Source organism: Prosopis cineraria, unplaced genomic scaffold (genome assembly GCF_029017545.1).
Source record: "Prosopis cineraria cultivar Desert tree isolate PC_DT_omini unplaced genomic scaffold, ASM2901754v1 PC10, whole genome shotgun sequence".
In the NCBI taxonomy this organism is placed as follows: Eukaryota; Viridiplantae; Streptophyta; class Magnoliopsida; order Fabales; family Fabaceae; genus Prosopis; species Prosopis cineraria.
In genome coordinates, this window is record NW_026555341.1 from 5,653,517 (window position 1) to 5,714,464 (window position 60,948).

A 60,948-nucleotide genomic window follows, 5' to 3' on the forward strand; every position below is an offset into this window, starting at 1 on the left:
TCAGTTTAGTGGCTGTTTTTCACTCATAAAAAATAATAATAAAAGTCGCCCCCAGCTGCGTGGCCTCATCCCACTGTTGCATAAATTGGATCTTGTGCACGTTTATAAATAGCATTTGATTAAAAAAGATTATAGTTGCAGATAAGAACGCGCGGACAAGCCTTGCACTGCTGCACTAGCACCATCTAATCTACGTTTGGGACGTGATGACACGGCAATTCTCTGCAGACAAATAAAAGGCGTTTGGATTTTAAATGAAAAAAAATTATTTAACAAAATATGATTATGTTTGGATAAGATTTTTTAAAATTAATTTAACAAACGGACGAAAATTTAGAAAATAGGGTTTCCGGCACCAAATAAAGTTTGGAAAAATGATGAATGTTTGGTTAGCTTTTGTAAAATAAAATTTAGGAAAGTTATGGGAGTTTACATGTCTTTTTTTAAAATTATGATTTTGGACCTCACAATTGATTCTAAATGGTATTTAAGGGTGTGTTCGGATTTCAATTAAAAAAATTGGTTATAAAAAAAATTAATCATTAAAATATGATGATATTTGGATGATTTCTTAAACATTAATTTCAAATGTATAGGTAAATAATACAAAAAAAAGAAGTTAAATAGAGTTTTATAAATGAAAAAAATTTTATTTTTTTTAAAATGAAATTTCACACACCAAAAAAAATTTTATAAAATAAGAGTGTTTGAATAAAATTTTATAAAATCATGATTTTCGTCCCAAAATTAATTTCCAATGAGTATCTAAGGAGGCTCAAAATATGCCATCCCATGCGTTGGCATTGCTGTTGCTATTAAATTTAAGATAAAGATGTATTTTTATTTTTGAAATTTTCTTTGAGGACTCTTAAGAATATTCAATACCCAAATGACCTGTTTAGTACGGGGCCTTGATTTTTAAGGGATTAAAAATGGGATTGAGAACTGAGAATAAATTTTAAAATTGTATTTGGTAGAGCCAAGGATTAAAACAAAAATAAAAAAAGGGGACACGGGTTTATTTTACCCCCAAAACTAGTAAAAAGACAATATTGCCCTAATCTTTTTCTTCTTCATCCCCTCGGGTTCATCAGCATCATCATTATTCTACCTGAAAGTGGGGATGCTTTCAATGAACCCAGATTCGTCTTCTTCATCATTCTTCTCAAAAGTGGGAATCATTTTGATGAACCCAAGTTCCATAGCTACTCATATTTGTCCTCCTCAGCCACTACCTTCACCGCTGTCGAGCTCGCTATATCTGGACCAAGGAGGTAGAGGGTTGTCGTCGAGCAAATCGGGACCAAGAAGGGAGAGGGGTTGTCGTCGAGCTCACCGGATCTGAACTTGCATAACCAGATCTGATCTTTCAGGACGTCGGCGGTGAGAACGGACATGGAGTAGAGAGTAGACGCCATTCACGCTTCACTCGGACGGCGATAAGAATGGACATGAGGATAGCTGATGGACAAGAGGGCAATTTGGTATGAAATTATGTAATCCCAGGATTGCTTTCCCAAGACCACGAGCGGGTGGTATTGGGACCTCATATAAGTGGGAATGAGATTAAAATTAAATCTTTCATTATTTCGTACCAAACATAAAAAATTGATATTAGCCAATCCTAATGTCACTCCTACTTCATCAGTATATTAAACATGACCTAAGTTCTGTTAGATTATTAAAAAAGAATTAAAATAAAATAAATTAAAAAAATAAAAATAAAAATAAGACAAGTGAAAAAAATAGGTGAACTACTTGCATAAAAAAATGGAGTAACTAATTCATAAATATAAAAATTATAATTCATAAAATTTTTAAAAAAATATAATAATTTTTATATTTATAATATATATTAATAGTTTTATCATACTTACTTTGATAAAAAAATAATTTAATTTATTTTTATTTTAATTTTTTTAATTCATTTTATTTTTTTTTTTCAACAGTCAAACGGGACTTAAAATATTTTTTGAACATTTTGACCCCTGTAACAATTTAATTAGAGCATTCTCCACCTGCCAATAAATTCTCAAGTTTGATCGTTAACTTTCCACCTGTCAGTGCCAAGCATATCCAAGTTGAGTGGTTGACTAGAAGAAGGGCAAAAATGAAAATTTATTTTTTTTAACCCTCTCTCTCTCTCGGGAAGCGCGCTCTGGAGCACGATGCCAGGGCACACGATGAGACCACGAACGATGTTCCCGCTACTACCACGCCAAGTACCGTTAATGGAGTTAAGCCAATGGTGCAACGCCGATGGAAGATGAAGAAAGATGCTCGGAAACTCCAAGAAAATTTGGCAAATTCTGGAATCGTCTGAGGAAATTAAGAAACTGATGGCTATCTACCCATCAACCCCTTTCATCAAAGACCAGAAAATCTCAGGCGAAGTCAAGAAAAATCATAGTGGCATATACACCTTCAAAATCGAATTCATCCGGTAACTAAAAAAATAAAAAAATAAAAAAACAAGCGTCCAGCCATAATCAGTCACCAATCCTCGGCAACTAGGTAAGAGCAAAGGCAACAAAACGATCCAAATCCACGACCTCAAAATCAAAATCCAAGTCCTGTGGGATCTCGCAGATGCTTAGTAGGACTTGGGACCAAAGCCGGCGAGTGGGTTCTACGTCATCGTTTAGGTAGACTCGGAACTGGGTCTGCGTCAAGGTTGCGGATGATGAGGGAGTAATGAAAAGTTGAAAATTACCATCTAAACTATTATATTTTTTAAGTTCTAGTCAGATTCTCTCTCTCTCTCTCTCTTTTTCAACCAACAATTAATGTTCACGTATTTAACATTAAAGGCTAAATTGCTACATTTTAATACTATAAAGATAATATTACTATAACTAATAATTTAAAGTATTGAGTGTTTATCGTAAAATATTTCATTGGCAAAAAATACACCTAACCTAATTATTTATATGAATTACTTGACAATTGAAACGGGCCGTTATATTTTCACCCCCTTGACTTGTATTAATCTCTCATCAAATGAGTTTCTAAAATTACCTAAAAAAAAAAAATAACGTGTACTTGATGAGTAATATAAATATATATATATATTCGATGATTCGATTACATGAATTGAGAATTTTGTTGTATGGTAATCAAAACGTTTCAGACAGTGCAGAAAAATGGCAATCCTGCCCAGCTTGGATGCTGCATATAGAAGTATGAAAACGGAGAGATTAGGAAAGAGGAACAAGATTTAACGGAATAACCTGAATATATTATCTTAAAGAAAAAATCCCTCAAGGCACCACAATTCTCTTCCAAAGAAAACGTAATAGCGGATAGCATTGGGTTTCATCTACCTTATCAGTTGTGACATACTGCTTCAGGTTCTGTGAAGTTGCTCCATCAGATCTAAGCAGAGGCAGCATAGGTGCATCAGCTTTAGAAAAGTGACAAGGAAAGCAAGAGCTGAACCCCACAAATTCTCGAACTTGTCAAGATCAATTCATCAACACAATGTCAGCTGCCCACCTTGTCTACCACTGATTTTCGCGCTCTTTCCAGTTGCAACATTGTAATATGGGCATCACAAGAAATCAAACACTATTTTGAGTCCCCCATTTGATGGATCAAAGGATGCTTCAACAACTGCAGAACACGATTCTCCCACATTTCTTGAGCCTTGGGGTCCTACTGCCCTTGGTGTTGCCAGAAGCTTCACTCCCTGCTTCCAATATCTCTTGTCTGAAATCATATATAACATGGTGTGAGCAAAGTGCACACAAGCAAAAGCTCCTTGTAGTTATATATCGTTCATCTTTTGATTAGTTTTATATCTGTCATTTTGCTAGTTGAGGGCACTATACAGGCTGCCTTTTTAAAGGAAGGGGAGAAGAGCCATACCTGGACCAGTAGACAAAACAATGGCATTCTGCAAATCCATCACCCAGTCAATCCACAGTACAAATCCATGGCACACCCCGTTCTTAATAAACTTTACCTGCAGCATACGAGTTTTTATTTTGAGAACATGTGTTAGATTGAGTTCCGGACACTTATTGTAGATAAATATCAAACTATCTCTTCTAAGGTAGGATATTACTCCCTAATCTTTCTAGTCACAAATATTTAGTGGCAAGGGTAATTTTAACCCACCTGATGCTGCCCTGTGGGATCTAATAAAGCGATTTAATTAGCAAGTTCACGAGTAACCGATGTTAGGTCATAAAGGTCACCACCAAATTCTTATGCTAAGGAATTATGTGTCTAACAAATACCCGGACTATGATAGGCAATATACCACTGATCATGCGACATACAAATGCATCTAAAACTTCGAAAGCATTGTCATATTCATTTTACCTGGGATTTCCCTTGACATAGATCTATTTGTTTTGAGCAATCAAACTCCATAACTGCAAATGTCTCACTAAGTTCCTGAAAAATTGTTAACAAGGCTGTATTGATACTAGTGAAAGATTGTTATTCACTTATTCCACAATGGAAATCTCTTTTCTTCTTCACGTTCAACTATCTCATGCAAAAGAGGCTTTTTAGTAGATTTTACCTCAAATTCCCCACATTGCCAGACAAAAAAGGGAAGACAAGGAGCCTCTTCTGATTCAGGTAGATGGCCACAAGCCCCTAATGTGGTATTTACCACTGAATGCTCAAAACCTTCTATCTTCCTCAAGCAGCAGCGACTTTTCCAAAGATCCTGGAAAAATCCATCTCATTAATCATACAGCCATGCCAGCAAGCAAAATATAAAAGGTCCTGTCCCCTTGACAAGTTAACTTTGCAAGAACAGTTGGTTTTTTAAGCAACAAAAATCACCGTGTCTTTAAGTGCGTTTTGGCAAATCAAAGTTTAAGAGGGTGAAAAGCAGCTAACTTACAGGAAGAGACATGGCACAAGCCTTCAATATTCCTTTACGAGGAACAATCACAGCATCTTCAGAGAGGATGGAATCAAGAGTTGTCCGGTCTTTCCTTTAAAACAATATTATACACGAAGTAGCTCAGTTAGTGAAATACAGACTCCCAAAAATCAGCAGTAACATATTTAATGATTGGGCCAACCATTTTTCACATTCCAAATAAGCATGCAGAAATACCAGAATACAGATGTCATATAAACAGATCACATCTCAAAATTCAGTAGAGACTCTTTCTTTTAAACTTAGTATTAAGACCATGTTACATGCCATAAATACATTATTCACTAATTTACAGTGCCTTCAGGGTCTAAAATACAAATGGTCTCACTTCGGTATTTGGCTCCAATTGGTATCTGAATTCAAATCCTTCAGGCTTAGTGTAAGTTCTACCACTATTGAGCCAAGACTGTTTGGTTGGTCTCACCAAATTTTTCATGTGGTTGTGTTAAATGTCCCAAGAGATATTAGAAAAGATGATGTGATTTAGGGTTAAATTTCAACACAATCTATCACTCACAGGTTTTCATAATAAATATCAGGTCATGCAACAAAGAACACTTGCACATGCATAGATAATTCATCAACCACAACGGAGTCAATGCAGCAAAACAACTTGGTCATCAAAAGAATATTGGTTAAGAAGCATACCAAAACCGCAGGTTCTCCCAAGGAAGCATGCCATCATGTCCATAATAAAATGGTTCTGCTATCAACAGGTCAGCCTACAGATGAACAGGCACGCATAAATTTCTAAATTAATTAGTCATCATCCTCATGTTAATATAAGTATAGTCTATATAATTCTGTTTAATCTCATGATTTCCTAGCCTAAATCTACAGGCAAACATAAAGTGATCTCCCATCTCTGAGTTTCTAAAATACCTTGTACAAATGCATTCAAATTATTCACACAACATATAGTGAAATATAGTGAAACAAGGAAATCCAACCTTTTTCTGATGTGTATCATGCATGGTCAAATGTTTCGCCCCTTTTTCTATAACTTCTATGCGATCACTTGATAAACCATTCGCATGACAAACAGCTTGCAAATATTGGAGGCCCTTCCTCCCCAGCCCAGGAAATAAAGAAATTACATGTGATCTCTCTGAAAGATGTGCCACAAGAAGAGGTAAAAATACACTATCATCTGCAGCCAAGCATAACAAGCAAACTTTTCCCTGCAGCTGTATACATTATACTTCAAGTAAATAAACAACATATGGTCAATGAAGCAAGTTCGAACAAGGAGTTTCTACAAGTAAATCTGCTCCATATCTAGTGAAAAGGCATAAGCCATACATCAAGGGAAGAGTAGGATGAATAACTTACAACATTTTCCACTGTTTTCAATATTGAAAGCCTCCATTCCCTGTCTCCATAGATTGCGATCCTTTCTGGTGACAGTACGATTGGTAAATCTGCATCACTCAACCTATGCTGTAAAACTTCAGTTCTTGGTATTTGGGTCTCTAGATTGTACAAGATCCTGGTATCAGTATGTATAGCACGCAAACAAATTTCGTCCCCCTTGAATGTGGTAATACCATCACCAGGAACAAACCAAACGCACTGTTTCCAATGGTCACACCAATCAATAGAACCTGGAATAGCATCGGCCCATGACATGTTAATGAAGACTTCAGGACATTATTGACCGTAATGGTTTATATAATGTGATAGTTTAATTTCCTATATGATATCCGCCTTAGCTCTGTAATATAATTTTCAGAAGGCAACACAGCAATAGTAGTAATCGGCAAGCTAAGTCTAGGCACCCAGAACAACTAATTTAATTATTTGAAAGGGGGAAAAATAAAAATCTCACTTGTAACTGCTGGTAAGTCTATCCACCGAGGAGCAGTGGAATAATAGATTGTCCCTTCTTGATCAAGTTGAAGTACCCACCTGATAACAATAACTGCTATTAGCCAAGTGGAGATACTGAGATAGGATTAACACCTCAAATTACAACACATAGATCAATACCATGAGATCACAGCATGAACTCTACCATCATTAGTTGCCTTTATCTGCAGATCAGTTTCTCCATGACTCTCTGGCCGTTTCCAAAATTCAAATTCAAAAACTTTGAAGGGTTCTGAAAGCTGGATGGATCTTAATTTTGAGTAGAAGCAAATTTTTTTTATGAAGCCAGTTAAAGAATTACAAATAAAGTTACCAGTTTTATTTCTTCTCTTATTGGATTGCAATGCATGGCATACTGCTGGTGTTTGATGCTCAAAACACTATCCTGTCCTGGAGGGATGAGACGAATGCCATCAGATAAACTTGCTTCATTGTTACGCAAACCATGCAGCTGTGACAAGAATCTGCTTTCAACCAGCTGAAAGAGGGATAAGGGGGGAAAAGGCTCAAACTCTGTGAGACTCGGAAACAAAAGAAAGAGAGAATTTAACCAAGAATAACTTAACTTTATAAGATCATATAAAATATCATTTAATCATTGGCTTGAAACCAAAAGAAGAATTCATGAGAAGGCAGAATAGTTTAAGACTCCCTAAAGTACCTGTCCATAAGTAGTTGCTCGATACGGCACAGTTAAAGGATTTTCCACCAATAACATGTCATGTGCATTTTGCAACGTCGGTATAAGTCCCTCGCCCAGCAGTTCTGAGTCAAGTATCTCGCTTACCTGCAATAAATATTACCGTGGTTTATTTTTTCAACGAAGAGAACGTCCTAGGCTTCGCTTGATTTTGCAACAACTAATGAGAAACCAGCAATTAGTTCTACTACTTATTAACGTTCGATAATTAGTTATAACGGAGCAACTAACAGATGGGTTGTAATACGATTCGATCCTTTGAATCCTAAGACACAACGTTCCCAACATCATCTTACGTGCAAAAAATTAACAACGATTGTTAAATATGAAGAAAAATAACCAAAAAAAAAATCTATCTTGACTTCAATGTATTGCAACTTACAAGTACATCTGCACGCGACGGAATATCAACGCCAACTTTGAGTTCATCAGAGCGCTTGTTGATGACTTTGATATTACCTTCCAATTGATTCAAGCGGATAACTTTTTTCATCAACTTTACCATTGGAAGGTAAGACTCGCATGCTGTTACCATCCCTTTCCCGCTTCCAGGCGCGATAGAGTCACCAGAGCCCATAGCTCGCGCAGCCATCATCGATAGAAGTCCAGTGCCAGCACTGCACAGTTATTGTGTACATTATTTCTCACAAACTACACTTTTCATCAATATTGGTTGAATCTTGCGGTATCTAAAATCCAATGGCTAATGAAATAGAGATAATACTATGCAGCATTTATGTTTACAGTCAGAATACCCGATGTCGAGGACGTGGCAGGGCTTGGTAATGGTTTTTTCAATGGCTTCCCGGAAAGCTCTATTCCTCCTAGAATCATTGAGCATATCTAAATAGGAGGTCATGGCCAGAAGAGGTTGCTGAAACTTGTATGCAAAGCTTTCTTCCTCGTCTTCTTCAATCACGACCCATTCTGAGTTACCGGTCAGTGGATCTAACTTGAGCTGGAAGACGCGCTGAGGAGACCCGGAGCTCATGGTTCGAATAGCAGGTAGTGAATGATCAACTCGAGCTAGATGGGACAGGAGCGAAAGGGACCGACCAAGAAATAGGGTTTTGCGGGACAGAGCCGCCATGGAAGAAGAAGAACAGACATGGTCAGGGTCCAACTGACGGCGTCCCCTCCAAACAATTCCCGGTTGCTCAACCTGAACCGTATTCCTACTTTGAGGAGGAGGAAAAGGAAATTATTGCTTCGGACGATTTTATTTAAAAAATTTCTTAAAATATTATAATTTTTTAAATTTTTTTTAAAATTATTATTAATAAATTTATATAAATTATTAAATTATTTTTATTAAAAATAAATGATTCATAATTTTTTATTACATTGACAACAATGTAAAAAAAAAAAATTGTAAATAATTTATTTTTAATAAAAATAATTTAATAATTTATATAAATTTATTAATGATAGAAAAGTTTTTAAAAATTTTAAAAGAATTATGATATTTTGAGGGATGAAATTTTTATTTATATATTTCAAAATAATTTTATTATTTCCTCCGTTCAAAAATGTAAGGTATTTTTAATTGAATCTCACCCTCCAATAAAATAATTATTTATTTTTAAATTAATTCTATCTTTTCATATTTGTCACTGTTAAACACTTTATAATAAATATAAAGTTACTATCAATGGGGTACTTTTAAAAAAAACAATGATTACATTTTGAAACAGTAAAAATGTCTTATAATTTTAAACATTCAACCCTTTAAAAAATATTTTATATTTTTTAATAAAAAGAATATCATTTTTTTTATTTTATTTTGGCCCTGACTTTTTATGCCAGTCATGTGTTGCAATAAATCAAGATTCCTAATTTAAGACTCTCTAAAATAATGAATTAGCCTTTTCTTTAGTGGGAAAAAATATATGGTTTCAAATTACTAAACTCAGTCCTACGAAATCGAATCAGTTTATTTTGAATATCAATCACTTTAAACAATATTTAAATGCATGATAATTTTTTAAAATTCTCAAAATTAAGAGTTTGGTTACTGATTTTTAATGCGCTAAATAAATGTTTAAATTTATCTTTTTGTTCATTAATACCATTCTATTTGTATTGTTTAAATGTTAATTTAAAAAAATTACAAGCCATCCATTTATATATTTTAAGAATTTGAAAGCTTAAAAATGTAAAATATTTAAAAGTATAATTAATGTACTTTTTTAAAGTGTTCCTAATAAAAAATTATCTTATATTTATTTTAAAATAAATATTTTATTAAATAAAAGTAAATATAAAAATATGATATAAGTTTAAAACAATTAATTATTATTTTATTAAAAAGTATGATTTAATTAAAATATTTTATATTTTTTATCGGGTGGGAGTACATGCTAACATGCATAATTGCATGCATATAAAACTTAAGAGTACTTTCGTTCTCTGCCCAATACACATTCAAGGGGGACAACTGGTTCTAACTAGACAAATAAAAATAATCAATTTCATAACAAAAAATAACTTAAAGGAATGATACTACCTCTTATATTATTTATAAGGTAAAAGAAGAAAAAATATATTGTTAATGTATGTATATTTAATAAAAATAGAATTAAAAAATTATTAAATTTTTAAATAAAATTAATAAATTTTAAATTTTTTTAGTATGATAAAACATATTAAAAATACATATTAGTAATGAATAAACAGATAAATTTTACCAAACAATATCTTTATATATTTATTTGTTATTTGCAGCTTAACGTGGTCATTTGTTAGTTAGATTTTTGTATTGGATGCGGTTTTTCTTAAAAGAAAAATCAACAAAGCGTCCCATTAAAATGAGTTGGGAACATAAGTATCGAGATTCCAGTTTGGATGGTTACAACTTACAATACGAGAAGCAGCCCACCAGCAAGAAAGGAGGGAAAGCTTGATGCTGCAGCATTAGGGCAAAAAAATGGCGGGGGCCGGAGCAGGGGCAGTAGCAGCATCCTGCATTTTTTGCGACATTGCGCGCAAATCAACGTCCACTACTCTTCTCCACGCCGTCTGTCTCTATCTCTCCTCTCATCGTTTTCACAATTTTTCTTTTGTTCTTCTCTGATTGTTTGATGACGTGAAAAGACCCCCTTGAAAACTGAGTTTTTTTTTTTTTTGCCTTATTATATCCTCTTGATCAACCCAGTTGGGGATTTCGATTGCTTTTCCTTCTGATTGAGTTCTGTAAATTCAGGATGACAAGGTTGTTGCATTTCAGGACATCAGTCCATCAGCTTTCAGGTTCTGGGATTTATCTCCTTTTCTGTTTAACTTGATTCATAATGAATTCCGGGGCTGAAATTGTTCCGTCTTGATCGATTTTTTTATTTTTCTACGTTTATTAATTAACGAACCAATATAATTATTTTAAACTGGGCGCTTGACAAGTACCCTTTTTTCATCGGCTGATCAGTTAACCATAACAGCGTTGGTTTAGCTGAGTAATCAGAGTATGTAATGGTTAAACAAATTGATTCATCTGTACAGAAGATCTAAAATAGGTTTCAAGTAAGGGGATGAGAGTGATAAAAGAGAGATGACCATTCTCTGTTTTTTTTTTTTAAAAAAAAAAAACTTTCTTAATTGATTGTCCCAGAGAGGAAGAGACCTTGAGAGCAATTCACATGTGTGATTACGAACAGTAAGAGACTTAGGCTGTATGCTATAGCTATGGTTGTGTCATGTGTGAATTCTGTGTCTTACACAATGCTAGGACTAGAAAAACTCCTCATTTTGTGGTCTGTCTCCACATGTATGAGTTACTAAGTTGCCGTATCTATTACTAATCTTGATGATGCCATATTATTGCCTGATGAGTGATGACATTTATCCTTGGTTTACTAAGAAATTGCTCAACACACAACGGACATTCCAATTAATCCTGATGGGCAAGAGGATATTTACATTTCCATCAATTGCAAAAGGATGACTTTATATTTAAATATCTATACCAAATAAAGATGTTTATATCCTTAGACGAACTAGTGAAATGGAAAACTTGGTGAATGTTCAGCATTTGTGCTTATAATTGTTGTATGCTAGTTCTATTTGACAGATTTCATAAATAATTCAATTCTTGTTTTGTTTTACACTTGCCAATGGTTGTTATACTTTTGCATAGTCTAAACTTTACTGAGGTGACTAACTTGAATTGGTCAACTTTGTAGGCATTACTTGGTTATTCCTGTGGAGCACATTCCTACTGTTAAAGATCTCCATAGAAAAGTTGAAGATTACTCTATTGGTAAAAAAAACTGATAGCTGTGGCAGCTATAGTGTTTAAATTGCGTTGCATGGACACTTTCCTAGTCTAATATTACGATTATCTCCTCCATCCAGTGAGTCATATGTTAGATGTGGGGAAGATGTTATTACTTAGAGATGCACCTCAGGCCAAGCAGCACAGGTACCTCTCCTTTTAAACAAACTATGCTTGTATCTTTATCTTTTCATGTTTGCATTAATAGGCTGATCGAAGATGTTATTCTCCGCTGCATAATTCAGCTGTTCATTGGAGGTATTGACAATATATTCTGAAGCAATCTTCTATATTTTTATCCTTTACGTTAACTTTGTTTAACAGCATTTGATGGTGTCCAATTTTTCTGCCAAGTCTGCTCCAGAGCATGGGTTGGATAGTGGATACTCTCCACTATGTTACAATTGTAGGGTTGCTTGTTGTTTTTTATGTATAAAACAGGGAAAATAAATTCGGCTATATCATGTTCAATTATCAGTTAAAGAAAAGGTGGCAATTTCATAAAGGGTTGAGGGGTAATCTATGTTTATTGGATCTGTGCATTACTTAGGCTAAATATTACTATGAGGTTCTGTCTGACAGATTTGGCTTTCATCAGCCTCCACTGAACTCTGTTAACCACCTACATCTCCATTGTTTGGCGCTACCCTATACTCCCAGGTAAACTATCTTTATCGTTCTGGTTTATTGTATGCTTCAATTTGTTGCATGGATTCTTACCACTCCATAACTGAAAACAGATGGAGGTGCATGAAATACTTGTCATTGGGATCGCTTGGTTTTATTGAAGCAGACAAGCTGCTGGAGAAGATAAGGCCTGTGGTCACTGTTCCCTGAAACGTGTAGCTGTCTTGCAATTACTGGTTAAACCTGGCTTTCCATCGTTTTACAAAGATGCTTGATACTTCATTCAGACATAGCTGACGAATAATTTATGTGGTTGAAGTTATACTGAAGATTCTGTAGATAATGGTACCGTATAATATTCATCCTCCGTGCGGAGCAGAATCGATAATAAGATACTTGTTTGTCATATATCGTGTACATGGAATGCCCTGGCCTGTAGAAACAGAAAAGTTACTGATGTATTATTAAAGTATTCAGCTTGACATTACTGCCCGAAATTGAAAAATTAAGCATACTTTGGTGGTGCTAGTTAGCCTATTTTGCTGCCATAAGCCAGTCTATAGCAACCTACCTGTTTGCTATTGTATAATTCTACGCATTATAGTTGCCTGAACTAGAGATCTGCAATTATGTGTTAAGTACCATCATATTATGCCGGCAATCTGACCAGCAGTTTTCTACTTATATTGAAGGAACTGAGAAAATAGGACCAAGGCTTGCTCTGTACTTTAGAGCTTAGCTCTTCGACATTTTGCTGTTTCTCCTTGCCTTGTCACTTGAACTTTTTCTTGATATATAATTCAGGGTTACAGAAATCGAGACTGTGGAGTTTCCAGAAGTGTCAGAGATTTTGGCTTGCGGGAACCATATGCAAGTTATTGGTTATTTATAAATTTTTTCTATCAACTTTATTAATACTAATTCAATAAAAGTATAGCAAATGAAAGTAAGTGAAATTTTAAATATAATCTTTAAGTAAAAAATAAAAAGTAAATAAATAATATGATATTATTTTTTTTATTTTTTTATTTTATTTTTTAAAGATAATTTAAAAATTTTGATTTGAAATAAAATAATTTTATCAATTAGTGATTTATAAAAAAAATTAGATTATATTTTTAGAAAGTGATTAATATACAAGAATGAAGAAGTACATTATAATGGATTGCTCTCGACCACAATGATTGAGCTCTAAATTATTGCATAGTTGAAAACATTTAGAGAGGGACATGGCAAGGGAAAGTTTGATTGAAAATTAGCCGTCGACACGATTGAAAGAAACAAGGAAGAAAAGAAAAGAGTGGGTTAGGTGGTAGTTGACCTTGACATGGTGGCTACATGACAGCCGTATGCAGGCAGTGCAGATTACTGCACTTTACAAAACTTTCATGGGAATATTTGTAGTGGCTGCCTCCACTATTACACTTACAATTAATGCTAGTTTATTTGGTCAGCCCAGTCAATGAGTGAGTTTTATGTCAATATTCATGCATGTAATTTACAGCATGTAACTGGGATTTTGAAAAGTAAACCATTAGGTCAGAACCGGGAAAATTTTTCATGCGAGCAGGTAAAGAGAATTTACAGCCTCTTTTTTTTTTTTGTGCTGTTGGGTTGTCAAAACTCAAGGATGTTATTGCTTGCGGTTAAATTGGAGTTCCCATTTGAATGTTATGCCGCGTAGTTTTTTTTTTTTTTTTTTTTTGCAATGAGCGTGAGTATCCCAGCAAAAGATTACGCGAGAGAGAGTACTATCGCTTTCAAATTCACGACAACGTCGACGTCAACAGTCATTTTATGATCCGTGTTTCCAGCAGGGCTTTGATATTTACAGATGGAAGTCCCGAAGCTTTGGATTTTGGCGTCCCAAATTTTCAATCGATGGTTTAATTGAATTCAGGATCAACGACAAAGGGCATTCGTTGTTTGATATCGCTTAATACAACATCTTACATTATGACCAACAAGTGCAGCATCCTATAATGGGTTATTATCATCAATATGATATAAAAATTATAAAAAAAAAAAAAGACCCGCACTGTTCATGAATTGGCTTTTGTAATAGATAAGGTTATGGTCAAAGCTGTATCCCCGCAAATAATCATGATGTATCCAAGTGAAACAAGTCCTATCTTCATTTAAAATTTTGATATGTCCATAGGCTTGTTGCCTTGATAACAATGCCACACCTCTCTGTAGACTTAAAGTTTGGGTTTGAATTTTGCTTTGACATGTGAGTGTGGGAGTTGCGTTTAATTGTTCATTGTCAAGAAATTTAAAAATTAAAAATTCTGACATTAAAATTATAGTTGTCTACTTGATATGCTAGCCAATCTGTGCATTGATTAGGTGTTTTTTTTTTTTTTAATAGTATGATAGATGGAAACTTGCTAATTGTGTAAAAGGAGATCTGATCTTTCAAATGGTATCATCGATAAGACGATGATTATGTCCTTATTCACTTCGTATAAAGTGAATTGCTTCTCTCAAATCGTGACGAAAATCTAACGAGTATAATTTTTTTCCATTCATAAATGAGTTTTAAATTTCTTTGGAAGACGTCCAGTCATCTCTTATAATAGAAACGGAAGCGCAGTAGGATTTGGTCCACAATTTAAATGTGGGTATGATCAAAAGAACCTGCAATGGAGAAGATGGATTGGATTTTCCAGAAATGGGCCACTCAATAATTGCATGATTGGAGCTTTCTAAATTGTCTACGCGTAGGCGTAGCCGAGTATCTTTTCTTTTCATCTTCTTTTTGGGAATGGCCTACCACATACTTTGGAAGCATTATACTCATACCAATATTTGTAGCAGAAGATCCTCATATCCCTCCCATTCGAATTAATGCCAGCAGACAGAAGCAGGCTATTCACGCTAATTTAATTTATAGGATTGGTGTACCATCCATTAGGTAAGGACTCATTACTCGTCACTCATTAGATGATGGCTTTATCTTTCTTTGGCAGAAGACACCAATGCTCTGTTTTGTTAATACTTTGTTCACCAAATTCTTTGCAATGAATAGGAATAGGAATAATTATAAGTGCTTCTATACGCTAGTTTTGTATGCTAAAGGTACTATATTAAGTTGGCCATCAGTGAAGCCAGCAGGCATAAGGATAAGGAATTTCAGAAAGAAATAAAAATGGTATTTTTCTTTTGTATGTTGAGAGGCAATAATTGGTGACCTTTTTATGAGCCACTGAATTGGCTATCCCCTGCCATTGCCAAACCAGTCCGGATTCTACGGCTTATTTATTTGTAATCTATGCCCCTCTCTTCCATTTATATATGGTTCTATTCTGTACTGCTACACTACTTTTTCAAGCATATTTGTTGCTGGCTTTTTAAATAAAACAAGCAATAAGCAGGCCTGTTAGTTGTTATAAATTATCCTTGATTCTCGTTGATTTTAAAATGAAGCAGTTTGATTAGTTTGGCTACTATTTTAAGTCCGAGTGATTTTGCTCAATTTGTTTAATCCTGAGAATAGCTGTATAAATATCAGTTTATTACAGTCCTTGATATGAAATAATGAAGAAGGGGAAGAGGGCACGTCAGTACTTGAAACATAAAAAATTAAAATTTGTAAATGAGGGCCGCAAGGGATAGGTAGAGCCGGACAAACGGGTTCAACCAATGGGCTAGCCTGTTAACCCATAATTTTTTGTGGTTTGGGTTGGCAAAATGAGCCCATTTAAAAAATCGGGTTGGGTTGGCCCAAACCATAAAATTATATGGGTTAAACGGGCTTTGCGAGCTAGCCCGCAATTTTTTTTTTAGCTTAGGAGGGTTGAGCAATGACCGACTGCACAGTGCACACACACACGCGGTCCACACTCCACACCAGTGCACAGTCCATACTCCATGCCCAACCCACAGTCACACACACACACACACGGTCTAAAGTCCAATCCAAAGTCCACTCTCCAATACTCCAAGATCCAAGTCAGCAAGTCCAGTCTAAGACTAGACAAGACAAGCAAATTGAAACACGAATCCACCAGTCACCAGACCACCACACGAAGAAAGAAGGGCAAGGAAATTGGCAGACCGTAGCAGGCGTAGGCGCACGAATCCACAAAGAAGAAAGGAAAACACTCTCACCGTGGAAGTCTAGAACTGGGCAAGGGAAATTGACAGACCACAGACGCACGAACTACATGAATCCATGAAGAAGAAAAGGCAACAGTAACACTGCAAAGCACACGAAGTCATGAACCCTAGATGCTCAGCTCAATAACTCAAAGTTCAGACACAGACTCAGCTCGTCAACCTTTGGCAGACCTTTATCAGGTAGACCTTCGATCTAGTTTTGCTCAGAATCTAGTCTTGCTCAGTTCATTGATTTGCTCTGTTCTGTGAATCTGTCTTTCCCTCATTGCTTTTTAACCTCTTCTCTCACTCAACTTAATGGAATCTCGTTCAACTCAGCTTGCCGTCTCTGGTCTCGGCTAAGTTCTTCTTGGTCTCAGCTTCTTGATCTCGGTGTCACGGTGTGGTTCTTCTCCTTCTCGATCTCAGTCTCAGCTTATTCTTGCAGTATCTGTGACTCTGTCTAAGTCTCCAAGAGCCCACTCAGGCACTCACTAACTCTTCTCAGTATCCGTCTCCTCTTCCTCCCTTTCTTGCACATAGGTACTTTGACTTCCTCTATACCTCCCGTGCTTCTGATTTTGTTCATAGGTTTCATTGTTTTTTTTTATTAGTGAACCATTGTAATGACTGGCACTGGATAATACTTTTGATTTAGACAATTTTATTTTATTGAATAAAATGTTTGCCTTGAGAGTGATTTCTGATTGATATAATTATATTTTTGTTAGATAAAATGTTTGCTGCATCTCAAAGAATTGATTCTATAGATGATGAGTTAGATTTTGAAGGGTCTGAAACTAATGATGAGTTAGAGTTAGAAAATGCTAGTGTTGCTAATGCTGGACCCTTTAATACTGATGATGGAGAAAGAGAGGAATGTGGTGGGACTAATGAGAAAAATAAAAAAAAGAAAGATAAAAAAAGAAAGATCTGCTGTTTGGAAGTCTTTTACCAAGGTAATTGTTAATGGGATACCAAAAGCTAAATGTCATGGCTGTGGAATGCTATACAAGATAGATAGTAGATCATATGAGGCTTCTACTCTTCGCCGCCATGTTCAAACTTGTCAGCCCCTCATAAAATATCATGATGTTGGTGTAATAATGTTGAATCAAGAAGGAAAGCTTGTTTCTGGAAAAATTGATCTTGGGGTTTTGAGAGAGAAGCTTGCTATGGCTATTATTGAGCATGACCTTCCTTATTCTTATGTTGAATACAAATGGGTAAGGAAAATACAGCAATATTTAAATCCCGATGCCACTTTTTTTTCTAGAAAAACTGCTTCGTCAGATGTTAGGAAGTTGTATGTTAGTCAAAAAAGAATTTTGAAGCAAACAATGTTAAAGAGTCCTGATAGAATATGTTTAACATCTGATTGTTGGACTGCAATAACTTTACAAGGATACATATGTTTAACTGCTCATTTTATTGATGATAAGTGAAGGTTGAATAGTAAAATACTTTCTTTTTGTAAGATGGAGCCGCCACACTCTGGGGTTGAATTGGCAAGAAAAGTGCATGAATGCTTAATAAAATGGGAAATTGATAAAAAAAGTGTTTTTTATTACATTAGATAATGCTTCAGCAAATGACAACATGCAAGAAATATTGTGAGAGAGACTGAGTTGGCAAAATAGGTTGGTATGTAATGGAGAATTTTTTCATGTGAGATGTTGTGCCTACATCTTAAATTTAATAGTTTATGAGGGTTTGAAGGTGGCAAGTTCTGCATTGCAAAAGATCAAGGAGAGCATTAAATATGTTAAACAATCAGAGATGAGAATGATCACTTTTAAGAGGTGCATTGAGCAAGTTGGGGGTGTTGACACATCAATTGGCTTAAAAACAGATCGTCCCACTAGGTGGAATTCAACATATGCAATGCTTAAAAGTGCAATTAAATATCGTCATGCTTTTAGTAGCTTTTCTATAATTGACAAAAATTATAAGTTTAGCCCTTCCACTGAAGAATGGAAGAGAGCGGAGGAGATATGCACTTTATTAGAGCCCTTTGATGTGATTACCAACTTAATTTCAGGGACCTCTTATCCAACCTCAAACATCTATTTCATGCAAATAGCAAGAATTGAAATCTTGTTGAATGAACACATGATGAGTGATGACCCTACACTTCAAGAAATGGCAAGCAAAATGAAAGATAAATTTCACAAGTATTAGAGTGATTATAGTATGATTCTTGCACTTGATACTGTTCTTGATCCTCGAATGAAATTTGAAGTGATTGAACATTATTATCCTTTGATTGATCCTCTCCATAGCCATGCAAAGATTGAAACTATCAAGCAGAAGTTGATTTATATATTTGATCAATACAAAGAAATGAGTGGTGCACTACAATCATCTCCAACTACTTAATCATCTCTGGGTCCGGGGTCATCAACATCAACTCATCAATCATCTATGGGTCCACATAACACTGTGGAGAAAAGAAAGGATGAAAAAAAGGCATTATCTCAGGCTTATGGTGTAAGTTTTTTAATTTTATCTATTTTTTCTTAGCACTTTATTTTGAACGACAATTTATTAATACTTGTTTGAATTCAACAGAATTTTCTTAAAGTGAAGATTCGTGATGCTTCTGCCATTACAAAGTTTGAATTGGATTATTATTTGGAAGAACCAACTCTTGATCTTAATGCATTTTTGAAAATGAATGTTTTGGATTATTGAAAGAATAATCAACATAAGTTTCCAATCATTTCAAAAATTGCATGTGATATCTTGAGCATTCCGATTACTACAGTAGCTAGTGAATCAGCCTTCAGCATTGGCTCACGCGTTCTTACAAAGTATCGATCTTCACTCCTTCCAGAGAATGTTCAAGCTCTTATTTGTACAAGAAATTGGTTGCTTGGATGGAATTATGATGGTAATTTGTTTCAAAATAATATGTTTTATTATTGTTAATTTGTTTAACATACTTAATTTATAATATATGTTGTTGATCAATATGTGTGACAGGTGAAGCTTCTTATGAAGAGAATGATGATGACAATGAGGGTGAAGTTGAATTGATTATATCTGATGAGGATAATCATGCAGCAGAACAAGCTTTTAATGCCATCATTAATTTAATATGAGTTGTTTTAATTTAAGCATTGTCCTGAGTGGATTGTTAATTAGTTGTTTCATTTGAGTGGACTTTCTTTACACTTAAGAAGTGTTGATTAATAATTGTTAAACAATTTAAATGAGTGAGGATGATTGTAATTTTAGATGATTGTTAGTTTGAATTTAATATTCATGTAAAAAAAATTGAGCATATTTATATAGACTAGCCCGTAATAAAATGGGTTGGGTTGAGTTTTTCAACCCGTTTAAATTTGTAGGCTAGAGCCAGCCCGTGCGGGTTAACCCGTGAGCTAGCCCGCAACCCATATGCCAAGTGCTAGGGATAGGTAAGGCTATTTTATGTACAAATTGCAATAATCGGTCCTAGTCATTGTCAAAATGGTAACATCGGGTCAATCTTAGACTCCACATAGTAGTCATCTCAGAAGACAATCCTTTTGACTGGTAAGTGTTCTTTGTTTGGCTGACACACCGAAATAATTGATCCTAATCTGGCTGGCTAATTTAATCACACATTGACCTGGCCTGGACTTTGATGTAGACGGGATGGCTTTTTTTCTTTCTTTCTTTCTTTCTTTCTTTCTTTAAGGCCTGAGATGTAGATGGTTATTTCACATATTTTAATGATTAATCGATGGCAACGCGTGTTTAAAATATGTAATGAGAACAGTAATGGGGCCGACCAACCCGAAACCAGTGAACTTACCCATATTTTTACACGAGGTTTCGTCATACAGAATCCAAGAAATGGGTTTGGGGAAAGGGGGGAAAAATCATCAATCCGTGGTAATACTAGAGGCCATCCGATTTCATGACAAGGGTTGGTTCTCTGTACCCAAGCTAGTCCCGTGCCTACTCTCTTCTGTCCCTCGAATGTTCTCTGGGAGTAGTATATATTTTATAGAAGTATAATATATTAACTGTGCTCAAACTTCACAATAAAAAAGGATAAAGATTCCTTCCTCAAGTATTAAGCGTATTATGCATCACAAATTCAAAAAGACTGTGTAGATCGCCTCACCAACCCACAAGATTAATAATCCATCCTACCTCAAATATATTCCATTATTTAATTTATAAGTCATTTTTTAACATTTTTACCGAATAAAATTTTTTAAACCTTATTAATTATATTTAAAAAATTAATAAATTCTCAGCTTTACCTTTATTAAATATGTATATTTTGAAAATATAATATTTTAATATTTAATAATATTTTCAATATTTAATATAAATAAAAGAGTAAAGATTAGCACAATAATCATTTCAAAATAAATACTTTCTCTGCTTTATAAGAATATCAAATTTTGTTTATCTTAATCCTAAGCAAAAAACTACCCAATTTAAGTATAATTGATACTCCCTTTGGTTATTTCTACAAGCCACACACTAGGAGAGATTGATTATATTTAATACTAGACATTTAAGATATTAATTACATTTTTTAGTCTTACTCTTATTTTAACTCATTAATTATAAAAGAGAATGTAATGTAAAATTAATTTTTTTTCATTCAAATATAGATAAAATTAAAAATTTATTTTTTTCCAATGAAATTAATAACTTAATCACATTTATTAATTTTGATAAGATGATTAGATATGCCTCATAAATTATATTCTCTTTGATCTTATTTATAGAATAAAGAAAGAAATCTTTTGATTTTATTTATAAATTATTTTATTAAATTTTTATCATAAATTTTTCATTTTCTTCCTATTAAATGTTGAAAATAAAAAATATAATGTTAAAGAATATATATTTAATAAGGATAAAGTTAAAAAAATTATTAAATTTTTAAACAGACTTGCAAATTAAATATTTTTTTAATTTTAATAAAATATATTAAAAAATGACTTATAATATTGTGAAAAGAGTAACAGAGACAGAGTACATGTTTTAAATTGTGTCCATCGTTCATTTAAAGTGGAAAAGATGAGTAGTTGGTATCATTACAATAAGTGATAATCATTAAGAAAAAAAAAATCAATTTACTAATTAAGAAAGATAAATAGCTTTAAAAAAAAACATGGTGAAACACTTATTTTTGGTTAAATTAAAAAAAAAATTGCAAGGAGGATATATAAGACGAGTGAATGAAGGAGAGAAAGTGGCTGAAGACGCAGTGATGGGTCATGAGAGTGGTATGAAGCATGATGGTGTTCTTTGCTTAAGCAGGCAAATAAAAAATGTACTGCCACCCACCTTCATTACACTTTCCTCAGACTTCATTCATTAACAAAGCCATTTTGAATTAAATTCGTAATGATTATCACCTTTCTTACCTCTGCTTCACGACGAAAACTTTGTCCTCCATTGCGCCCACCACCTCCCTCCCCGCTCCTTAAAAACCTCATTTCCTTTCTCTCACACCCATCTCTCAAATTTGAAAACTTGTTGTCTCTATCTACCCTCTGATTCCAGCTCATTTCTCTGTTTTAGGCCCATGGATTCCTCTGCTCTGTTTCTCTTGTTCATGCTCTGTATTTCGTGTTCACCGTTTTCTGCATCAGAAATGCTTCTACTGCCTCTTAAACACTCCATTTCCCCAACTCAATTTAACAGTACTCACCACCTCCTCAAGTCCACCTCCACCCGCTCCGCCTCTCGCTTTCATCACCAACGCCACCACCGCCAAGTCTCTCTTCCCTTGTCTCCCGGCAGTGATTATACTCTTTCCTTTAACCTGGGATCTCACCCTCCTCAGCCCATCACTCTTTACATGGACACCGGAAGCGACCTTGTCTGGTTCCCTTGTGCTCCGTTTGAGTGCATACTCTGTGAAGGGAAACCCAATCCTTCACTCCACATCAGACCACCCAACGTCTCCCGAAGCGTCGCCGTTTCATGCAAATCACCTGCATGCTCGGCTGCTCATACCTCTGCATCCTCCTCTGATCTCTGCGCAATGGCTCGATGCCCGTTAGAGAATATCGAGACCTCCGATTGTTCTTCTTATTCATGCCCACCATTTTACTACGCTTATGCCGATGGAAGCTTGATCGCTCACCTCTATCGCGATACTTTAGCCGTCTCACCGTCCTCTGGTTCTCTGTTTCTGAAAAACTTTACATTTGGGTGCGCTCACATCACGCTTGGCGAACCCACAGGGGTCGCCGGCTTCGGCCGTGGCTTGCTTTCTTTGCCAGCACAGCTAGCCCGATTCTCTCCTCAGCTGGGCAACCAGTTTTCTTACTGCTTGGTCTCTCATTCATTTGATCAACAACGCGTTCGCCGTCCGAGCCCGCTCATCATCGGCCGTTCCGACGAGAAAGAGAAAATAGATAGTGAGGCCGGTGAATTTGTGTACACATCGATGCTTGAAAATCCCAAGCATCCGTATTTTTACTGCGTCGGACTCTTGGGAATCTCCGTGGCGAAGAGAACAATCCCTGCATCGAAAATGCTGAGCAGGGTGGATGACGAGGGAAATGGCGGTATGGTGGTTGATTCAGGCACGACGTTCACAATGTTGCCGGCGAGTTTATACAACTCAGTGGTGGCCGAGTTCGACCGCCGAGTCGGTCGAGTTCACGAGCGTGCGGGTGAGGTCGAGGACAAAACAGGGCTCGCGCCGTGCTATTACTTGGAGAAGAAGACACTGGAAGTCCCGAGCGTGACGATGCATTTTGTGGGGAACAATTCCAGTGTGGTGCTGCCTAGGAAGAACTACTTCTACGAGTTTTTGGACGGTGGCGCTGGAGTGAGGGAGAAAAGGAGGGTGGGATGCTTGATGCTGATGAACGGTGGAGATGAGGCGGAATCAGGCGGCGGACCAGCGGCCACGCTGGGGAATTACCAACAGCAAGGCTTTGAAGTCGTGTATGATCTAGAAAATCAGCGCGTTGGTTTCGCTAGAAGGCAATGCGCGTCGCTCTGGGACAAGCTCAACTCCAACTAGCTAGCGTGCGCGGCAGACATGGAATTCCGGCTCCCTGGGGTCATATGAAAATGGGCCAAACTTAATTGGCAAGGTGGGCTTAAGGATTGCACTTAAGACGGGTTTAAACCTCATGTCTTGCTTCCGGTATTCTTTTCCTGTAAATACGCAAATTAATAGGGCACTCTTTATGGAACAATAGATGCAGGAGGCAAAAAGTGACGTGTGCATAGTTCAAAAGTCGTGTTGTTTCATTAGAACTATTGTATTGTAAGTCGGCGTAAATAATTGAGTGAAATAGTGAATGATAAGCTACGTTAATTTGAAACACAAGAGGTGCGTCTTGATTCGTCATGGGAAGGAGTGTCTGCGATAAACGGAATTAGAAATTGACAAGAAAGTTATGGCGGGAGAGAATCGTAGCAGATAAACAATAGCAAGCAAAGGAAAGGTCTGGGAGTGGCGATAGGTCTACAACGTAGGGACCATGCGGGAACTACGACAATTGTGGACATATTCCTGAATTCCTGATGTCACGTTAATCTCAGTTTAGGTGATTTTGAGGATCCGAACCAGATGTAGCGTGCCCCATCGGTCAATAAATGAATTAAGAAGGTGGAACTATCGCTGAAATACAAATAAAATAACCGTTGACATGTGGGATTAAGAAAGCACACTTAAGGACCTGGGAAATGGACAAATGGGTGAGGATTTTCCCAACAAAATTTAGCATGCAAAGGAACAAAAAGGATGATCACGGGAGGAAGCATTGGGTAAAGAAAATGGTGAAAGGGGTAAAGAACTACTTATGTGAGGCTAGTGTACGTCGAGATTTGAAAGACCAAGTTGCCCAAGTGGGTGTGGATGCTTTCGGGGATAGTTTTTGTCAGATTGTGTGGGGAAAAAAGAGAGAGAGAGAGAGGCACGCAGAAAAGGTGTGGGGAAATTCACGGACAGCAATCACAGCATTACCTACATTACCACACTCTTCCACCTCCTCCCCCTCCTCATGTCAATCACCGTACTTCATTAACCAACAACATAACGATAATCATAAACGGGGCACTCCCGTTCAACCGGTCAAAGAGAACTGAATTAACTTATTATATATGGAGTTTTAAAATATGAAATAATCTTAAATTAGAATGTTAAAGGCATTTTTTAGATATTGGATAAGTTTTTTAGGTATATAAAAAATTAATAATAACGAGCAGCTTTCCTTGGACTCATTTGTCACCACTGTATCCAGCTGTACTTGAGCATTAATTTGGTTCCCTCGTTCGCAGATAATCTTCTCCCTCTGGAGTCTGGAGTCTAACCGTGTCCCGTTACTTGTGCGTTACATTGCCTCCACCCTAATTAATGCCCACACGTACTCGCGCTCGTTAAAATAATGAACTTTGAAGGATACGTGGCCTTCATTTGAAAAGGGGGGTCAACTATCTGACAATGGAAAAAAAAAAAAAAAAGTTGCCAGAAACTCATGGGATTTATAAGAATAAGATTCGTCTGCGAGTATCAGATATTTTTTTTTGGGGGGGGGGGGGGGCCAGCATAGCAGAGACAAGTTACTCGTATAATATTAGTAATAATAGTAATGCTAAGAAATAAAATAAAAACGACAGACGATAAAATACTCATTCTTTGCATTTTGTAGGACCTTTTTTTTCCTTACAAAATTATAAGTACTTCATTCATCTCTATTTATTGGTCTTGATTTCCTTTTTTTGTTTTGTGCTTAAATATTTGTCCAATTTCAAATTTCGTGGTATAACTATGACTTGTTTTTAATAATACCCTTATAAAAAAATTCCGGCCCGTTTTTAATTGCCTTCTTCATATTAAAATGGAGAGTAGAAATAAAAAAACCAAAAAAATTGAAAAGTGAAGTAATAATAAGTAAATTTGGAATAAATTTTATTAATAGATAATTATTTTTAAAAATATTTTATATCATAAAATATTAAGTCATCTCAAAAAAAAAATTTATGAAATGGCTGGGGGTAATACTATTATCATACTCTTTCAGTTAAAAAATATATTTTTTAAAAAAATTGAATGTTAATAAATATAAAATATTTTTTAATTTTTATGATATAATTATTATTTTTAAAAAATATTTTTACTGAATAAATTATTTTATATTTATTTTAGGATGAAATATTTTATTAAGTAAAAATAAATATAAAAAATATGATTAATTTAAAAATAAATAATTATTTTATTAGAGAAGAAATTCAGTTAAAAAGTCTTGCGTTTTAAACAGTACCACTTATTTGAATTAAATCGACTTCACAGCTTTTGAGGGCAAAAATAAGCGTACACGAGACTCTGGAATCAAGTGAGACAACTTTAAGGTGATGACGTGGAAGAAGGACGGGGGGGAGGAGCCCGGTGCGCTTGAGGAAGGAGAAGATGACGTCACGGGGAGGGAGCGTTGAATTGAAGACGGAACGAGTGGGAAGCAGGAGGCACTGCTCAAAAGCCTGGATACAGCTAGCTCACTTGTTCCCATGCGTCTGATTCTCTCTCTAGACGCTTCTCCATTCTCCCTCCGCAACACCTCACTCTCTCCACACGCACGTGTGCCGTCTCCCAATAATAATGATATTGGGGAAATGTTTGTTGCCTATAAACTAATATTAGGGGAAATTAAAGAAATGGATACAATACTATTAAATTTTATCATAAACGACCATAAATATTATAAATATTAAAATTAAGATAAAGAACTAAGGTAAGTGTAATTGAATGTTATAATTCTAGTGTAAAGTCTGTCAATAATTCCTTAAAATTGATATGGGATGTTGTATAAGTTATAAGAACACTCTTTAATAAGATTGTGTAATTTTCAATTCCAAACACAAAAATTAAAAATTAATATTAAATTCAGTTGGATTAATATAAATTTAAAAAATATTTACTTTTAAATGATTGAAGCAATACAGTTTTAAAATACTTAATTTTTAAAAAAATTAAATCAATATGATTTAAAAAAGTATATTTACTTTTAATATATTTTTGAAGAATTATTGCATTTTTCAATAACATCTTATTTCAATCTCTACACCTATAAATTTTCAAGGGAGATAAAATTACTAACTTATTGCGAGTTTCTCGCCCTTAGTTTCACTTTGTTTTAATTTATTATTTTTCATCTCCTTATTATGTTATATATATGCACATGAGAAAGAAGTAATTTTCTCTCAAATAATGAGTTTTTGTTAACAACTATTATATACTTCTCTCGTCTGAAAATTTAAATTATTTTTTAAAAAATTAAATGTTAAAAAATATAAAGTATTTTTAATCTTTTGAGATATGATCATTATTTTTTTTCAAAAGTGCCCTTATTGATAATAACTTTATATTTATTATATAATATTTAATAGAGGTAAATATAAAAAAGTAGGATTTGTTTGAAAGTAGGTAACTACTTTATTGGGGTTGAGATTCAATTAAAAATACCTTCTATTTTTAAACGAAAGAAGCACAACGCTTGAGTTGTGGTTAAAGAATATAATACTTAATTATGGTCAATTTAGTATTTTAAAATTCATATTTTGGTATTTGGTCCTTTTAAATACTCCCTTTGTTTAAAAATATAAAGTATTTTTTGAAAGTTTAGGTCTTTAACAAATGTAAAACATTTTTAAAGTATGCTTGGTTTAAGAGGAAGAGATGATTATGTTATCTTGTTCGGTATTGTTGGAAGGGAGGGATTTTTAACGATCTTGTGTTTGGCTTAAAGGGAGAGAAAATGAGGGGTAATAATTAATTTACTATTACATTCCTGCACATCAATTTATTTGTTTCAATTTTTTCTTATAAAAAATAGTTTTACACCTCAAATTAAATTACATAATCCTTTAAAAGTTTACTCTTGTCTTGTCTTATTATATTGTCAATACATGAACAAAAAATTAAATTAATAATTATAATTATAACAGTTTTTTATAAAAATAAATAACCAAATATATAATAAAATATGATAAAATATAACTTTTTTTTAAAAAAATTCAATGATGTCAGTCACGGTTTGGGAGTGAGGCACAATCTAATATGAAGGAAATTTTTTTTAACTATGAGCATGCTTAGAATATTAAAATATAATTAAAGGCAAAATAGTTTAAAAAAATAGCTCCCTCCAAAAAACTCTAATTTAAAGGGGAGCAATATGAGAGAAGGAGAGAGGTTATTTGAGCTTCTCTCCTCTCCAAAATTTCTTAATTAAATGGGGGAAGGGCCTCCCCTCCCCTCCATAACTCCTCACCAAACACACCATTGGGGTTTCAGGGTATAATTAGTGTGTGCTTTTACCCAAAACGTCCATAATAAATGGGTAATTTTTTATTTATTTTAAAGTAAAATATTTTATTAAATTATGATAAAAATAAAAAGATGATATTAATTGAGAGACAACTAATTACTTCATTGAATGTATAATTTAATTAAAAATATTTTATATCTTTTTAAAGGATAAAGTAATTGCTATTTTGAAGATCTTTTCTAATAAATATTATATTCTCCAGGTCTCTTGATATATTTTTACCTTACCCATGCCTCTCTCTCTTATTGCTGTTTTTTCTTTTTGAATGGAAGATGGAATATATATATATATATAAAAGTCATATTTCAAATATAAGAGAAACCCTTATATTTTTTTTATTTTGTATAAATAAATTTATAATTTTTAAAAAGCATTTATTACATTTTTTTCAAATTTTTTCGATAAAAACAATATTTATTTTCACTAGAAAATTTTATTTCATTAATTACGAAAATAATTTAGTCCAAAATTTTTAATTTCAAACAAGATTAATATACTCAATTAACTTTCTTAAATTGTGTGGGTTAATTATTTTCTCTTACCCTACCTCCTTTATATATAAGATGTTTTTAAATGAACTTCGCATACTAATAAAGATTTATTATTTAAGTTGAAATTGTGTAACATCACAGTACTTTTTTAATTCTGCAATTAATAATGTCGCACTCATGGTGGTGGGGTTAAGACATGCAATTAATATCTCATCCTATTTTCAATACAGGAGTAAAATTATTTTATTATTTAAAAATATTATGACAACCCGTATATTTAAAGACGAAATAACCGTTTAAAAATAATCTTATATACAAAGATGGAGGGAATATACTCATTCTAGTCTATATCATAAGGTATATTCAATTACCTCGACGAAATTAATGAAAAGTGATTAAGTTATTAACCCCTTGTCTAAAAATATAATAAATCCTAATTTTACCCCTCTTTGAATGAAAATTTTTTAAACTTACATTACATTATCTCTTATAATCAATGAAATAAAATAAGAGTAATATAAGAAAAATAATTAATATCCTATCAAGTGCCTAATATTAAGAATAAAAAAAAAAACTCTTCTGAAAGGCAACATGTAGTAAGTATAAAGAGGGAATGTATACCTACATCACAATGTTTGCTTCCTCCCACTAAATTAAAGCATGGATTTATAATTTTTTTCATATTTATAAGTCATGTTATTAAATTTTTATTATCATTCTCCTTTGATTTCTCATTAATTGTTAGTGAGGGAAAGCAGATTATTAAGTTTAATGTGGACAAAATTAAAAAATTAATGAATAGTTTTAATTTTATTTTCTTAATCATAGTGAATCATGATGGATATGACTCGATAGAACATTTGATTTGCAACATTATGTTACCAATTGAAAGGAAGCCCTTCTTTGACTGAACTTGATTCAATGAACAATGCAAGTCCATTCACTCTACGAACATTTTATGTGACATGAAAATAATAATTTAATTTGATTGAATTGTTGTTAAAACTTTTGTCCTATAATGTCCAAAAAAGTATGGAATCTTAAATTTTTAAAGAATATAATGTACATGAAGATGTTTTGACCGCAGTGCATGTAGATAATTTTGAAGTGTCATCTAGACATTTATTGAGCTGGTAGATTTAAGCAATTCATTGGATTCAAATTCTCCGAGGAAATTCAGATTGGACAAAGTTGGGTAGCGCAGCTCACGGCTCACAGCAGTGATTTTTTCTTGTTCAGAAGCGATCACCAGCGAGTGAGGCAGTGATTGTGGAGCAGCGACGTTACCATGTGAGTCAGTGCCTCCAGCTGACTCGAACAAAACAATTACTCGAGTTGAGTTGCTCCCTAGATTTAAATCTCTATAAAATATCAACGCATTGTTAAGTTTTGCCCTTTGACGAGCAGCCTTTGAATCATGCTCTCTTCGTTCCCCGTACGCAATGCAACACCATCGGGATTTTACACAAATTTCACCCAATATACTTACTAAACTCTTACACTTATCGACATCAACACATTTATGAGAGATTTCCAGAAGGAATGGAAGCCTTCGATGGCTCTTGTTGGCAATGGATGCCAGCACGATAACACCTCTAGCGTCACAGGTAAACCATAAACTAGGCTGAAATACAGAGCTTTGACATGGGCTAGTTTTTAATTGTGAAATGGGCCGTAAACGCACTTGAGCCCAATTATGAGTGGCCCAGACAATATAATGCGTCGACCCCGCGCTCTGGGAAGGGAATCTACGTGTCTGTATTTTCAAAATACAAAACTTCCTTTCGTGTTTTCGCGGTTTCTTTCGAACAGGAGGGCAAGCGTTAGAGAAATACAAGCAAAGCATGGAATTGGATCCTCCCCAACCAGCGATCACTTCATGCCCACCTCTTTTTCTTTTTCACAACACGCCCACCTCTCCCTTCGCACGCCATTCAGTAACTGTCCTCTTTCATTTGTCCTTCCATTTGTTTTCTTAGCACTTTATTTCTGCTCCGCCTGTACGTTCAATTCAGATTTAATTTCTCGTTCTTCCGCTTTGGAATTTTCATCACTTGCGAAGGGCTTATCTTTCTTTGAAAATATACATTAACCTTGGATTTGAGTTCTATAGTTGCAATCAATGTTGCCTAGTAGTAGTGAGATAAATTTTGTTCTCTTGCGTCCTTGATCTGATTTCTGCCACTGATTTTACGATTCGGTAACTGTGCATGAAATGTATATTTTCAGTATTCTCGAGGTTAAGGAACGCTGTCTGGTCACTGATGAAGGTGAAAGACAAGGATATAGTCATAGCAAGAGGCGCTGGAGAAGAATCTCCTGGTGTACGGAAATATGGGCTCGACGGATTTAGCGATCGCAGGACTAAAATTCTTCATCCACCCATAGAAACATCTTGGGAGCTACCCTCAAAGAAAGAGAAGAAGGCTTCCTCTTCCTCATCCGTCAAGTCAGTGCTGGCTTACCCTCTGAAGCTTCGGGAGTCCCTGAAGAAAATTCGAAGGAGTAAAAGCATGGAACTGATTTTAGAAGGACCTCGTGATGTCAAAGATGAACAAATTGTTGACCATTTCCGCGAAATGCTTTTTGTCGATGGTCTCTTACCTCCAAAGCACAACGATTATCATACGCTTTTACGGTATGTCACCTAACTAATTATGCTTTTAATAAGGCAGAGTCGCTTTTCTAATTTGTTAGTGCACATATTTAATATTAACCACCTTTAATTTAAGGTTTTTGCGCATGAGGGATTACAATATCTTGCAAGCCAAAGAAATGTTTCTGAATTTTCTGCAATGGCGGGAGGATTTTCGAGTAGATATGCTTCCTAAGGTGAATATATGAATCTATACATCTTCTCGTTAGATGATTTATTCATTTTCTCGTAGAACGACAAAAGTTGTGTTAAAATTCCCGAACGACAGAGAAAACCATCCTGATTGAGAAACACTTATCACTTATGCCAGCCAGATAAAAAAAGAAAGACCTTAATGTTTTAATTAATACAATCCGCTTATCAGTGGTTTAGTTTCTTATGACATGGTTTAAATTATTTAAATTATCACTTAAGGCTTTGGATTTGATTCTCTCTTGCATATAACCAGGAATTCAAATTCACGGAGTACACCGAAGTGAAGAAATGCTATCCTAACGGATACCATGGAGTTGACAGACATGGAAGACCACTGTATATCGAGAGAATTGGGATGATAGACCTTAAAAGACTGCTGGAAGTGACCACAATTGAAAGATATGTGAAACATCATGTGTCAGAGCAAGAGAAAACACTAAATGTAAGATATCCTGCATGTTCACTGGCAGCCAAAAGGCATATAGCATCCACCACAACTATCTTAGACGTAAACGGAGTGGTAAGCGCACCAATTATGCGTCTCTGAACGTAGTATTTTGCCAGTCACAGTTCTTATCTAACTGCTTTTGAATCTTAATGGTCCATATTCGGTTGACTTTTTTTGATTGTTGTCAGGGAATGTCTAATTTCTCCAAGCCCGCTAGATATCTCTTTGCAGAAATTCAGAAGATTGATAGCAATTACTATCCTGAGGTAATCTGTATCAGACTTAAATTTTTAGTGTGAGGATCGATGAAATGCTTGAAGCGAAGTGAACCAATGTAGACTAAAGCTGAATACCTGCTGGTTTATGAACATTTGATCGTGAGTTGAGTTCATTAACACATGTTGGTGAGGTTGTGTTGCAGACACTCAATCAGCTGTATATTATCAACGCCGGATCTGGGTTTAGGATGCTGTGGAAAGCAGTGAAAGCCTTTCTAGATGTACGCACCCTAGCAAAAATTCAGGCACGGATCATCCCTAGCCGTCAAACTTCATCCTCAACTCTTTATTCATCTTTTTGCATCACTGTGCAGCCTGTTTGTTATTAGCGTGCGATATTACTGTTTCAGGTATTGGGTGCTAACTATCTGCATGTCCTGCTTGAGGCTATCGAGCCAAGGTAACAAAAAATTCCCTTAGCTTATTTTATATCTAGACAAGATTTGTTATTTGTTGACATGATACAGCTTGTTTATAAAGTTGCTAGTGGACGTTACTATAGGGTTTCGCACATGATAAGGCTCTTGACTTCGACATTTGGTCGTCTGCTTTTGCAGTAATTTGCCAGATTTTCTGGGTGGGCAGTGCTCTTGTCCTGACTCTGGAGGTTGCCTGATGAGTGACAAAGGACCCTGGAATGATATAGAAACGTTAGAAATGATCCAGGTTATTGTTTTCGTTCCCATGATCCTTGTAACTTCTGAGAGCAACTACAGTTTCACGATTTTTCTTCTTCTCAGGAAGATTTTAATTGAGCGCGAATCGTTTAATCTTGTAGGCATTTTCCATGAGAGGAGAGATCAATGATAGTCTTGCTTCAGAAGAATCGTTGCCATATAAGGCATGGAGTGATTCATCTTTGAATGTCATGAATTCTTTGTTACTCACTACTAAATGGGTCGAACTTGATGAAATGCAGGTTTACAATGGATTCCAAAATGAAGAAGACAACGCTTGTAACGATGCATTAAGGAAAATTAATGGACTAGAAGCTGTTCTTGGAGGTGTCACTGATGTGAGTTATGCTTTTGATGATACCTCTTGAAGATAAATCGACCCAGAAGATTAACAAAATTTTATTTTTTGCATTCCAATCGGCAGAAAATGAAGACACTGGAAGTCGCAATTGAAGACGCCAGGATGGTGAGCTTAACGATATGAAATTTGTCTTCAGACCCCATCAATGTGAAATGACCATTTGTTTTGTTTTGTTTTTGTCTACTTGTCTTTTTCTTAACAGGCCTTGATAGAACTTGAACAGCATATAGAGAAGCCGACGAAGTGAAACAGCTGTTAGCCTGTCAAAATGAGTACTATCTATTCTTTTTCTCCCCGGCGGAATAACCAGTACACGACTCACCCCCTGATTATACCGATTCATCAAAGTATAATTGTTCAGAAGAACCAATGTGTTATTTTCTGGAAAGAAACGAATAACTTGGTGATTCCTTTATATAAATGAATGGACTCATCTGTTCAAACAGAACAGGTTTCTTACAATGTTCGAAAAGAACCGGATAGCTTGGATTCTTTCTATTCGGTTAGATCACACCATGACCTCGAAATGACATGAAACTCAACGTAGATCTTGATCCCTCCACTCCCATCATCTCATGGAAAGTGATCTACGCCGTCCATTCCTTCAAAGCTTGAAAAGGTTAAACCAACCAAGACTAGCTCGAATGGTCAGCTAAAATAACTCTTAGTAGCTAAATTCAAATGAATAAAAATCAGTACAAAACTTGGTGAAGTTTCGATCAGGACTAAATATCACCATAATACAAGCTGCGGTCCAGCATTACGTATCATGCTTTATCTTCCTTTAGTAGCCACCAATTTGTAATTTATTCAAATAATTTGCGTTCCTTCCAAGGGTTGGTTTGGCTGGAGGAAATTTTTCCTCCCTTCCACCTTACCAAACTCAAAGGAGGCCTCCCTCCCCTTCTATTCCCTCACCTTCCTTCCCCTCCTTTTCCTTCTCATTTCTCCCATCCAAACATAATCTAAATAAAAATTGTCCTATTAGATTAATCAGGTAATGAGAATGAGAATGTCCACAGAGCAGGCCATGCATTTGCAAAGAAAATTCCTGGGACAGCACTAAACATGCAAATCACCGTAGATGGAGGAGCTCGTGACAGATTAGGGCCGAGACGCTGGGTACTCGATTTAAAGATTTTACCAGAGTAATACAAATTAATACTTTCTTAAAATAATTTTTAACTTAAAATATAAAACATTTTATTTTTACCAGAGTATTACGAATTAATACTTTTTAAAAATAATTTTTAACTCAAAATACAAGACATTTTATAATATTTAAATTACTTTTAATAATCTTATGTGATTAAGAAAAAAATATTTAATGTAACTGTCGTTATTAAAAATTAAAAATAAAAAGGAAATATATTTGACTTTTTAAATATAAAAAATAATTTATTTTAAAATGGGCAAAAGCCAGTGAGAGTGTAATTAATTATAATTTTTTCTCCATGTCTGCATTTGTTTCATGATCATTTCAGAAGAGAGCATCAATGCAAACCCCATTTACAACGTCGTCTACTTTAAATAGTGCAGTTTTGACATACTTGTTCACTCAAAGGAACCTAGCGTCGATGGCTTACACGGCGATAGCACGCCTAAGACAGGTAAAACACAAAACTCGAGACACAAGAACATCAAATAGAAAAGACTGTCTCCAAAACTATGACTCAAGATTTGGTGAATTGTGCGTTGCGAGAGGGTTACTCTATCTTAACCTGGAAAACGTCCTCTCGTTCTTCTTCCTTAACCTTCGGAATCTTGATCTTGAGCACTCCATTATTCATTTCAGCTTTGATAGAGTCCATCTTGTATAACTTGGGCGGAATATCAAGTCGGCTGGAGTACCTCCTAGCTCCGTCCTCCTCATCGTCCCATTCTTTCGCTCCCTCACCTTTCACAACCAGCGTGTTCTGCTCCACCGAAATCTTGACGTCTTCTTTGCCAAGCCCAGGCATATCCATTCGTAAGAACAGAGCATTCTCATCCTCCTTCACATCCCACCCTCTCCTTGGTCCTGCTCCAACGCCGCGAGACGCCGCCAGAAATGGATTGTCCATGAATTGATCCATAAGGTTCAGCATCTGCGACAAGCTCCTAGGTGGAGCAAATGGATCGAGCGCTTCTGCTAATTAAAATTGAAAAAAAGTTAAGACTATCCATGAACTAAATAGAACTCCATCTCTCCCAAGGATAAAATTGTTGAATTAAGAAAATACAGAGCCAGTCTTCACTTAGGAGTCGAGCGAAGGACAGTGATAACAGTACCTGAGAAAAAGCTGGGAGCAGAATCACGGCGGCGAGCGGCAGTGGAATCAGAACGGCGGTCAATGTCAACGCTTCGATCATCCTCATTATAGTTGGAGAGCTGTGCATTGGTATTGAAGCAGCGCAAAGCTAAGGGCGTGCAGCGGACAACGGATAGACGGCCATTGAGAAGCCCGGAGAAAAAAGCAGGAGCTGCGCCGGTTACCCTTCTGAGAGCCATTGAAACTGGAGACTAAAATATCAGAGCTAGCTGATATGATCTGAAGAAGCAAGACTAAACGATCGGAGTTGTGGAAATAAAGGAGGCCCTCAGGTTTTATACAAGAGAAGATTTGCCACCAAGGGGAAGCGAGCCGGATGGATCGGTCTCGAGAAAGTTCGAGAGACGATAGATGCTGACTCTAGAACTCTGTGGATGAATCCACAGCGCGAATGGAATCATTAGAAATTTTAATCTCATATAATAATTTATTCTTATTAATATATATTTTTTTAATAAAAAATCACTTTAAATTAATTATTTAAGAATATATTCTTATTAAATATATCATTTTTAAATAACTTATTAAAATTAAAAAATTAATCAAAAAGGAATTTTTAAATTTTTAAAAATATTTTTTTTGATTTTTTACTCCCCACTCATCACTAAAAAATTATTAATAATTTATTTTCATGTAAAATAACTTATAAAAAATTATTTTTTTTTTTTTAAGAAGGCGACTTACATTACATATACAGGAAGAGAGTGAAGTGCACACATTCTCACTCACTGCCTCTTGTATAAAATTGGATGGACAATTTTGAAGACAAAATCCAAATTCCAGAAACGTGTGTTAATTATTAATTAATTTTCTTAAAGTATTGAGTCTAAATAATATGCCCCTTTTAATTATATTTACTTTACATTTAAAAATTCAGTATCGAACTTTAAAGTATTTATTTCGAGATGAGCCACTATATGAAAAGACAATAATATTCTCGTTTTATCTAATTATTTTTTTTCGTAAATACTAAGTCACAATGTTTAATTCCATTTTTTCAATATTTTTAAATAAATTTTTCCATACCAAGCATATTTTATAGTTGCTCAGATGGGTCCCTACATAGAATTGGGAGATAGGGGTGAGCAAAACTAAACCGAAATTGAAAATTAAACCGAAATGAATTGAATTGTGTTTATTTAATTCGGTCTATTTGATTTTTCGGTTCGATTCGATTTTTTTATTTTAAATGTTTCGGTTGATCGGTTGGATTCGGTTAGTAAAATTTAAAATTGAATAGACCAAACCGATCGAATTACATATAATTTATGAATTTATAAATTATATTTAATTTATAAATTATTTTATTTTATTTTATTTTTTATTTTAATAAAGAATAAAAAATAATAACATCATTTGAAACCCTATTTCGGTTAGTCACTCTCATTAATAGGTGTTGTGACTGGATTATAGGGCCATTATTTGATCATCGGTGTTTACTTGTAGTTGTTTATTTGATTATCCATACCTTTATAATATTTAGGCTTTTATGTCATATGGGTGTAATTAGAATGGGCTCATATTAAAAAAAATGAATAGAAAATAGGCCTAAGTTTGTAATGTTGTTTGTTTTAATATTTAAAAAATGGGCCTAATTTCAATAGCCCAATATGAAATCAAAAAATTAAATTAACCGACCGAATTGAATTATCAAATTTCAATTCGGTCCTTATTTAGTTTGATTGATTTGTTCGGTTCGATTTGTTTTGATTTTCAATGTTATTTGATTGATAAATTCTATATATTTTGAGATCGAATCAAATAGAACCGTTCGATGCTCACCCCTACTGAGAGATGGCCCCTGGACGTGAGAGGAAAATTCCGAATGCATCTACAATGTTAAAAGCTTGACTCTGTGAAGTGAAATTTTCTCATCTATGAAGCGACGACCATCGAGGCTGTGGAAAATTTGAAGTTTTTAGTTTCAAACTAAACATGTTTGCATTTGATATAAAAATTAAATAGTAGTTTTTGATACAATAACAAACAACAATAAAAAATTTTATCTCACTAAATAGTATAGATTATATAAATTGCATGATGTCACTCTGTAATTAAAAAAATAATTTTTAATATTTAAATTTAAGTTCCATTTGATTGTTAGAAATAAATGAAATTAAATGAATTAAAAAATAAAAAAAATAAGATAATGAAAGTGTAAGAAGAGATAAGTGAAACATTTTTATGAGGAAGAATCATAATTTAGTTTAAGAAATTAAAAATTATGATTGATGAAATTTTAAAAGGATATAATAATGCTCAAATTTATGATATATATAGTATTGAGTTTTTTCTTATCACGAGGAGGACGGTAATTTAATTTTGTTTTAACTTTTTCATATATTCTATTTTCCTCTGTTCTAACTGCCAAACGGGACCAAAGGTTTCATTTTTATTCTCTCAATGCAAGTACATAGCTCAGACAATCTTGTGTGCAGGAATGTTGTGCATTAAGTTTGGGGTTCCAAATTAAATCTTTCAGGCATGTTTGATAGCATTGAATTGGCAAGGTGAAAATAAAATCAAAGATAAAATCCTAATTTAAGCATGATTGGAATGTAAAAGTTGCAATTTCTAAGAATTCTAACTCCACCAAAAATGTTATAATCTAATTCCATCATATTGATCATGGAATTGCTTCAATTCCCTTAAATTCAATTTGTGAACCCCATTATCCTCATCTTTTTTGTCCATTTATAACAAGATAGGTCTTTTTAATTTAAAAAAGGGTAATTTAGTCTTTTCTTATTTTAAGTACATATATAAATTAATATTATATTAAAATTTCATCTACATACTAAACACTCTTTTAAAACTCAATTTTATTCCGATTCTGATTCCGATTTCAATTCCAATTCTGATTCTGATTCCACTAAAAACTCTTCCGTCATAACAAACGAGGCCTCAGTAGTTGTGCACTAAGTTACTATCAAAATCTTTTAAATTAAAATTAAAAGTAAACCTATTTCGTGCAACGTGCAAGTAGTAATGAAAGAATACTACCCTGATCCTATTTATAAGGTATTTTTAACATATTTCATCACAATCAAAGAAAATTTTAGAATTCATTAACTTTATCTAGAAATTTAATAATTTTTTTAACTTTATTCCTATTAAATATACATATTTTAATAATGCTTTTTTACTCTTCAACATTTAATGGAGGTCAAATGAAAAAATTTGCAATAAAAATTTAATGAAGTGACTTACAAATAAGACTAAAAAAACTTCTCTCTCTGCCCTATGAATAGAATCAAAGGGAGTATTAATTTACAAGGAACTGTTACTTAAAATATCTAATGTTGAATCCATAAATTAATTCATTATGCAAATCAATCAAGCGCATTCTAAGTGGAGCTTAGAATAAGGATTAGGTTTAGAGGGCCTATTTAGATAAATGTTTGAGTTTGAAAAAATATAGAATTTTAAGTGTAATTGAGCATCTGAGCTTGGCTCTAATAAGCCTTTAAAAAAGGGCTTCAGTCGGATGACCTTTAAGCCTTATTCTTTTTTTGTTTCTTTTATCTTACAAAGCATCGTTTGACAAATGAGATAAAACTATAAGCATTCGATCATTTTAAGTTCTCTAGCTCTCTTCGTCTCTCAACTTAACCTCTCCTTCATGCCCTTCTTTCCTATAGTTGTCTTGCCTCTCCCTCTTGTTGCTCTGCTCGCCTTTGACTCTTTCCATCTCTCGACTCACCTCTCCCTCTTGTCTTTTGACTTAATGTCTCCCTCTCAATTTTTTATTACTGTGACCTTTTGCCTTTTTTACTTTCAAGTAATTCCTCTTTCAACATACACCTTTTTTTAAGCTATGAATGTTCGAGATTTCAATTTAATGCTCGCTTTTAATATCTTAATTTGATTTAAAAATTTTGATCTCTCATTTTATTTTGTGAGGATTATATTAATATGCTTTTTTATTTTTCATCTTATTCTGTGAGAATTATATCAATATGCTTTATTTATTTTGGTTTTGAAACTTTGTTGTAAATTATGATGGTTTCAACTAACATATTTAGACTTTTAAATTTTTTATTTATTTTCTAAATGATGTAAAACCTTAATTTAATTTATGTTAAATTTTAGAGTTAAATTATAATATTAAATATTATGATGTTGAATTAAATTATTTTTTTAAAAAAAACAACATTAAACTATGATATTTTTTTTTAAATTGTGCTTCCGAATTTGGCTCTTGAGATTTGGTCAAAATTGAAAAATTCAGCTTCAAGGCCTAAAAAAAGATAATTATTCATGGAGGTCTTTGAGTAGCAGCAGCTTGATATGAAAATGTTAGTCCGAATTACAAGATTAAAGAAAAACAAGAGAAGATTTTAAAAATGGGTCAATGAACAATATATCCAAATTATTACATGAATAGCATTTTAAATTTTAAATTTATAAAATGTGAAAATTTTTTTATCAATTTTTAAATTTATAACCCCTAAAATTTTACTGTTAAGTGATAAAAAACAGCGGATACTTTTCAAGCTGTGGAGCCCATTCACACATCAACCACGATCAGGAGGAATAAGTGCTACATTAGTGGATGAGTGGGCACCACAACTTGAAAAGTAACATTCATTTTCTATTATTTAATGATAAATTTTAGATCATCAAAATTTAAAAATTGAAAAAAAATTTTACACATGGAATTTAAAATCTGAGATACTATTCATGAAATAGTTAAAAGGTATGTTGCCCATTAATTTCTAAAAAATTGGCGACTTTGCTCATTAATATTCGAGCATGTTTCCCTTTGACGTATCCTCGAGATCTTCAGGCTGTAGCAGATGTCCACAAGCTGTCTTTTTTTCCCCCCTTCTCGAGCCCAAAGTCACACATTGTATAAGTTGATACGTTTGCTACAACCCAACAGCATTAAAATGAAAAATGTAGTCCTAAGGACAGAAATGACAAATTAGAGCTTTCCTCCTCATTAAAAAAAAAAAAAAAGACAAATTAGACAAAAGAAGGTTAAATTAGTCCAGCAACTGTATGCCATTGTTAACATTCTGGTCCAAAAGGTAATTCCACTCCGAAGATGCATGTTTTAAGTTACTAACCATGCATGAAAGACAACAAACAAACTTCCCTTCTCAAGTTACTAAAAGAATGCATGTTACGTGAAGTATGAGTCGGTTCACAGTAAAACTTTGCGCAACTACAGATTCATAACTTTTACCTCAAGTTTTCTATTCCAAAATGTTATCCATGGAGGAATAAAGAGAAAGGGAGGGGGGGGGGACAGAGAGTAAAGACATCACTTGCTGGGTTAATCTATTTCCCTTCTGTCATCGTTTTGGCCAGTCAGGAACAATACCGAACTGAGATGCAAATGAGTGGTGAAAGATTGAACACCAGAAACGCTTAGGTCTTCTTCATGAGATACCCCATAATTATGCCGAGCAAACCAATTAAGATAACCAACACTATAGAAACTCCACCGTGACTTTTGTTGACTTCACGCTTCAGCAGCTCCTAAGGTAGGCAAATCATTAAAGTGAGTCTCCCAGTTTCAGAGTAACACTACAAGAATCAGAGTGATGTATGGACTGAGGCAGCAATTTTTACTTGTTCATTAAAAACATGTCCTGAACCGACATGTCAGGGCAATGAAAATAATTATGCCCCTGTTTCTGTAAAGCCATGTCATACAGTATAGAAAGCTTATAATGAATTTTTTAAAACAATGCACCCACTTAATTTTTTTTAAAAAAATTATAATAACTAGCTTTCCAATCCAAGTCCCGCTACTAAAGTTCCCAAAAGATCTGATACTCAGTTGCATTCTTCTACCTCTAACGGAGAACATCAGGATTTATTTACTTCAACCTGGATTCCCCAGAAAATAATATTTATGCCTTTCCCAAATTAGTGGAGATGCAAAGTAAACTAGATTTAACATAACTACTCAATAAAATCAAAACACCATCAGGTTCCGTCATGGATCCATGGGCAGCAGTTTAAAAGATTATGACCGCCCTCTTCATATCATTTCATCTGCTTTCTTCCAATCATGTCCAGAACTATGATAACAATGTAAGGAGGGTATTACTCCTAAAGATTTCCACTCATAAATAAGATTTACTGCTCTCTCTTCAGTCACCAGAAAGAAAAGAAAAATAAACAAACAGATAGGTAATAAAGATTATTAGTTTAAAACCCTGCATACTTTGTTAATCACTTACCAGTTCCTGGGCAAGCTTGTTATTTAGTTGAACTGCATTATTCTTCTCCTCCGTCAGCCTCGAGATTAGAGCTTTTGCCTGAAACAAAAGCAATCACCATCAAAATAAAGTTGTCGCATGATTCAAACGCTAAAACCTATATGCCAGACAAAATCACAGGCTGTGATCAAACAAAAAGAAGAAACTCATTAATTTTCTCTTCTTTTAATCTCTTAACCCAAGTTTGATACAGGGGAACACACCGTCCCTTGGGAATTACTGGTAAAATCAATATCCAGATAAAGGACAGCAGTCTCCACTCTCTAAGCAGAAAAATGATGGGTCATGTAACCCCAATCGAAAGGAAAATGATAACAATCACAAGTGTGCGTAAAAGTTACAACATTCATATTCATGCCTAAATTTGTAAACACGAAACAAGATTCTTATGTGTGAATTCATGTGCAAAATTAGTCTAAAAACAAGATGCACTTCTTTATCCACATTGGAAATAACATAATGTCAGAATTTTGCAGTTGTGAGGCATTTGGCAGTCACCGGAAAAAAGCAAACATGTTACAAACATCTGAAAGATATACGAAACTTCCAAGTAAAAACCAAAATTTAAAAAGGAAAAATCAACATCCAACTAAGTTTTATTTTCTAAGGGCATCTCTATATGCATTTTGCACGCACATAAATTCATTCATATTGAATGTGTGAATGAATGAGTTCAACAAAATTCAGAAATGTGCACATAGCAGAAACAACTTGATACCAATTAAAACAACCATTTAATTAAAATGGGTGAGTAAAGGAAGCTTGGAGCCTAAAAATCTCCGATTGAAAAAAGCTGGTGTCCAAAAACTTCAAAGTTGAAATACAAAATTCATTTAGGAAATTTCCTTTTGATAATGAGCTTGAAAAAATAGCATATGAATGCTTCTTAACAGCATATTGAGTATGTAGAAGGCAACTTGAAAAAGGATGCATGGAATAGCTTATAGATCTCACTTTACTTTAGAGTATTCTTATCCTTTGGAGAAAATGAAAACAAATAAACCAGAAAAACAAATGGAGCTAGGATTACGAGACCAAAGCATCTTCATCCAGGGGTAGGAACTATAAAAAATAGAGTTTGTGTAAGTTACTGCCAGTCAAGTAACAAAAACACCCACAAAAAAAAATGCATATTGACAAACAAGGAATTCACTAGATTTTACTTTTTTTACCTCTCCAGATTTTTCTTGAACCTCAGGATGGTCAGCAAATGCTTTTGTTACCTGCAGTATCCCAACAACAAAGGTTTATTAAGATGAAGTCCTTGAACTTTTATGGGGAAGAAGGGAGCACATGAAAACCACGAACAAGTTAGGAACCTACTGTGGGGAAATCAGGACCATTGGCATTTCCATTTTCTGACACAGAAGCCCTGGGAGATGATCCTTCCTCAGAACCTTCAGGAACTGGAGATGGTGGTTGAGGTGGAGAAACATACACCACTCTTAATTTGCACTCCTCGACCACACGGCCAGCCTCCTTATTGAACTAGACAGGCCCAATGACATAAATATTGTGATTTCGCACAAAGATTATCCCAAAAGAAAAAAGGAAAAACACTTCCAAGTCTAAGTAAGTTCTTTTGATAATTGGCATGTTGTGTGATACCATTTCTGCATTGATATCCTTCGGATTGGTTCCATCATTTGTTTTTACACTTTGAAGAAGAAATTTATCCTTGCATTGCATGTCAGGTGGAGCTTCTTTTTGAGCTTGCATGGTAACTTAAAAAAAGCCAAACGTCAACGGCCATAGATTGACCATAAATTAAAACAACAGGGGAAAAAGGATGGAGAGTGCATTTAAACATTCGCATTAGTACCTATAACGTCACATGTAGATCGTGGCAAGACAATTCCAGTGTTTGGACGAACACAATATTTCTTCGGGTTGGTTGTTTTGACCTGGACATGGACAATACAAACTCAAGCATACAAATCTTGCAAGTGACAATCAAGACCACATTTCAATTTTCATGCATTAAAACAACACCATGACGAAGATGGTTTATTCTTTGGACATGCAGCATTAAACAAAAGGAAGTCACATTGATTCACCAATAATTAATATTAAGTTCAATTCAGGATATCTTATGCGGTTGGCAGCTTTATAATAGAAGCAAAGCCAAAATTCACAATCGAATCATCTGCCGCGAACAAAGAATTCATAGATAATAACTGAGAAGGACGAAAAGAGAACTAATTGTGCTACCTTGAAAGCCACATAGTTTTCGGTCTTATTTGACAATTGAATGGAGCATGAGATCTGCTTCTTCAACTCAACTAAGAAAAAATGAACGAAAATTCAGAATTAAAACAAGCGCATGAGAAAACCCTAGAAAAATGACAAATAGATCCAGGAGAAAACTTACAGGGAAACTTGAGTTCTAGAGGTTCAATGCTAAGGAGCTCGCCGGTGCTCATCTCGGAACAATGGCTATTGATATCGGAAGAGTGATCAGCAAAAGTTGTTCGGGGACGACAGTGGAGGCAGCGAGATCGAGATGTGCAGAATCTAGTTCCTGTATGTTGGCTCACTGCAAGAAGAACGAATAGATCGAGAAGACGGAGATGGGAATGGAAGAATTGGGAAACTGTAATGCAATGCTGTGAATTGTGATGGCGAGATTTGATTTCCTTTCCTTTTCTATTTTCTCTGTGGCAGGGAGAGAATATGAGCGTCCGAGCGTGCGTCGAAACTCAAAATAATCGAAATGAAAATTTTACCCATAATAATTTGTTTTCAAAACAATAGTATTACTTGAAACTTTAAAACTCTGCTTAAAAAAAATACATTATTGATGCTACTAAACTTAGGCACACTAAATATGATTCCGTAATAAGAATATTCTAACAAGGTAAAATAAAGTTGTTGTTATTATTATTATTATCGTCAAAATCCTGCTTTTATTATTATTATTATTATTATTTTGGCCTCCAAGTGTGAGTGCGAGAAGTGAAGTCTGCTTCAAAGACAGAGCTAGCTAAGGCATTAAATAGTTTATTGCTGTTCGTGGCGCACCTAATTGCAATTACAGATCTGCCAACCACCGACTAGAGCAATTATTAGATACTCTTGGGTACAAAAAACAATGGTACTCTCTTCTCCCAATTGGTAGGATAACTGCCTCCTACATCATTTCGCGTCTAACCTCTCCAATGCTTGTGAATATCCCATTTAGTGCCCTTAACTTTTTACCAGAAACTCGAGGCACCGAATTCTGTACACCTCATCAAATTTTTCTTCCATTGCGTGATCTGTACAAGGGAAGTCAGGTTTTGGGGCACTTATTTGGTTACTTGCGTATTGTTTGCTTTGGACAGTAGTCCATGATGGTTTGCTTTAAGCAGTCAAGCATCATTATGCATCTACGAAAGTGGCTACGTAAACTTTCTGCAAACAAAATGACAGAGAGATAAACTGATTGCAATAATGATTAATATTATAGGTAATATAAACAGGGATATTTCTTCCTTTTTTTTTTTTTTAACTCATGCTTTTCATGTCCTGACAGGTAAAATACTCAAGTCAGATAAAAACGTGACTCCGGACTCTGATTGAATACTCAAGTCTAGAGGTTAAAACTTACAGATTTTCAAGACAAAATCCGTCCACCTCATCCCTTGATTTAGACATTAGGACTCAAGTTCAGAGTATATCAATTAGAATATACGTGGAGTCCAGGAACCCCCAAAATTAAACATTGGTTGCACAACCGACTGACCCATACGATAGAAGGCTGGATGCAAAGGAGGAAATCTGAGCATTGAATATGTTCTGGGAATTTATTTACAACTGTACATGACTGTGAAAGCAAGGTTCTTGATACAATGAGTAACATAATAGAATCATCAGACAAAGCCAATGAAAACCGTGAGATGATATTACAGTGTGAAATAATAGAAGCTACTAGTGCAACTAAGAAGTCAGATTCCCAAAGGTGTTCTCGCCACTGTATGTGACATAAAGGAACCCGTCTTCATCCTTCTTCTCATCATATATAGCAGACATAATTGCACCTGAAAAATTGATGTAGAATGCGATTCAGGATTAGATAGCTATAGCATATATGTTGCAACATGTGACAAGTCATGTAATTTGACAAAAAGGTTACCCGTTGGGGGAAGGACATTGTCCACAAAAATAAAAATGGCCTTTTCTGCACTTAACTTGATCCTTTTGCGGATGACATAGACAAACTGTCCAACCGTCAGGTCAGCAGGGACAAGGTACCTGCAAATTTATTCCATCAGTTTGAAATGATATTTCGAAATGGCTACGTTGGACAAAAATAGCATCATTTCTACCTTAAAATCTAGAATTCGCTAAGTAATAGAAGCATCAACTATCCAGCCATCATCATCAAGCCATACAAGAACCAAATAGGCAAATACAAATAAATTGTCAACAAAACAGTTGCGCTTTACAGACAGAATTTGTGTCCTGTTATGAAATTGAGCACACGCACAATAGAATCATTAATTTTAGCCCCAATTTACTGACGACAGATGATCTTGTAATTAATGTGAATAGTCTTGCACTAAGCTCAGAACAACTAATTATATCTCTGTTCTTCTTTGCTACAACCTTGAGTTAAATATCTAAGCCTCTTGTAGACAAATAAGAGAGAAATGCCTGAAGATCCAGTGAAGTTGTTGCAATTCAAAGTCAAGACCTTTCTCTATCCACTTTCATCAGCCTATAACGTCCCTCTTAGCAATAATAATATACTCTAGTTTAGAAACAAATAATGTCAAATTCACAATAAACATTTACTTTACCTTTTGAAAAAACACAGGCCACGAGGCAGGAAATAAAATAAATAATCAAAGTGCCAATCTTACTTCTTCTTGTCAATGCTTGGGATATCACTCCTCTCTGCCTTCTCCACAATCACCTGCAGCAAATCCAAAGACAGGTAAGTAGGTAACCACAAAAGTATAAATATTACGAGTATGATGGCAGTGACATTTCAAGTAAAGCAACCACAAGTTTACTCATTATGCCCTTGACAGTATATGTTTCTGCAAGAAGCCTCAAATTAAACTATCTCTAAAAATGGAATATGATTTCGTAACATTGAAAACTAAAAGCCGTAACAATTTTATGAATCAGAAAGCAGAATAATACAAATTACTAAAACATTGCATTGGTCACCAAGTTTCTGTTCAACAAAAGGACGTTCTTTTGTCAACAAGAATTGGCTTAGCAGTAGACTTGAGCTTCCTCGACCATAGGTTGTTTAGCTCAAATCCTCAAGGTGATTCGGTGCTGATGCTCCACCAATTACGGGGTGTGCTACAACCTATCTAAATCCTAATTTTATTTTTTTGAACAATAATTTCAAGTGCTGGTCAGCTTGGTATCCTGCCAAATCATGACGTGGAGAAGAAAATAGACTAACATATGAATAAGTTTGAAGAAAACAAAAAAGATTCAAACAAGACAGCCGAAATGTTGAAAAGCAAAGGCTCCTTCATCTGGCAAAACATATAAAATAACCACCGTGCTTATACTACAGTTGCGTTTTCTATCATAGAAGGAGATGTCATCAGCAAGAGATAAAACATGATTATTAGTTCTCAGTTCTTACCGGGATCCTGTCTGGGTATTTATCCCTGATCCTAGCAGCCTCAGCTCTTCTCTTCTCTGAAGACAAAAGAAATCATTCATTTGTATGTTTCTCAGCTTTCCAAATGCAACCAAAGCAATAACGGTGGGATTTCAAATAAAAACCAGTATATACCAAGATCATGCTCCTGTTTGAAGTAACTCTTAGCCATTGCTCCTGAAATTAGCATCAAAACAGAGTCAAATCCGAGCACAATAAAATTCACGTTATTTGACAAAGATTTAATTAATCTGTCACACAACAAGAAGAGAAGACTTTCAAAATAAATAAATACTGATAGCCCAGCAGACCTGGTGTAGTTGAAGGTCAACAAGCATACAAAGAATTGCTCAACCCAACCCCAGAACATAAATACAAGCATGCATGAACAATAAGGATAAGCATACATATAACCCAAAACTCAAAACAAAGCTTAGAAGTAGACCAGTATTCCTTACAAAATGAAATGAAATAAGCCCTAAGTTTCAAAAGAATCGTCCAAGTTGTAAGAAAAAAAATAATCTTATATCAGATTTCCAGCATACTTCACATGCAACAAAACTTTGGAAGGGATTAAACTCCAATTTGACTTTAAAAACTTTGCCGATAATCTTCCCCCAAACAACAGAGAAAGACAAGAAGCCTCGCCAACCAAGACGAACCTACCAATCTCCTTTATCTGAACAAGAAATTAATAACTAAAATTTTAGATGAATTCAGAAGTTGGTGCGCTGAAGTAAACCTCGCGAAGACCACACAAATAGGGAAGCGGTGCCGCGCTTTTTGATCAGAAGTCAGAACTCTTTACAAGCCCGAGGTTTGCTAGAAGATAACAAATGTGCCAGCTTTGCTTGGTTATTCAACTACTTATATTTTCATAACCCCCCGCAAAACTTAGAAGGCGCATAATGATTATTCGGCTAATGATGGCAAAAAAAAAATTAATCGGATGATAGTCAAATCTTTCTCATTTAAATATATGAAATCGGATGGTATTATTACTCAAATAAATTATGATAAACTAGACAAAGCAATTATCATCGTAGCTGCCTGAATTATATATATCAATGCATGATTTTCCTTCAATAATTGATTGTAAATATATGGATAATATGAGAAGATATCAATCTAGGATAATAACTTAGATGGGAGTAAAAGAGATGTGACATGTTTGGAAGCCATCATCCACAAGCCATCGAAATTCAGATGAGTGGCAGAGGATGCATCTACTAAAGTCAAAACCAATTGTACTTCGTAGAAGGGGGAAAAATAAGAAGCCACCTAAACTGATTGGTCAGATCACAGCTGACTAACGAGTAGAGTTTTCTGAACCACTGTTTGGAAAAAAAAAATGTTTACAGAAGTTGAAAAAACGAAAATTTGATTTCCTGTTTCGTTCATTCCTTCTTTTAATTAAGTATAGGTATTTTCTCATTGAAAATTATCTTATTCAAGGCAGGGAAAATTCAAACATTAACTCGTTAGGTGCGAATACTAACTCCTTTTATTGGGTTCAATTTTCATTGATTTTCTCTTATTCTTTTTGTTTATTTTCCTCTGAAAAAGATAAAAGCTGAGAGGCCACGTTAACCCCACCCTATCTGATACACATTTAAAGGAAAACAACAGTGGCACGTGGCGTTGAGTATATTCCTTTGGATCCCTTTTGAAATTGGACAACGTAAACCTTCTTAGAGGTGGGGGTGAAAATACAGGCAAGCTTTACCTTTAAAAACTTAAACTTTAAAATCAAATTATTTAAAAATTAATTTAATTTTAAGACTTGATTCTTATTTATAAAGTTTAAAGTAAGATTTTTAAGCCTTCTTTTTTTAAAAAAAAATTAATATTTTAAAATTCTATATAAATTAAATTAAAGTCCTACATAAAATTTAACATAAATTTAATAAAAATTAAAATTTTAAATTTAAGATGAATATCAAAACCTTCATTAATGTAAATTTAAATCTTTCTTATCATCATTTAAAAATAAAATATTAGATTCCTCAAATGTGGGTCCACTTATTAAAAGATGGAGATAGAGATTTAATGTTAATTATCTATACAATTTTTTCTTTATCACTTACAATAAATATTAATCAAATTGTGTCATTATTAATCAAATATGTGCATGTGTATGTATATATAAGATAACTCAATTTATTAAGGCTTGAAGGGTCATTCGGGTTCGAGTTTTTTTTTTACAAAGCTTATCAAAATCAAATCTTCAATCCGACTACTTTAAAAAAATTAATTTCTATAATTTAAATAAAACTTTTAAATTTAATCTTTATTCTCGACTTTAATTGCCTTCCCGCTACATGTAGTGACCCCACCCGAGCAAATTCATCAATCAATTTTACACTATAGGCAGAATCATCCCACCATTTAGTCACAAATAATGAACCCAATCTTCAACCTTGTCAAAAGCCTTCCATGGGATTGGACATTCAGTTGACTACTTTATCGTGTAATATGTACCATCAGTGGTGAGGGTGTATGAAATGACCAAACGCATGTTTTGGCGATTGATGGTTGGTACTTGGTGCTACAATATAGCCTGATTTTATAGATTGGGAAAGAGTTTAATCTTATATCAAATAATAATAATTTTTAGTAGTCTTTTGATCAGTAAGGGTCCATAGCTCAGTGGTAGAGCATTTGACTGCAGATCAAGAGGTCACCGGTTCGAACCCGGTTGGGCCCTTTTATTTTGGGGAATTTTTACCTAATGAAGGCTGACTCAAAATGCCAACAGGGGGGAGAATTTTGAGACTGGAATTGCAATTAAATATCTTTTACAACAGATGGAGCATTAACGTCGGATGAGGAATATTTGTGGGCACTTGATTACTCTTATCCATAAGATAATAATTACATGTTCTGCGTGATGCATCACCAGTTAATGGAGTTTCTAATGCCCGAAGTAAAAACAAGCCCCCTGCTAATCTCCTCTTTTCCTTCGAAAACAACTTCTATGGCTCAGCGCAAAGTCAAGAGTATTACGACAATCATATTCACTCCGTCCAGAATGCAAAGGCACACAACCTCAGATTTTTTTTTTTTTTAAAATGATCCCCTCACTCGTAGAGAAAAAGCACATTCCTTCAAGAAGGAAACGAACAATGATTAAGTTTTTCTTCTTCTGGAATGTTAGACTAATGAGTGATGAATCCAGCATTCCAAGAGAGGAGGATGACAGTTATAAAGAACAGAGAGAATGATGAACCTTTTTCGGTTAATAGAACTTCATGAAAGGGCAAAAATCAAATGTTGGTTGGCAAGGATGAACGCTTTTTGTTAATAAGACAAAAATCAAATACTCATTCAATTAATAAAAATTTAACTCATCACAATATCATGAAATCAAATTTCATTACTAATGTAAAAATTTTATTGGTTAACAATTTATAAGTATTTTTATAAATATTTTGAGTTTGAAAGCCTACCTTAGTCTTGATGAATCCTTAGAGCCTCACTCACTTAAACACTGGAGAGGGAGAGGGGGAGAGAGAGAGAGAGAGAGGGAGAGATTCAGCTCCTCTTTTGGTTTGTGCGTGAATTTTTCATTATATTAATATTTAATATTTTCCCTCGTATTTCGGTAAGTTCTTTTTTTAAGCACACCATAGGATTTAACAGTAAAAAAATTATATATTACAAGTTACAACTATGAAAATAATTTAATTATTATCTCCCACCCATTGCTGCACGGTGCATGTGGAAAAATAGCTTATTATTAAAATATCAGAAATTATGCTTTGACTAATCAACTGTCAAACGCAACTATTTTATAGTCCTCTTTTGGTTCGTGCGTGAATTTTTTTTATTTCATTAACAACTATTTTATGATCAAATGAAAACACGAGCGAAACCAGGGAGTGAAACTGAAATTTTTTTATTAGATGCAGAATCAATAACATACAAAACCTATTTCAGACCAACAATGCCAGCCACAACCGATTGCTCTGTACATAAATACAAGCACAAACAACTGCATACTTAAGCTAACGGACGAATCCTTTACAAACAAACTCTTCCAGAAGTTCTCAAAATAGTCCCTAAACCTATGTACTGGAATACGAAATTAAACTGCAACAAAAGAAAACATCTTTTTCCCTTTCTGAGCATGCAACAGAAAACCTTGCGCAAAGTAATTTGTATATTTTCTGCAGAAACTCAGTCTGTGCAAAAGAATTCTTGCCAACCAATGAACCATTCGTGCACAAGGAAGTATAAACCGCTCTATGCACGCGACAACTTGCCGATAAGGAACTGGGAATTTGCCCGGACACTGTAGACACCATCCCGTGCTCTATGAAAATTGTCTTTCGGGAAAGGAAAAATAAGATGTTGATTTTTCCCCCTTTTTTGGGATGAAAATCTGGCCTTTTTCTCCTTTTTTTTTATATATTTATTTTGGTTGAGCGAACGAGATCTGGCTACTAATGTCGATTAATTTGTGTTCCTTTTACTTTCAAGCGAAGAAGCCTCTTTAAGCGCCACCTGGGCCTCACTCTCCCTGCCCAGTGCAAGAAGCGCCACGGCTTGTAAGTAGGAAGCAATATACCAGACAGGAGAAATTATTTGTGCCTGCAATGCATCCTTCAGCGCTTCTTCTGGCATATTGTTCATGAGATAAGACAGACTGCGGCGTGCATATACAGTCGGAGAAACCATAGTTCCAACATCAACGAACTGCATGCATTGCACAACAAAGCCATCAACTGCATATTGTAACCGATTCGGACCAAAAACATATATAGTATCTTCAGATTATAACCCATTAGATCTCACTATCTCTTTATACGCTTCATCTTGCCTGTCCAACTTTGTTGCCAGGTTTTATATATATATATATATATATACTCCCTCTGTTTCAAATATAAGGCATGCTTTGTAAAATCCTATGTTTAATAAATAAGGCATTTTACGGAATTCTAAGAGCAATTAATAACTTTTTACCTAAAATGCTCCTAAAAGTATATTAAAATTAGTTACCTCCTACCAAACAAATAATTAATGATTGGTAGTGCTAAAAATGTTGGAAAAACCTGATCTTAACTACCAACTATTGTTCTTGGTTTTGTATCTTTTAGGTAAAAGTGTCTCATATTTGAAACGGAGGTAATATATATTCTTTATCAGGCTACACCAGGGGATAAAATCTTGTTATAAACATATGTGACAATTGGAGCAGTATAAATACTCAACCAGAATATAGCCATAAACATACTGTTCCATTTTCTACTCAGGAAGACAGGATGTTCATTTATATTCTAGGATATAAGCAACTTAAGAGCTATGAAACTAACAAACCTGAGTATAGCCATCGATTGCAGCTTTTAAGTCCTTATGACGAAAAGCAGAATCACCTTTCTTCTTTGAGTTCAATGTTTCCTGCATCTGGTTGGTCCACATTTGGAATGAAAGCTGCATAATTTTTTTGTTTTTTTTTTCAAAAAAAGAGTGGATCAGCCATTATACCTGGAAAATCAGGACAATAATGAAAACATAGATGTGAACTTCATATTCAATTCAAGCCATGTTGCATTATATCCAAACTTTGGAAGGTATGTAATGCTAAAATCCTTTCGTTTATTTCTACTAGACATTGATAATCAATACATTTAAATATCCCATCGAACATTCCAAATTGCCCAATGTACGACTTGATATCCCATACTATCAAGTAACCATCAGACACATTTACAGAATACATGACAATCATCAAAATATAGAATAAATCAAGATTTACGCTTTACCTCTTAATGCCATACCAAATATATATACACCATACTAAGCCCAATATAAATAATATTATAATAACGCTGATTATCAAAAAAAAAAAATTATGAATAAGGCTTCACATAAAATAACAAAAGCGAACTTGCATTGACATCAAAATCTAGGGATACATTTCTTCAAAGGGAAGAATGAAGATGATAACAAGGTATAAGAAGATTTCAATGATTTATCATGAGCATAGAATCACACTCGACAATTTACTCATAAGAAACAAACCTCAGTAGCAGCACCCTCGTCATCTTTATACCCGAGTTTTTCAAGGACCTCATGTATGGCAGTCAAATCCATTCTTAGACATGCCTCACCAAATGGTGAAAGGGGTAAAGCATTTGTGCCATGTGGTATACCCATCAAAACATGAGAAGGAACCTGGAAAATGATATACAAGTTCATTCCAGCTTACTAGAATATGTTTAAATTCTCAGCAAAGATCAAAGCCAATGGCTTGCCAAACTAAACTGTTGACAATGGAAGATGAATAATTTTTCAAAAAATACATAATACAATGAACCACTTATAAGACAATTAACCTCAGAATCTTTCTGTAGAGGTATTAAAGCAGAAACCAATGACTTTGGATAAGGACGCTCCCGGGGTTCTGATTGTAAACATCGTGAGGCTAAGCGCACTAATTCAGTCCCCTCATCACTTGAAAATTGTCCTTCTAAACAAGAATCTGTCAACGTCTGAAGGTTCCTGTCTCGAATCAGGTCAAGAGCCTAAAGCAATATGAAATTAACTGTCAGATGCACAGCTTAATTAACATCAGAACTCATTGCTTTGACTTTGAGCTAAAAACTATTGTATTCGATCATAAGAGTACAATGTTACAAACAAATAACGTTGACGTTCCCAACAGAATAATTTTAGCCACATAAAGGGGAAGAAGAAATCAATAATTACAAAAAAAAAAAGAGGAGCTTATTACAGTCAGAGGATAGGTAAGAAACTTAAGGTAAGGTGCAATTGCTTGGAATACAGAATCATCTATCAAGGAAAGAAACTTACATGGCTTGGAGGAATGTGTTTTCCACTGAGAAGGTCAAGTAAAAGGGTTCCAAAACTATATGTTACGCTCTCAGGAGTAACTCTGCCTGCATGACCAGGAGACAAAAAAACACTTGCCATCATGTTTTAAAGTAATGAAATAAAAGATGGTGCCAAATAATGATAATGAGTCATCACAGCTCTCAGCACTTGAGTATTATTATTATTTTTTTAACATAGGCTGAATATCCATAGAAATAGCATGTGACTGAAAGCTTAGAGAAGAAAAACATGAAAGCATCAAATTGACCTAAGAACAAAATTTAGCGACTTAATCTTAGAATAAAATAAGAATCTTAGCAAGACAACTCTAAATAACATGGTCTCAAATTTCAACGACCACACAGACATGGGATATCAAATAATAAAAATATGTGTTGAACAAGTTTAAGGGATAACCTGTCCTTAAATACTCAGGTGGAGTAAATGCCAGGTTTGTACTATAACTTTTACCATCTCGACTGTTTTTCATCAAACCAAAACATGAGAGTCTAGGATTTCCTTCCTGAAAAACAATAACAGAGCATGAGGATAGTCAGCACTAACTGTTAAGGGCTTGAAAAACAAAAGTCTAGGCAGTTTCACCCACAATAGCATACTCTTCCCTTGCTTCTTAATCTAGTATATTGCCACTTACTTTCTTCCCTGATCTTGTATGCTTACCCATTCTTTAAGGGCTATGAAATTGGGGGGGGGGGGAAGCTGGCCCAATATAGTCTGAGGTATAAATGCAATCTTTTCATAAATCACAATAGTGATTCCTATGTCCTAAAACATGTTATTTGTGTAATAAAAATGATTCAGCCTTCTTTATTTGCAGTGTTTAGATAATTTCAGTAGTCCTTGCCTAGAAAAAGTCATCTGGGACTGGGTCTTAGCCCCCTTTGTTTATTTCTTTTAATTTAGAGTTCTCATCTTGCTTAGAGGTTATAGAGTACAAATCCTAGACCATGCCTCTTCTATATCCGATCATTTTTGTTAATTTATCTTACTACAGAATTATTTCTTGATCAGACATGTTTACAAACTCTTCCACTTAAAACCCAAATTCAATTTTTCAAGGATTCTACCCTACAACCTTTCAAAAACTCCAGAACCAACTTTACAGTAATACATTTGAAAAGTAGACATCCCCTTCCTCCAAAATGGTCTTTCTTGATTTACAACCTAATAATTCAAATCATCCCTATCCCAACAAACCATCAATGAGAACTCAGCCTGCTCCTTATATGTTTGATGTTGGTCATTTTCACCAACTTTTTGAGATAGCATTAATTGGAATTAATATATAACATCCTTTTAACTGCTGTAACAGCTTTCATAATTGCATCAATGAGATTGCATACTGAATATGATGTGTTGAAGATTGTTTATATATTAAAAGGCAATTGGACTTAGTTATAAAGCATAAATTGCAAACAAAGTGTGCTCCAACTATAACAGGATTTCGTGATATTATAGGAAATGAACTTACATCGTCAAAAAGTACTCTATAAGCATTTAGATCATGATATAGAGTGCGCCCTTTGCTCGCACAATATTCTAGCGCTTGGGCAAGGGATAAAGCAACTCTCAGTCGCATTGCCCATTTCATGGGCTTATTTTCCCCTGTATAATCAAGTAAATAAGTGTTCGGTAAGGTTAGTGAACTGCATTTAACTAGGTAGCGCCACACAAAAGAATCATAGCTACAATTTATACATATGATAGAATTACAAAGATTGATAGGAACATAAGATTGCAGAAATCAAAATGTAAATATATTTTTACCCTGGCAATGAATGTTCCCATAAATTATGCCTTGGTGAAACCAGGTTTCTACAGGTCATTGGATAGATAGTAACTGTATTTAAAATGAAATAAAAAATCCATAGTCTACTGCAAAGAAGCAGAATTTGTTGCTAGTTGCGCACTTACAGTGGAACAAGTGCTTTGCCAAAGTATCATTAGGCATATATTCTGCAACAAGTAACCTCTCATCACCATCATTGCAGCATCCAAGAAGATTTGCCAGTCTTTCGTTCCTTAGATGTCCAACAGCCCTGGCTTCTTCCTGAAGGGATGTAAAATAAAAAAGGTTGCTAAAAGAAGGAATAATGAAAGCCACGCTCTGACCAAATTGTCTGTCATGTGGAAAAGAAAAATCCAAAATGGTGAAAACAATTCAAGAGGCCCTATGTGTAAAATGTAAACCATCAAAGCCATAAATCAAGTCAAGTACTTTGAACATTACTTTTTCTTATTAAATCACAGATGCTTCCTAGTTTGAGAACAAGTATCACCCCTATACCCATATTTTAAATGGAAAAGGAAAAGGAAATATAATTTTCCAAAAGTCAGAACATAAAAAACTAGAAAATGTGATGTTTAGCACTGCATATGATACAGCTGAATGGCCAAAAAAAAAAATCTGAAGATGCTCCAGGAAACTCAAAGAGAAACCTGCATACTGATTATCAGGTTTACCTTCTTTCATCCAGTTGTAGTTGGTAAATCATTAGTTTAAATAAATTCAAATGTGCAGGTATATGAATTTTATGAATAATCATGTCATGGTGGCGGAAAATTTTATTGGGATATCTATGTTGTTTCTTCAAGATATTACGTTGTTTCTTCAAGATATAATAAAGCAGTTTATACTGATTGCTGTACTTTGTAAGTTCCCTGGCATGAAGAATCTAGTTCAAAGGTAAACACTGGAATCCTTCTGATTTCCAATCTGTTTCAAATGAGCTACGTTTTCTCATTTATAGTTTTATTATAATCTTTTACACACCCTTCACATGAAGGCCTATTGGGATTTAAGTGCAGACAGCGCACAAGTTCACCATAACTTACATGGAAATGACCAAGAGAAACAGGTATTGCAATAATTGAACTCTTAGAAGCTCTGCAAATATGTCAAGGATTCCATTCATCTCCATGGCATAAGCTATCTTATGGAAAACCTTTACAATAATCTCCAACATTTTTCAGCATATTAAAGTTTCAAATTTTGGACTTTTAACTGAAAGACTGGGCTGCTAACTAACCCATGGGCTAGTGAGGGGTACAAGTGTGTGTGAGAGAGAGGCATATAATTTAGGTCATGGAGACAGAAGAGAGGCAAGCAACTAGTGAGTGTTATTTGGGAGAGACTAGCCTCTCGAAGTGCTAGAGAGCCTGCTTATTTTCCATTTTTGAATGTGAGAGTAACTTGGGATAGCTCTTGCAATTTCAGGGATCTCGTAGAAGTTGCTGTCGAATTGCAAAAACTGTCATTTGGGGAAAGAGGGCATCTGGCAGTGCCTAGCAAAATCCATGATGGTATGAGAAATGCCGCCTATTTTATTGATTTTGATCCAGGGTTGAATGCTGGGTTACATCCAATTTTGATAAGGGCCAATGTAATGTTACCTGTGTGGTTTATCGCAATAAAATCTATGAGCAGCTATAAGCAGGAGCTCAAGCCTTCAGACAAATCAATGAAATATGCAACAATTTCTTGTGATACTTCAAATCACCTTGACATTAATGGTGCAACAGATTTGCAGATTGAGCTCACAAGTATTGAGGAAAGGGAGACCAGACCAATTTTTACTGTTGCAGCCGGATTTCACCAATTTGGAAGACTATATTGAAGCTTTACTAAAGTTCCACATATTGAGAAAGGGGCTTCATTCACTAGAGTTCTGCTGTTGACCCAATTAACAGGTGCCAATTTATTGTAACAATTTTTTGCATGGCTTATAAGCTTATAGTTGGTCGATTAGTGATAGTTGTAATGGCTGCTATGTTAGCATCAGTTTGCACGTACCTTTGATTTCAATCTTATTTTTTGAGCTAATAAAAGGTCATATAATGTTATACCCTCTCATGGTAATCATTCGATTGGTGATACGGGCTTCCTTTTTGACAAAGCAGGAGGATAGTAATGCACCTGGTTCAAGAAGTTTACTTAGCGTGCCTTCTTTACTAACACTTATTGAAGATGATGAAGAAGAGGCTTTTAAGGGGGGCCAGTGGGTTTCCTGAAACAATTTTGCAATTTCAGAAATTAGCAAGGTGTAACAGGAGCGTAGTTCAAAGGGTGTAATGATTAACTTACTTTTATATTCGAGAACCATGCCTGTGGGATTTTGATCACCTTGAGGAAGAGTTAACAGGACAAAATCAAGTCTTGGGAAGTTAATATGAGTGTCTGGTTACTCGAATTTTGGTTGTTATACAGCATGGGGTGGAGAACATTGTTCTGATCTAGGAGAAGTTGCAGCTCTTGAACTTAAGTTCTCCTATAATTTTGTGAGGGCATTTGAAGAGAACGGTCTGCCATGGGTTTGAATTTTGACTTCCCACCTTGAAGGCAAGTTGAAACTTCAAGGGTCGGGAAATGTTGGGCTTGTAGTTGTAAGTGATGGGCAGGGCTGGTAATTAACTCATGCACTTTGTGATAGGGGGTTTTGTGTGTGTGTGTGTGTGTGAGAGAGAGAGAGAGAGAGAGAGAGAGACAGAGACAGAGTAGGTCATGGGGGCAGGGAAGACAAGCAACTAGCGAGTGTTATTTGGGAGGAGACTAGCCTATCAAAGAGCCAGAGTTTTGTCATTTATTTTCCATTTTCAATTTCAGACTTGTGGAATTCTGCTTAGATTCTGTACTCTGGCAGAATTATATCATTTTAATAGCATTTTCGGTTTGGTTTCCATCAAATAATAGTATATTTACCTATTACAGATAAAATGACAAATGCATAAAAGGCAACAAGTGCACATACAAAATGAATAATGTTTAATTCTGACATTCCCCAACACACAAAAGACTTCCAGGTGTCCTTAGCAGAACATAAAAAATATTAAGCATCGTATTGGGAAAAGCAGAAGAGTGAAAGAAATCTTCATTGAAACCTCTAGCAAATATACCAAAATTTGGCACATAAACTCACTTATGCTTACCAAAAATTGTCGGGCATCAGGCCAGGCTGATCTATTGAACCGTTTGACTGCAATTCGCGTTTGATTTTCTAGTTTCCCTTTATAAACCACATTTGGAGCCTTTTCCCCATGCTCAGAAACTATATTCTCGATGGCAAAACCAGAAGTAGCTTTCCTAAGCTGATCAATTGTGTATTCTTGAAATGGTGGCACATCAGTGGCCTCCCTATTCTCTTCATTTTCTGAAAAGGAAATCAGAACTCCGTGATTGCAGCACTCTCGTAGTAACAAGAACAAAAGATGTGCATATGACCAAGACCTACCATTAATGTTGCCTTCAGGAACTGGACCACTTTGCTCTGTACCCGAGCAGCATGCTGAGAACTTGGAAAAATCACACCCCATCTTAAACCTAGAATACATTGGTGATTAATAGTCAGTGCAGATGCTTCAAATTTACCCAACTTCCTTTTACTCACAGCATAAGTTGAGTTTATCACAACCTTCTAATGAAAATGCCCATTACTGATTAAATTACAATACGATATGTTATAAAGGTTTCAGTTGCCGGAGTTACATATTTTAATTTCCCAGAAATTTTTGCCTCAAAAATTTTCACGCTATAGAAAAAACAATTCCCGAGCAGGTTGGCACTCGGAAACGATGGTAGAACCACGCGTCAAGATTGCATAATTGAATGTCAGTTTTAAGCTTTTTTTAGCAACCAGCTGAGGTTGGGGATGGCGGACTCCTAGCACTTGACTGTGCCGATGACAACCCAAAGCATAAACCTGAAACTAGCACCGAATAAGTAGAACAAGAGCCAACCTTTTGCAGCGAATCAATACTCGGTCAATCCAGCTCAACAGTGCTTCCAGAATTGTTAATACCCAATAATAAAACCAGCTCTGTGAAGCTCAAAACATCAATTCAAATAAAATGCGTCAGTCCAACATTGAAACCGTACCTTTTTGAAAGCAACCAATGAACTAGTTTTGTAGAATCGAAGATCTCAAGTAACAAGCATGGAGTATACATATGCATCAAAGAAAGATGAATTCAAAGAGAAATTGGAGGAAACCCGATAAGCATTGAGTACCTCAACAAACCAAGCGTTTCCTCAACCTCGATTCAGTCAAAAGTCAGGAAAAGCGAATGATCTTTCGTTTCTTGTTGTGATGTTGGCGTCTGTTATCATTAAAAATGGTTTCAGAAAGTAAGTTGAGCCTGAATTCCTGGTCGTCGCCTTCCAGTGCCTCTTTGCCGAATATAAGAATTTTCAATTATAATTTAAGTTAATTGAAATTTCAAAATTATATTATATTATAAATAAAATGTTAAAAAAGAAGGGAAAAAAAAATCTTATTTCCCCTATTTTCCTGTATGCATGATGGTTTTGTCATCCCTTCCCGTGTTTTCCACCGACATGGATCCATTTTTTCTTTAGGCTTTTCACACATAAGGCCCCATTCCAAATTCTCCAACCATCTGATCTCCTAAAAAAAGATAATGTTGATGGTAAATCGTGATAAAATTAAGAGTGGAAGTGACCAAAAAAAAAAAAACAGGATGTGTGTCTGCATTTTATTTTTTTATTCAATTTTTTCTCTCCTTAAACTCTACATAATTTTGACAGTAAAAAAAAAATATGAATGCTTTTATTTTTTAAAACAAATGAAATGTGTTAAAATAAAAAAATTAAAAATTAAGAATCAAATGAGATGTGGTTTTATTATATAAATAATTTTGTGTTCATTTTTAACAAGAGAAGATAAATAAAAATAAAAATTTAAAAAAATTCATTCCAAAGAAAACATTGAAAGTCAAAACTCAAGATTACTATGAGGAATTAAGTCTCGATTTGGATATACAAAAAAGTAGAAAAAAAATAGGGAGGAAAGAAAATTAAAAAGAGAAAATTCTAAAAATAATAATTTTTTTTACTATTTTTAAGAATTTTTTCTATTTTCCTCTCCATTCAACCTCAAAATAAATTTTCTTTCTCATTTATTGCTTGGGATAGTTGTGCCACTAATGAAATAAATTATATGTCTGTATTTCCTGGAAATAACACATTTCTCAATCAGGCAACTAGATATGTTACTTCAACGTATATCCATTTCATTTTTCGTGACATGTTGGCATGC

The 60,948-nt window shown here is 34.6% G+C and overlaps 8 protein-coding genes and 1 non-coding gene across 17 annotated transcripts; 4 read left to right on the forward strand and 5 right to left on the reverse strand.

The window, feature by feature from the left end:
* Positions 1-3,042: 3,042 nt before the first annotated feature.
* Positions 3,043-8,642, reverse strand: LOC129321532 (protein arginine N-methyltransferase 1.6). Of its 2 annotated transcripts, XR_008596024.1 has the most exons (15): positions 8,228-8,642; positions 7,855-8,089; positions 7,434-7,559; positions 7,086-7,250; positions 6,893-7,011; positions 6,732-6,811; positions 6,236-6,507; positions 5,854-6,090; positions 5,552-5,625; positions 4,862-4,955; positions 4,532-4,681; positions 4,327-4,401; positions 3,868-3,964; positions 3,324-3,708; positions 3,043-3,168 (listed from the first exon to the last, which is right to left on the reverse strand). XR_008596024.1 is itself a non-coding variant. In XM_054967321.1 (14 exons), the coding sequence occupies exons 1-14, from the start codon at positions 8,560-8,562 to the stop codon at positions 3,551-3,553; spliced, it is 2,217 nt and encodes a 738-aa protein (XP_054823296.1). In that variant the 5' UTR covers positions 8,563-8,642; the 3' UTR covers positions 3,217-3,550. The 2 variants fall into 2 exon arrangements, 1 of the variants encoding a protein (XP_054823296.1); XM_054967321.1 differs by lacking the exon at positions 3,043-3,168 and having other exon boundaries at positions 3,217-3,708.
* Positions 8,643-10,300: 1,658 nt separating this feature from the next.
* LOC129322226 (bifunctional adenosine 5'-phosphosulfate phosphorylase/adenylylsulfatase HINT4) lies at positions 10,301-12,917 on the forward strand. Its single transcript, XM_054968388.1, has 6 exons — positions 10,301-10,488; positions 10,675-10,721; positions 11,648-11,724; positions 11,820-11,886; positions 12,322-12,399; positions 12,480-12,917. Exons 1-6 carry the CDS (start codon positions 10,399-10,401, stop codon positions 12,574-12,576), a joined length of 456 nt encoding a protein of 151 aa, XP_054824363.1. The 5' UTR covers positions 10,301-10,398; the 3' UTR covers positions 12,577-12,917.
* An 8,799-nt stretch (positions 12,918-21,716) lies between these two features.
* LOC129322224 (probable aspartyl protease At4g16563) lies at positions 21,717-23,776 on the forward strand. The gene has a single exon (XM_054968387.1). It carries the CDS (start codon positions 22,010-22,012, stop codon positions 23,462-23,464), a length of 1,455 nt encoding a protein of 484 aa, XP_054824362.1. The 5' UTR covers positions 21,717-22,009; the 3' UTR covers positions 23,465-23,776.
* Positions 23,777-30,032: 6,256 nt separating this feature from the next.
* LOC129323063 (phosphatidylinositol/phosphatidylcholine transfer protein SFH11) lies at positions 30,033-33,341 on the forward strand. 4 transcript variants are annotated; one of them, XM_054969608.1, is made up of 12 exons: positions 30,036-30,264; positions 30,494-30,902; positions 30,997-31,096; positions 31,369-31,635; positions 31,752-31,829; positions 31,985-32,086; positions 32,192-32,241; positions 32,399-32,507; positions 32,620-32,682; positions 32,761-32,856; positions 32,943-32,984; positions 33,082-33,341. In XM_054969608.1, exons 1-12 carry the CDS (start codon positions 30,144-30,146, stop codon positions 33,124-33,126), a joined length of 1,482 nt encoding a protein of 493 aa, XP_054825583.1. In that variant the 5' UTR covers positions 30,036-30,143; the 3' UTR covers positions 33,127-33,341. The 4 variants fall into 4 exon arrangements, with proteins under 4 accessions (XP_054825585.1, XP_054825583.1, XP_054825584.1 ...); XM_054969609.1 differs by having other exon boundaries at positions 30,038-30,201; XM_054969611.1 differs by having other exon boundaries at positions 30,263-30,402.
* Positions 33,342-34,387: 1,046 nt separating this feature from the next.
* Positions 34,388-35,567, reverse strand: LOC129323148 (small heat shock protein, chloroplastic-like). 2 transcript variants are annotated; one of them, XM_054969723.1, is made up of 2 exons: positions 35,151-35,567; positions 34,388-35,010 (listed from the first exon to the last, which is right to left on the reverse strand). In XM_054969723.1, the coding sequence occupies exons 1-2, from the start codon at positions 35,368-35,370 to the stop codon at positions 34,586-34,588; spliced, it is 645 nt and encodes a 214-aa protein (XP_054825698.1). In that variant the 5' UTR covers positions 35,371-35,567; the 3' UTR covers positions 34,388-34,585. The 2 variants fall into 2 exon arrangements, with proteins under 2 accessions (XP_054825698.1, XP_054825699.1); XM_054969724.1 differs by having other exon boundaries at positions 34,388-35,007; positions 35,151-35,565.
* A 4,592-nt stretch (positions 35,568-40,159) lies between these two features.
* Positions 40,160-44,137, reverse strand: LOC129321445 (vesicle-associated protein 1-2-like). Of its 2 annotated transcripts, none has more exons than XM_054967207.1 (8): positions 43,799-44,134; positions 43,639-43,709; positions 43,250-43,331; positions 43,036-43,151; positions 42,751-42,915; positions 42,600-42,650; positions 41,389-41,466; positions 40,160-40,678 (listed from the first exon to the last, which is right to left on the reverse strand). In XM_054967207.1, the coding sequence occupies exons 1-8, from the start codon at positions 43,848-43,850 to the stop codon at positions 40,568-40,570; spliced, it is 726 nt and encodes a 241-aa protein (XP_054823182.1). In that variant the 5' UTR covers positions 43,851-44,134; the 3' UTR covers positions 40,160-40,567. The 2 variants fall into 2 exon arrangements, with proteins under 2 accessions (XP_054823182.1, XP_054823183.1); XM_054967208.1 differs by lacking the exon at positions 40,160-40,678 and adding an exon at positions 40,704-41,226 and having other exon boundaries at positions 43,799-44,137.
* Positions 44,138-45,167: 1,030 nt separating this feature from the next.
* On the reverse strand, positions 45,168-47,923 carry LOC129322170 (autophagy-related protein 8f). Of its 2 annotated transcripts, none has more exons than XM_054968280.1 (6): positions 47,781-47,923; positions 47,174-47,215; positions 47,021-47,076; positions 46,272-46,324; positions 45,542-45,660; positions 45,168-45,446 (listed from the first exon to the last, which is right to left on the reverse strand). In XM_054968280.1, the coding sequence occupies exons 2-6, from the start codon at positions 47,208-47,210 to the stop codon at positions 45,346-45,348; spliced, it is 366 nt and encodes a 121-aa protein (XP_054824255.1). In that variant the 5' UTR covers positions 47,211-47,215; positions 47,781-47,923; the 3' UTR covers positions 45,168-45,345. The 2 variants fall into 2 exon arrangements, with proteins under 2 accessions (XP_054824255.1, XP_054824256.1); XM_054968281.1 differs by lacking the exon at positions 47,781-47,923 and adding an exon at positions 47,584-47,671.
* Positions 47,924-49,673: 1,750 nt separating this feature from the next.
* TRNAC-GCA (transfer RNA cysteine (anticodon GCA)) lies at positions 49,674-49,745 on the forward strand. Its single transcript has one exon. It is a non-coding gene; the product is annotated as a tRNA-Cys (tRNA).
* Positions 49,746-50,920: 1,175 nt separating this feature from the next.
* LOC129322169 (serine/threonine-protein kinase BSK7-like) lies at positions 50,921-60,052 on the reverse strand. 2 transcript variants are annotated; one of them, XM_054968278.1, is made up of 12 exons: positions 59,901-60,052; positions 59,630-59,709; positions 59,125-59,213; positions 58,823-59,043; positions 55,811-55,946; positions 55,368-55,501; positions 54,293-54,398; positions 53,855-53,940; positions 53,377-53,565; positions 53,063-53,215; positions 52,358-52,471; positions 50,921-51,736 (listed from the first exon to the last, which is right to left on the reverse strand). In XM_054968278.1, the coding sequence occupies exons 3-12, from the start codon at positions 59,204-59,206 to the stop codon at positions 51,494-51,496; spliced, it is 1,464 nt and encodes a 487-aa protein (XP_054824253.1). In that variant the 5' UTR covers positions 59,207-59,213; positions 59,630-59,709; positions 59,901-60,052; the 3' UTR covers positions 50,921-51,493. The 2 variants fall into 2 exon arrangements, with proteins under 2 accessions (XP_054824253.1, XP_054824254.1); XM_054968279.1 differs by having other exon boundaries at positions 59,630-59,717.
* Between the last annotated feature and the right edge of the window lie 896 nt (positions 60,053-60,948).

Bases quoted from the DNA above. Each gene is read 5' to 3' on its own strand.
- LOC129321532 (XM_054967321.1), bottom strand. From the start codon at position 8,562: ATGGCGGCTCTGTCCCGCAAAACCCTATTTCTTGGTCGGTCCCTTTCG. The intron at 5,626-5,853 runs GTTGGATTTCCT...GTTCATCTGTAG, and splicing joins ATGATACACATCAGAAAAAG to GCTGACCTGTTGATAGCAGA. The intron at 3,709-3,867 runs GTATGGCTCTTC...ATATGATTTCAG, and splicing joins TGTTTTGTCTACTGGTCCAG to ACAAGAGATATTGGAAGCAG.
- LOC129322226 (XM_054968388.1), top strand. From the start codon at position 10,399: ATGGCGGGGGCCGGAGCAGGGGCAGTAGCAGCATCCTGCATTTTTTGC. The intron at 11,887-12,321 runs GTACCTCTCCTT...TCTGTCTGACAG, and splicing joins CCTCAGGCCAAGCAGCACAG to ATTTGGCTTTCATCAGCCTC. The intron at 12,400-12,479 runs GTAAACTATCTT...AACTGAAAACAG, and splicing joins GCGCTACCCTATACTCCCAG to ATGGAGGTGCATGAAATACT.
- LOC129322224 (XM_054968387.1), top strand. From the start codon at position 22,010: ATGGATTCCTCTGCTCTGTTTCTCTTGTTCATGCTCTGTATTTCGTGT.
- LOC129323063 (XM_054969608.1), top strand. From the start codon at position 30,144: ATGCCCACCTCTTTTTCTTTTTCACAACACGCCCACCTCTCCCTTCGC. The intron at 32,087-32,191 runs GCACGGATCATC...TTACTGTTTCAG, and splicing joins GCACCCTAGCAAAAATTCAG to GTATTGGGTGCTAACTATCT. The intron at 32,985-33,081 runs GTGAGCTTAACG...TTTTCTTAACAG, and splicing joins CAATTGAAGACGCCAGGATG to GCCTTGATAGAACTTGAACA.
- LOC129323148 (XM_054969723.1), bottom strand. From the start codon at position 35,370: ATGGCTCTCAGAAGGGTAACCGGCGCAGCTCCTGCTTTTTTCTCCGGG. The intron at 35,011-35,150 runs GTACTGTTATCA...AATTTTAATTAG, and splicing joins TGCTCCCAGCTTTTTCTCAG to CAGAAGCGCTCGATCCATTT.
- LOC129321445 (XM_054967207.1), bottom strand. From the start codon at position 43,850: ATGAGCACCGGCGAGCTCCTTAGCATTGAACCTCTAGAACTCAAGTTT. The intron at 43,710-43,798 runs GTAAGTTTTCTC...ATTTTTTCTTAG, and splicing joins TCTAGAACTCAAGTTTCCCT to TTGAGTTGAAGAAGCAGATC. The intron at 40,679-41,388 runs GTAAGTGATTAA...TGCCTACCTTAG, and splicing joins ACAAGCTTGCCCAGGAACTG to GAGCTGCTGAAGCGTGAAGT.
- LOC129322170 (XM_054968280.1), bottom strand. From the start codon at position 47,210: ATGGCTAAGAGTTACTTCAAACAGGAGCATGATCTTG. The intron at 46,325-47,020 runs GTAAGAACTGAG...GATTTGCTGCAG, and splicing joins AATACCCAGACAGGATCCCG to GTGATTGTGGAGAAGGCAGA. The intron at 45,447-45,541 runs GTAACCTTTTTG...TCAATTTTTCAG, and splicing joins CAATGTCCTTCCCCCAACGG to GTGCAATTATGTCTGCTATA.
- LOC129322169 (XM_054968278.1), bottom strand. From the start codon at position 59,206: ATGGGGTGTGATTTTTCCAAGTTCTCAGCATGCTGCTCGGGTACAGAG. The intron at 59,044-59,124 runs GTAGGTCTTGGT...TTTCCTTTTCAG, and splicing joins TCCTGAAGGCAACATTAATG to AAAATGAAGAGAATAGGGAG. The intron at 53,566-53,854 runs GTAAGTTTCTTT...ATATTGCTTTAG, and splicing joins AACACATTCCTCCAAGCCAT to GCTCTTGACCTGATTCGAGA.